Source organism: Plectropomus leopardus, chromosome 16, assembly GCF_026936395.1.
Source record: "Plectropomus leopardus strain MGB_pleo_1.0 chromosome 16, ASM2693639v1, whole genome shotgun sequence".
Taxonomy (NCBI): domain Eukaryota; kingdom Metazoa; phylum Chordata; class Actinopteri; order Perciformes; family Serranidae; genus Plectropomus; species Plectropomus leopardus.
In genome coordinates, this window is record NC_142191.1 from 10331512 (window position 1) to 10386577 (window position 55066).

Genomic DNA, 55066 nt, shown 5'->3' on the forward strand with positions numbered 1-55066 from the left:
AAATGCATAAAAATGAACATTGAAAAAAATGACCGAAGAGGCAAGGCTATAGTATGGCAAAATTGTCAAAATATGACACGTCCCAAAAACAGCTCGAACCACCTCAAATCAGTATAAAATAGCACGCTAAAACACGCCATAGCATAGAATGAGTCAAAACTGGCCAAAAACACCATTAAAATGAATGTTGAAAAATGACCGAAGAGGCAAGGCTATAGTATGGCAAAATTGTCAAAATATGACACGTCCCAAAAACAGCTCGAACCACCTCAAATCAGTATAAAATAGCACGCTAAAACACGCCATAGCATAGAATGAGGCAAAAACGGCCAAAAACACCATTAAAATGAATGTTGAAAAAATGACCGAAAAGGCAAGGCTATAGTATGGCAAAATTGTCAAAATATGACACGTCCCAAAAACAGCTCGAACCACCTCAAATCAGTATAAAATAGCACGCTAAAACACGCCATAGCATAGAATGAGGCAAAAATGACCAAAAACACCATTAAAATGAATGTTGAAAAAAATGACCGAAGAGGCAAGGCTATAGTATGGCAAAATTGTCAAAATATGACACGTCTCAAAAACAGCTGGAATCACCTCAAATCAGTATAAAATAGCACGCTAAAACACGCCATAGCATGAAATGAGGCAAAAATGGCCAAAAACACCATTAAAATGAACGTTGAAAAAAATGACCGAAGAGGCAAGGCTATAGTATGGCAAAATTGTCAAAATATGACACGTCCCAAAAACAGCTCGAACCACCTCAAATCAGTATAAAATAGCACGCTAAAACACGCCATAGCATAGAATGAGGCAAAAACGGCCAAAAACACCATTAAAATGAACGTTGAAAAAAATGACCGAAGAGGCAAGGCTATAGTATGGCAAAATTGTCAAAATATGACACGTCCCAAAAACAGCTCGAACCACCTCAAATCAGTATAAAATAGCACGCTAAAACACGCCATAGCATAGAATGAGGCAAAAACGGCCAAAAACACCATTAAAATGAATGTTGAAAAAATGACCGAAAAGGCAAGGCTATAGTATGGCAAAATTGTCAAAATATGACACGTCCCAAAAACAGCTGGAACCACCTCAAATCAGTATAAAATAGCACGCTAAAACACGCCATAGCATAAAATGAGTCAACAACGGCCAAAAACACCATTAAAATGAATGTTGAAAAATGACCAAGAGGCAAGGCTATAGTATGGCAAAATTGTCAAAATATGACACGTCCCAAAAACAGCTCGAACCACCTCAAATCAGTATAAAATAGCACGCTAAAACACGCCATAGCATAGAATGAGGCAAAAATGGCCAAAAACACCATTAAAATGAATGTTGAAAAAATGACCGAAGAGGCAAGGCTATAGTATGGCAAAATTGTCAAAATATGACATGTCCCAAAAACAGCTCGAACCACCTCAAATCAGTATAAAATAGCACGCTAAAACACGCCATAGCATAGAATGAGGCAAAAACGGCCAAAAACACCATTAAAATGAATGTTGAAAAAATGACCGAAAAGGCAAGGCTATAGTATGGCAAAAATGTCAAAATATGACACGTCCCAAAAACAGCTGGAACCACCTCAAAACAGTATAAAATAGCACGCTAAAACACGCCATAGCATAAAATGAGGCAAAAATGGCCAAAAACACCATTAAAATGAATGTTGAAAAAAATGACCGAAAAGGCAAGGCTATAGTATGGCAAAATTGTCAAAATATGACACGTCCCAAAAACAGCTCGAACCACCTCAAATCAGTATAAAATAGCACGCTAAAACACGCCATAGCATAAAATGAGTCAAAACCGGCCAAAAACACCATTAAAATGAATGTTGAAAAAATGACCGAAAAGGCAAGGCTATAGTATGGCAAAATTGTCAAAATATGACATGTCCCAAAACTAGCTCGAACCACCTCAAATCAGTATAAAATAGCACGCTAAAACACGCCATAGCATAGAATGAGGCAAAAACGGCCAAAAACACCATTAAAATGAATGTTGAAAAAATGACCGAAAAGGCAAGGCTATAGTATGGCAAAAATGTCAAAATATGACACGTCCCAAAAACAGCTCGAACCACCTCAAATCAGTATAAAATAGCACGCTAAAACACGCCATAGCATAAAATGAGTCAAAACCGGCCAAAAACACCATTAAAATGAATGTTGAAAAAATGACCGAAAAGGCAAGGCTATAGTATGGCAAAATTGTCAAAATATGACACGTCCCAAAAACAGCTCGAACCACCTCAAATCAGTATAAAATAGCACGCTAAAACACGCCATAGCATGAAATGAGGCAAAAATGGCCAAAAACACCATTAAAATGAACGTTGAAAAAAATGACCGAAGAGGCAAGGCTATACTATGGCAAAATTGTCAAAAAATGATACGTCCCAAAAACAGCTGGAACCACCTCAAAACAGCATAAAATAGCACGCCAAAACACGCCATAACATAGAATGAGGCAAAAACGGCCAAAAACACCATTAAAATGAATGTTGAAAAAATGACCGACAAGGCAAGGCTATAGTATGGCAAAATTGTCAAAATATGACACGTCCCAAAAACAGCTCGAACCACCTCAAATCAGTATAAAATAGCATGCTAAAACACGCCATAGCATAGAATGAGGCAAAACGCCAAAAACACCATAAAAATGAATGTTAAAAAAATGACCGAAAAGGCAAGGCTATAGTATGGCAAAATTGTCAAAATATGACACGTCCCAAAAACAGCTGGAACCACCTCAAAACAGCATAAAATAGCACGCCAAAACACGCCATAGCATAGAATGAGGCAAAAACGGCCAAAAACACCATTAAAATGAACGTTGAAAAAAATGACCGAAGAGGCAAGGCTATACTATGGCAAAATTGTCAAAATATGACACGTCCAAAAAACAGCTGGAACCACCTCAAAACAGTATAAAATAGCACGCTAAAACACGCCATAGCATAGAATGAGTCAAAACTGGCCAAAAACACCATTAAAATGAACGTTGAAAAAAATGACCGAAGAGGCAAGGCTATACTATGGCAAAATTGTCAAAATATGACACGTCCCAAAAATAGCTCGAACCACCTCAAATCAGTATAAAATAGCACGCTAAAACACGCCATAGCATAGAATGAGGCAAAAACGGCCAAAAACACCATTAAAATGAATGTTGAAAAAATGACCGAAAAGGCAAGGCTATAGTATGGCAAAATTGTCAAAATATGACACGTCCCAAAAACAGCTGGAACCACCTCAAATCAGTATAAAATAGCACGCTAAAACACGCCATAGCATAAAATGAGGCAAAAACGGCCAAAAACACCATTAAAATGAATGTTGAAAAAATGACCGAAAAGGCAAGGCTATAGTATGGCAAAATTGTCAAAATATGACACGTCCCAAAAATAGCTCGAACCACCTCAAATCAGTATAAAATAGCACGCTAAAACACGCCATAGCATAGAATGAGGCAAAAACGGCCAAAAACACCATTAAAATGAATGTTGAAAAAATGACCGAAAAGGCAAGGCTATAGTATGGCAAAATTGTCAAAATATGACATGTCCCAAAAACAGCTCGAACCACCTCAAATCAGTATAAAATAGCACGCTAAAACACGCCATAGCATAGAATGAGGCAAAAACGGCCAAAAACACCATAAAAATGAATGTTGAAAAAATGACCGAAAAGGCAAGGCTATAGTATGGCAAAATTGTCAAAATATGACACGTCCCAAAAACAGCTCGAACCACCTCAAATCAGTATAAAATAGCACGCTAAAACACGCCATAGCATAAAATGAGGCAAAAATGGCCAAAAACACCATAAAAATGAACGTTGAAAAAAATGACCGAAGAGGCAAGGCTATAGTATGGCAAAATTGTCAAAATATGACACGTCCCAAAAATAGCTCGAACCACCTCAAATCAGTATAAAATAGCACGCTAAAACACGCCATAGCATAGAATGAGGCAAAAACGGCCAAAAACACCATTAAAATGAATGTTGAAAAAATGACCGAAAAGGCAAGGCTATAGTATGGCAAAATTGTCAAAATATGACACGTCCCAAAAACAGCTCGAACCACCTCAAATCAGTATAAAATAGCATGCTAAAACACGCCATAGCATAGAATGAGGCAAAACGCCAAAAACACCATTAAAATTAATGTTGAAAAAAATGACCGAAAAGGCAAGGCTATAGTATGGCAAAAATGTCAAAATATGACACGTCCCAAAAACAGCTGGAATCACCTCAAATCAGTATAAAATAGCACGCTAAAACACGCCATAGCATAAAATGAGGCAAAAACGGCCAAAAACACCATAAAAATGAACATTGAAAAAAATGACCGAAGAGCCAAGGCTATACTATGGCAAAAATGTCAAAATATGACACGTCCCAAAAATAGCTCGAACCACCTCAAATCAGTATAAAATAGCACGCTAAAACACGCCATAGCATAGAATGAGGCAAAAACGGCCAAAAACACCATTAAAATGAACGTTGAAAAAAATGACCGAAGAGGCAAGGCTATAGTATGGCAAAATTGTCAAAATATGACACGTCCCAAAAATAGCTCGAACCACCTCAAATCAGTATAAAATAGCACGCTAAAACACGCCATAGCATAGAATGAGGCAAAAACGGCCAAAAACACCATTAAAATGAATGTTGAAAAAATGACCGAAGAGGCAAGGCTATACTATGGCAAAATTGTCAAAATATGACACGTCCCAAAAACAGCTCGAACCACCTCAAATCAGTATAAAATAGCACGCTAAAACACGCCATAGCATAAAATGAGGCAAAAATGGCCAAACACACCATTAAAATGAATGTTGAAAAAAATGACCGAAGAGGCAAGGCTATAGTATGGCAAAATTGTCAAAATATGACACGTCCCAAAAATAGCTCGAACCACCTCAAATCAGTATAAAATAGCACGCTAAAACACGCCATAGCATAGAATGAGGCAAAAACGGCCAAAAACACCATTAAAATGAATGTTGAAAAAATGACCGAAAAGGCAAGGCTATAGTATGGCAAAATTGTCAAAATATGACACGTCCCAAAAACAGCTGGAACCACCTCAAAACAGTATAAAATAGCACGCTAAAACACGCCATAGCATAAAATGAGGCAAAAATGGCCAAAAACACCATTAAAATGAACGTTGAAAAAAATGACCGAAGAGGCAAGGCTATAGTATGGCAAAATTGTCAAAATATGACACGTCCCAAAAATAGCTCGAACCACCTCAAATCAGTATAAAATAGCACGCTAAAACACGCCATAGCATAGAATGAGGCAAAAACGGCCAAAAACACCATTAAAATGAATGTTGAAAAAATGACCGAAAAGGCAAGGCTATAGTATGGCAAAAATGTCAAAATATGACACGTCCCAAAAACAGCTCGAACCACCTCAAATCAGTATAAAATAGCACGCTAAAACACGCCATAGCATAAAATGAGTCAAAACCGGCCAAAAACACCATTAAAATGAATGTTGAAAAAATGCCCGAAGAGGCAAGGCTATACTATGGCAAAATTGTCAAAATATGACACGTCCCAAAAATAGCTCGAACCACCTCAAATCAGTATAAAATAGCACGCTAAAACACGCCATAGCATGAAAAGAGGGAAAAACGGCCAAAAACACCATTAAAATGAACGTTGAAAAAAATGACCGAAGAGGCAAGGCTATAGTATGGCAAAATTGTCAAAATATGACACGTCCCAAAAATAGCTCGAACCACCTCAAATCAGTATAAAATAGCACGCTAAAACACGCCATAGCATAGAATGAGGCAAAAACGGCCAAAAACACCATTAAAATGAATGTTGAAAAAAATGACCGAAGAGGCAAGGCTATACTATGGCAAAATTGTCAAAATATGACACGTCCCAAAAACAGCTCGAACCACCTCAAATCAGTATAAAATAGCACGCTAAAACACGCCATAGCATAGAATGAGTCAAAACTGGCCAAAAACACCATTAAAATGAACGTTGAAAAAAATGACCGAAGAGGCAAGGCTATAGTATGGCAAAATTGTCAAAATATGACACGTCCCAAAAATAGCTCGAACCACCTCAAATCAGTATAAAATAGCACGCTAAAACACGCCATAGCATAGAATGAGGCAAAAACGGCCAAAAACACCATAAAAATGAATGTTGAAAAAATGACCGAAAAGGCAAGGCTATAGTATGGCAAAATTGTCAAAATATGACACGTCCAAAAAACAGCTGGAACCACCTCAAAACGGCATAAAATAGCACGCTAAAACACGCCATAGCAAAGAATGAGGCAAAAACGGCCAAAAACACCATAAAAACGAACATTGAAAAAAATGCCCGAAGAGGCAAGGCTATAGTATGGCAAAATTGTCAAAATATGACACGTCCCAAAAATAGCTCGAACCACCTCAAATCAGTATAAAATAGCACGCTAAAACACGCCATAGCATAGAATGAGGCAAAAACGGCCAAAAACACCATAAAAATGAATCTTGAAAAAATGACCGAAAAGGCAAGGCTATAGTATGGCAAAATTGTCAAAATATGACACGTCCCAAAAACAGCTCGAACCACCTCAAATCAGTATAAAATAGCACGCTAAAACATGCCATAGCATAGAATGAGGCAAAAACGGCCAAAAACACCATTAAAATGAATGTTGAAAAAATGACCGAAAAGGCAAGGCTATAGTATGGCAAAAATGTCAAAATATGACACGTCCCAAAAACAGCTCGAACCACCTCAAATCAGTATAAAATAGCACGCTAAAACATGCCATAGCATAGAATGAGGCAAAAACGGCCAAAAACACCATTAAAATGAATGTTGAAAAAATGACCGAAAAGGCAAGGCTATAGTATGGCAAAAATGTCAAAATATGACACGTCCCAAAAACAGCTCGAACCACCTCAAATCAGTATAAAATAGCACGCTAAAACACGCCATAGCATAAAATGAGTCAAAACCGGCCAAAAACACCATTAAAATGAATGTTGAAAAAATGCCCGAAGAGGCAAGGCTATACTATGGCAAAATTGTCAAAATATGACACGTCCCAAAAATAGCTCGAACCACCTCAAATCAGTATAAAATAGCACGCTAAAACACGCCATAGCATGAAAAGAGGGAAAAACGGCCAAAAACACCATTAAAATGAACGTTGAAAAAAATGACCGAAGAGGCAAGGCTATAGTATGGCAAAATTGTCAAAATATGACACGTCCCAAAAATAGCTCGAACCACCTCAAATCAGTATAAAATAGCACGCTAAAACACGCCATAGCATAGAATGAGGCAAAAACGGCCAAAAACACCATAAAAATGAATGTTGAAAAAATGACCGAAAAGGCAAGGCTATAGTATGGCAAAAATGTCAAAATATGACACGTCCCAAAAACAGCTCGAACCACCTCAAATCAGTATAAAATAGCACGCTAAAACACGCCATAGCAAAGAATGAGGCAAAAACGGCCAAAAACACCATAAAAACGAACATTGAAAAAAATGCCCGAAGAGGCAAGGCTATACTATGGCAAAATTGTCAAAATATGACACGTCCCAAAAATAGCTCGAACCACCTCAAATCAGTATAAAATAGCACGCTAAAACACGCCATAGCATAAAATGAGACAAAAATGGCCAAAAACACTATAAAAACGAACGTTGAAAAAAATGACCGAAGAGGCAAGGCTATAGTATGGCAAAATTGTCAAAATATGACACGTCCCAAAAACAGCTCGAACCACCTCAAATCAGTATAAAATAGCACGCTAAAACACGCCATAGCATAGAATGAGGCAAAAACGGCCAAAAACACCATAAAAATTAATGTTGAAAAAATGACCGAAAAGGCAAGGCTATAGTATGGCAAAATTGTCAAAATATGACACGTCCCAAAAACAGCTCGAACCACCTCAAATCAGTATAAAATAGCATGCTAAAACACGCCATAGCATAGAATGAGGCAAAAACGGCCAAAAACACCAAGAAAATGAATGTTGAAAAAATGACCGAAAAGGCAAGGCTATAGTATGGCAAAAATGTCAAAATATGACACGTCCCAAAAACAGCTCGAACCACCTCAAATCAGTATAAAATAGCACGCTAAAACACGCCATAGCAAAGAATGAGGCAAAAACGGCCAAAAACACCATAAAAACGAACATTGAAAAAAAATGCCCGAAGAGGCAAGGCTATACTATGGCAAAATTGTCAAAATATGACACGTCCCAAAAATAGCTCGAACCACCTCAAATCAGTATAAAATAGCACGCTAAAACACGCCATAGCATGAAAAGAGGGAAAAACGGCCAAAAACACCATTAAAATGAACGTTGAAAAAAATGACCGAAGAGGCAAGGCTATAGTATGGCAAAATTGTCAAAATATGACACGTCCCAAAAATAGCTCGAACCACCTCAAATCAGTATAAAATAGCACGCTAAAACACGCCATAGCATAGAATGAGACAAAACGCCAAAAACACCATTAAAATGAATGTTGAAAAATGACAGAAGAGGCAAGGCTATACTATGGCAAAATTGTCAAAATATGACACGTCCCAAAAACAGCTCGAACCACCTCAAATCAGTATAAAATAGCACGCTAAAACACGCCATAGCATAAAATGAGGCAAAAATGGCCAAACACACCATTAAAATGAATGTTGAAAAAAATGACCGAAGAGGCAAGGCTATAGTATGGCAAAATTGTCAAAATATGACACGTCCCAAAAATAGCTCGAACCACCTCAAATCAGTATAAAATAGCACGCTAAAACACGCCATAGCATAGAATGAGGCAAAAACGGCCAAAAACACCATAAAAATGAATGTTGAAAAAATGACCGAAAAGGCAAGGCTATAGTATGGCAAAATTGTCAAAATATGACACGTCCCAAAAACAGCTCGAACCACCTCAAATCAGTATAAAATAGCACGCTAAAACACGCCATAGCATAAAATGAGACAAAAATGGCCAAAAACACCATTAAAATGAACGTTGAAAAAAATGACCGAAGAGGCAAGGCTATAGTATGGCAAAATTGTCAAAATATGACACGTCCCAAAAATAGCTCGAACCACCTCAAATCAGTATAAAATAGCACGCTAAAACACGCCATAGCATAGAATGAGGCAAAACGGCCAAAAACACCATTAAAATGAATGTTGAAAAATGACCGAAAAGGCAAGGCTATAGTATGGCAAAATGTCAAAATATGACACGTCCCAAAAACAGCTCGAACCACCTCAAATCAGTATAAAATAGCACGCTAAAACACGCCATAGCATAAAATGAGTCAAAACGCCAAAAACACCATTAAAATGAATGTTGAAAAATGCCCGAAGAGGCAAGGCTATACTATGCCAAAATTGTCAAAATATGACACGTCCCAAAAATAGCTCGAACCACCTCAAATCAGTATAAAATAGCACGCTAAAACACGCCATAGCATGAAAATGAGGGAAAACGGCCAAAAACACCATTAAAATGAACGTTGAAAAAAATGACCGAAGAGGCAAGGCTATAGTATGGCAAAATTGTCAAAATATGACACGTCCCAAAAATAGCTCGAACCACCTCAAATCAGTATAAAATAGCACTCCAAAACACGCCATAGCATAGAATGAGGCAAAACCGGCCAAAAACACCATAAAAATGAATGTTGAAAAAAATGACCGAACAGGCAAGGCTATACTATGGCAAAATTGTCAAAATATGACACTTCCAAAAAACAGCTGGAACCACCTCAAATCAGTATAAAATAGCACGCTAAAACACGCCATAGCATAAAATGAGGCAAAAATGGCCAAACACACCATTAAAATGAATGTTGAAAAAAATGACCGAAGAGGCAAGGCTATACTATGGCAAAATTGTCAAAATATGACACGTCCCAAAAACAGCTCGAACCACCTCGAAACATTATAAAATAGCACGCTAAAACACGCCATAGCATAGAATGAGGCAAAAACGGCCAAAAACACCATAAAAATGAATGTTGAAAAAATGACCGAAAAGGCAAGGCTATAGTATGGCAAAATTGTCAAAATATGACACGTCCCAAAAACAGCTGGAACCACCTCAAAACAGCATAAAATAGCACGCTAAAACACGCCATGGCAAAGAATGAGGCAAAAACGGCCAAAAACACCATAAAAACGAACATTGAAAAAAATGACCGAAAAGGCAAGGCTATAGTATGGCAAAAATGTCAAAATATGACATGTCCCAAAAACAGCTGGAACCACCTCAAATCAGTATAAAATAGCACGCTAAAACACGCCATAGCATGAAATGAGGGAAAAACGGACAAAAATACCATAAAAATGAACATTGAAAAAAATGACCGAAGAGGCAAGGCTATAGTATGGCAAAATTGTTAAAAAATGACACGTCCCAAAAACAGCTGGAACCACCTCAAACCAGCATAAAATAGCACGCTAAAACACGCCATAGCAAAGAATGAGGCAAAAACGGCCAAAAACACCATTAAAATGAACGTTGAAAAAAATGACCGAAGAGGCAAGGCTATAGTATGGCAAAATTGTCAAAATATGACACGTCCCAAAAATAGCTCGAACCACCTCAAATCAGTATAAAATAGCACGCTAAAACACGCCATAGCATAGAATGAGGCAAAAACGGCCAAAAACACCATTAAAATGAATGTTGAAAAAATGACCGAAAAGGCAAGGCTATAGTATGGCAAAATTGTCAAAATATGACACGTCCAAAAAACAGCTGGAACCACCTCAAAACAGCATAAAATAGCACGCTAAAACACGCCATAGCAAAGTATGAGGCAAAAACGGCCAAAAACACCATAAAAACGAACATTGAAAAAAATGCCCGAAGAGGCAAGGCTATAGTATGGCAAAATTGTCAAAATATGACACATCCCAAAAATAGCTCGAACCACCTCAAATCAGTATAAAATAGCACGCTAAAACACGCCATAGCATAGAATGAGGCAAAAACGGCCAAAACACCATTAAAATGAATGTTGAAAAAATGACCGAAAAGGCAAGGCTATAGTATGGCAAAAATGTCAAAATATGACACGTCCCAAAAACAGCTCGAACCACCTCAAATCAGTATAAAATAGCACGCTAAAACACGCCATAGCATAAAATGAGGCAAAAATGGCCAAAAACACCATTAAAATGAACGTTGAAAAAAATGACCGAAGAGGCAAGGCTATAGTATGGCAAAATTGTCAAAATATGACACGTCCCAAAAATAGCTCGAACCACCTCAAATCAGTATAAAATAGCACGCTAAAACACGCCATAGCATAGAATGAGGCAAAAACGGCCAAAAACACCATTAAAATGAACGTTGAAAAAAATGACCGAAGAGGCAAGGCTATAGTATGGCAAAATTGTCAAAATATGACACGTCCCAAAAACAGCTCGAACCACCTCAAATCAGTATAAAATAGCACGCTAAAACACGCCATAGCATAAAATGAGGCAAAAATGGCCAAACACACCATTAAAATGAACGTTGAAAAAAATGACAGAAGAGGCAAGGCTATAGTATGGCAAAATTGTCAAAATATGACACGTCCCAAAAATAGCTCGAACCACCTCAAATCAGTATAAAATAGCACGCTAAAACACGCCATAGCATAGAATGAGGCAAAAACGGCCAAAAACACCATTAAAATGAATGTTGAAAAAAATGACCGAAAAGGCAAGGCTATAGTATGGCAAAATTGTCAAAATATGACACGTCCCAAAAACAGCTCGAACCACCTCAAATCAGTATAAAATAGCACGCTAAAACACGCCATAGCATAAAATGAGACAAAAATGGCCAAAAACACCATTAAAATGAACGTTGAAAAAAATGACCGAAGAGGCAAGGCTATAGTATGGCAAAATTGTCAAAATATGACACGTCCCAAAAATAGCTCGAACCACCTCAAATCAGTATAAAATAGCACGCTAAAACACGCCATAGCATAGAATGAGGCAAAAACGGCCAAAAACACCATTAAAATGAATGTTGAAAAAATGACCGAAAAGGCAAGGCTATAGTATGGCAAAATTGTCAAAATATGACACGTCCCAAAAACAGCTCGAACCACCTCAAATCAGTATAAAATAGCACGCTAAAACACGCCATAGCATAAAATGAGTCAAAACCGGCCAAAAACACCATTAAAATGAATGTTGAAAAAATGCCCGAAGAGGCAAGGCTATACTATGGCAAAATTGTCAAAATATGACACGTCCCAAAAACAGCTCGAACCACCTCGAAACATTATAAAATAGCACGCTAAAACACGCCATAGCATAGAATGAGGCAAAAACGGCCAAAAACACCATAAAAACGAACATTGAAAAAATGACCGAAAAGGCAAGGCTATAGTATGGCAAAATTGTCAAAATATGACACGTCCCAAAAACAGCTCGAACCACCTCAAATCAGTATAAAATAGCACGCTAAAACACGCCATAGCATAAAATGAGACAAAAATGGCCAAAAACACCATTAAAATGAACGTTGAAAAAAATGACCGAAGAGGCAAGGCTATAGTATGGCAAAATTGTCAAAATATGACACTTCCCAAAAATAGCTCGAACCACCTCAAATCAGTATAAAATAGCACGCTAAAACACGCCATAGCATAGAATGAGGCAAAAACGGCCAAAAACACCATAAAAATGAATGTTGAAAAAATGACTGAAAAGGCAAGGCTATAGTTTGGCAAAATTGTCAAAATATGACACGTCCCAAAAGATAAGATAAGATATTACAAGATAATGTAAGACAAGATAAAACTTTATTGATCCCACACCCAGGAAATTCACTTGTCAGAGCAGTTCAAACAGAAATTTAAAAATGTATTAATATAACAATATAGAAAATGTAAAATATACATTACAATTACAATACTCTTTACAGTATATTCACCTTCCAGTAAAGATTTCTACAGTGTGATATACAATGTGGAATAAATATTGCAAAGAGATAAAGAACAGTGTAACCGACAGTATTGCACAAGGCAGTGAAGTATGGAGTTATACAGCATACATGACAGTGCGACATTAAGTTGTGTTGTTAAAGAGTCTGACAGCTGATAGGATGAAGGACCTGCAGTAGCGTTCCCTCTTGCACTGTGGGTGCTGCAGTCTACTGCTGCACGAGCTGCTCGGTGCGCACACAGTCTCAGGAAGGGGGTGAGAGATGTTGTACATGATAGATGTCACCTTGATCAACATCCTCCTTTCAACCACCTCCTCGATGGCCTCCAGGGGAAAATCCAGGAACTCAAACACCTAAAAAACAGCAACAAATAACATGTCAAAACAGCTAAAGCATAGAATGTGGGAAAAACGTCCAAATACACCATAAAAATGCATGTTGAAGAAATGACTAAAAAGGCAATGCTATAGTATGGCAAAAAATGTCAAAATGTGACTTGTCCCAATAACAGCTGAAAACACCTCAAAACAGTATAAAATAGCGTGCAAAGATACGCCATAGCATAGTATGTTGCAAAAAAAACCCAAAAACACCATAAAAATGAATGTTGAAAAAATGAAAAAAAAGGCAAGGCTATACTATGGCAAAATTGTGAAAAAATGATATATTCCAAAAACAGCTGAAAACACCCCAAAACAGCATAAAATTGCGTGCCAAGACACGCCATAGCATAGTATGCTGCAAAAACAGCCAAAAAAAAACATTAAAATGCATGTCGAAAAAATGACCGAAAAGGCAAGGCTATACTATGGCAAAATGTCAAAATATGACACGTCCCAAAAACAGCTGGAACCACCTAAAACAGTATAAAATAGCACGCTAAAACACACCATAGCATAGAATGAGGCAAAAACAGCCAAAAACACTGTAAAAATTAATGTTGAAAAAATGACCGAAGAGGCAAGGCTATAGTATTGCAAAAATGTCAAAAAATGACATGTCCCAAAAACAGCTGGAACCACCTAAAACAGTATAAAATAGCACGCCAAAACACGCCATAGCATAGAATGAGGTAAAAACGGCCAAAAACACCATAAAAATGAATGTTGAAAAAATGACCAAAGAGGCAAGGCTATACTATGGCAAAAATGTCAAAATATGACATGTCCCAAGAACAACTGGAACCACCTAAAACAGTATAAAATAGCATGCTAAAACACGCCATAGCATAAAATGAGGCAAAAACGGCCAAAAACACCATAAAAATGAATGTTGAAAAAATGACCGAAAAGGCAAGGCTATACTATGGCAAAAATGTCAAAATATGACACGTCCCAAAAACAGCTGGAACCACCTCAAATCAGTATAAAATAGCACGCCAAAACACGCCATAGCACAGAATGAGGCAAAAACGGCCAAAAACACCATAAAAATGAATGTTGAAAAAAATGACCGAACAGGCAAGGCTATAGTATGGCAAAAATGTCAAAAAATGACACGTCCCAAAAACAACTGGAACCACCTAAAACGGTATAAAATAGCATGATAAAACACGCCATAGCATAAAATGAGGCAAAAACGGCCAAAAACACCATTAAAATGAATGTTGAAAAAATGACCGAAAAGGCAAGGCTATACTATGGCAAAAATGTCAAAATGTGACACGTCCCAAAAACAGCTGGAACCACCTCAAAACAACATAAAATAGCACGCCAAAACACGCCATAGTATAAAATGAGGCAAAAACGGCCAAAAACACCATTAAAATGAATGTTGAAAAAATGACCAAAGAGGCAAGGCTATAGTATGGCAAAAATGTAAAAATATGACACGTCCCAAAAACAACTCGAACCACCTCAAAACAACATAAAATAGCATGCTAAAACACGCCATAGCATAAAATGAGGCAAAAACGGCCAAAAACACCATAAAAATGAATGTTGAAAAAAATGACTGAAAAGGCAAGGCTATACTATGGCAAAAATGTCAAAATATGACACGTCCCAAAAACAGCTGGAACCACCTCAAATCAGTATAAAATAGCACGCTAAAACACGCCATAGCATGAAATGAGGGAAAAACGGCCAAAAACACCATTAAAATGAATGTTGAAAAAAATGACCGAAAAGGCAAGGCTATAGTATGGCAAAATTGTCAAAATATGACACGTCCCAAAAACAGCTCGAACCAACTCAAATCAGTATAAAACAGCACGCTAAAACACGCCATAGCATAAAATGAGGCAAAAACGGCCAAAAACACCATAAAAATGAACATTGAAAAAAATGACATAAGAGGCAAGGCTATACTATGGCAAAAATGTCAAAATATGACACGTCCAAAAAACAGCTGGAACCACCTCAAAACAGCATAAAATAGCACGCTAAAACACGCCATAGCATAGAATGAGGGAAAAACGGACAAAATTACCATTAAAATGAATGTTGAAAAAAATGACCGAAAAGGCAAGGCTATACTATGGCAAAAATGTCAAAATATGACACGTCCCAAAAACAGCTGGAACCACCTCGAAACAGTATAAAATAGCACGCTAAAACACGCTATAGCATAGAATGAGGCAAAAATGGCCAAAAACACCGTAAAAATTAATGTTGAAAAAATGACCGAAGAGGCAAGGCTATACTATGGCAAAAATGTCAAAATATGACACGTCCCAAAAACAACTCGAACCACCTCAAATCAGTATAAAATAGCACGCTAAAACACGCCATAGCATAAAATGAGGCAAAAACGGCCAAAAACACCATTAAAATGAACATTGAAAAAAATGACCAAAGAGGCAAGGCTATACTATGGCAAAAATGTCAAAATATGACATCCAAAAAACAGCTCGAACCACCTCAAAACAGCATAAAATAGCACGCTAAAACACGCCATAGCATAGAATGAGGCAAAAACGGCCAAAAACACCATAAAAATGAACATTGAAAAAAATGACCAAAGAGGCAAGGCTATAGTATGGCAAAAATGTCAAAAAATGACATGTCCCAAAAACAGCTGGAATCACCTAAAACAGTATAAAATAGCATGCTAAAACACACCATAGCATAAAATGAGGCAAAAACGGCCAAAAACACTATTAAAATGAATGTTGAAAAAATGACCGATAAGGCAAGGTTATACTATGGCAAAAATGTCAAAAATGACATGTCCCAAAAACAGCTGGAACCACCTCAAAACAGTATAAAATAGCACGCCAAAACACGCCATAGCATAGAATGAGGCAAAAACGGCCAAAAACACCGTAAAAATTAATGTTGAAAAAATGACCGAAGAGGCAAGGCTATAGTATGGCAAAAATGTCAAAATATGACATGTCCCAAGAACGACTGGAACCACCTAAAACAGTATAAAATAGCATGCTAAAACACGCCATAGCATAAAATGAGGCAAAAACGGCCAAAAACACCATAAAAATGAATGTTGAAAAAATGACCGAAAAGGCAAGGCTATAGTATGGCAAAAATGTCAAAATATGACACGTCCCAAAAACAGCTGGAACCACCTCAAAACAACATAAAATAGCACGCCAAAACACGCCATAGTATAGAATGAGGCAAAAACGGCCAAAAACACCATAAAAATGAATGTTGAAAAAATGACCAAAGAGGCAAGGCTATACTATGGCAAAAATGTCAAAATATGACATGTCCCAAGAACAACTGGAACCACCTAAAACAGTATAAAATAGCATGCTAAAACACGCCATAGCATAAAATGAGGCAAAAACGGCCAAAAACACCATAAAAATGAATGTTGAAAAAATGACCGAAAAGGCAAGGCTATACTATGGCAAAAATGTCAAAATATGACACGTCCCAAAAACAGCTGGAACCACCTCAAAACAACATAAAATAGCACGCCAAAACACGCCATAGTATAGAATGAGGCAAAAACGGCCAAAAACACCATAAAAATGAATGTTGAAAAAATGACCAAAGAGGCAAGGCTATATATGGCAAAAATGTCAAAATATGACATGTCCCAAAAACAACTGGAACCACCTAAAACAGTATAAAATAGCATGCTAAAACACACCATAGCATAAAATGAGGCAAAAACGGCCAAAAACACCATAAAAATGAATGTTGAAAAAATGACCGAAAAGGCAAGGCTATACTATGGCAAAAATGTCAAAATATGACATGTCCCAAAAACAGCTGGAACCACCTCAAAACAGTATAAAATAGCACGCCAAAACACGCCATAGCACAGAATGAGGCAAAAACGGCCAAAAACACCATAAAAATGAATTTTGAAAAAAATGACTGAAAAGGTAATGCTATAGTATGGCAAAAAATGTCAAAATGTGACTTGTCCCAATAACAGCTGAAAACACCTCAAAACAGCATAAAATAGCGTGCAAAGATACGCCATAGCATAAAATGAGGCAAAAACGGCCAAAAACACCATAAAAATGAATGGTGAAAAAATGACCGAAAAGGCAAGGCTATAGTATGGCAAAAATGTAAAAATATGACACGTCCCAAAAACAGCTGGAACCACCTCAAAACAACATAAAATAGCACGCCAAAACACGCCATAGCACAGAATGAGGCAAAAACGGCCAAAAACACCATAAAAATGAATTTTGAAAAAAATGACTGAAAAGGTAATGCTATAGTATGGCAAAAAATGTCAAAATGTGACTTGTCCCAATAACAGCTGAAAACACCTCAAAACAGCATAAAATAGCGTGCAAAGATACGCCATAGCATAGTATGTTGCAAAAACAGCCAAAAACACCATAAAAATGAATGTTGAAAAAATAACCAAAAAGGCAAGGCTATAGTATGGCAAAAATGTAAAAATATGACACGTCCCAAAAACAGCTGGAACCACCTCAAAACAACATAAAATAGCACGCCAAAACTCGCCATAGCATAGAATGAGGCAAAAACGGCCAAAAACACCATTAAAATGAATGTTGAAAAAATGACCGATAAGGCAAGGCTATACTATGGCAAAAATGTAAAAATATGACACGTCCCAAAAACAGCTGGAACCACCTCAAAACAACATAAAATAGCACGCCAAAACACGCCATAGCATAAAATGAGGCAACAACAGCCAAAAACACCATAAAAATGAATGTTGAAAAAATCACAGAAGAGGCAAGGCTATACTATGGCAAAAATGCCAAAATATGACACGTCCCAAAAACAGCTGGAACCACCTCAAATCAGTATATAATAGCACGCCAAAACACACCATAGCACAGAATGAGGCAAAAACGGCCAAAAACACCATAAAAATGAATGTTGAAAAAAATGACTGAAAAGGCAATGCTATAGTATGGCAAAAAATGTCAAAATGTGACTTGTCCCAATAACAGCTGAAAACACCTCAAAACAGCATAAAATAGCGTGCAAAGATACGCCATAGCATAGTATGTTGCAAAAACAGCCAAAAACACCATAAAAATGAATGTTGAAAAAATAACCAAAAAGGCAAGGCTATAGTATGGCAAAAATGTAAAAATATGACACGTCCCAAAAACAGCTGGAACCACCTCAAAACAACATAAAATAGCACGCCAAAACTCGCCATAGCATAGAATGAGGCAAAAACGGCCAAAAACACCATTAAAATGAATGTTGAAAAAATGACCGATAAGGCAAGGCTATACTATGGCAAAAATGTAAAAATATGACACGTCCCAAAAACAGCTGGAACCACCTCAAAACAACATAAAATAGCACGCCAAAACACGCCATAGCATAAAATGAGGCAACAACAGCCAAAAACACCATAAAAATGAATGTTGAAAAAATCACAGAAGAGGCAAGGCTATACTATGGCAAAAATGCCAAAATATGACATGTCCCAAAAACAGCTGGAACCACCTCAAATCAGTATATAATAGCACGCCAAAACACACCATAGCACAGAATGAGGCAAAAACGGCCAAAAACACCATAAAAATGAATGTTGAAAAAAATGACTGAAAAGGCAAGGCTATAGTATGGCAAAAAATGTCAAAATGTGACTTGTCCCAATAACAGCTGAAAACACCTCAAAACAGCATAAAATAGCGTGCAAAGATACGCCATAGCATAGTATGTTGCAAAAACAGCCAAAAACACCATAAAAATGAATGTTGAAAAATAACCAAAAAGCCAAGGCTACAGTATGGCAAAAATGTAAAAATATGACACGTCCCAAAAACAGCTGGAACCACCTCAAAACAACATAAAATAGCACGCCAAAACTCGCCATAGCATAGAATGAGGCAAAAACGGCCAAAAACACCATTAAAATGAATGTTGAAAAAATGACCGATAAGGCAAGGCTATACTATGGCAAAAATGTAAAAATATGACACGTCCCAAAAACAGCTGGAACCACCTCAAAACAACATAAAATAGCACGCCAAAACACGCCATAGCATAAAATGAGGCAACAACAGCCAAAAACACCATAAAAATGAATGTTGAAAAAATCACAGAAGAGGCAAGGCTATACTATGGCAAAAATGCCAAAATATGACATGTCCCAAAAACAGCTGGAACCACCTCAAATCAGTATATAATAGCACGCCAAAACACACCATAGCACAGAATGAGGCAAAAACGGCCAAAAACACCATAAAAATGAATGTTGAAAAAAATGACTGAAAAGGCAAGGCTATAGTATGGCAAAAAATGTCAAAATGTGACTTGTCCCAATAACAGCTGAAAACACCTCAAAACAGCATAAAATAGCGTGCAAAGATACGCCATAGCATAGTATGTTGCAAAAACAGCCAAAAACACCATAAAAATGAATGTTGAAAAAATAACCAAAAAGGCAAGGCTATAGTATGGCAAAAATGTAAAAATATGACACGTCCCAAAAACAGCTGGAACCACCTCAAAACAACATAAAATAGCACGCCAAAACACGCCATAGCATAAAATGAGGCAAAAACAGCCAAAAACACCATAAAAATGAATGTTGAAAAAATCACAGAAGAGGCAAGGCTATACTATGGCAAAAATGTCAAAATATGACATGTCCCAAAAACAGCTGGAACCACCTCAAAACAGTATATAATAGCACGCCAAAACACGCCATAGCATAGAATGAGGCAAAAACAGCCAAAAACACCATAAAAATGAATATTGAAAAAATGACCAAAAAGGTAAGGCTATACTATGGCAAAAATGTCAAAATATGACATGTCCCAAAAACAGCTGGAACCACCTCAAAACATCATGAAATAGCATGCAAAAACAAACCATAGCATAGAATGAGACAAAAACGGCCAAAAACACCATAAAAATGAATGTTGAAAAGATGACCAAAAAAAATGTTTCCAAAAATAACACATCCCAAAAACAGCTGGAACCACCTCAAAACACAATAAAAAAGCACGCCAAAACACGCCATAGCATAGATTGAGGCAAAAACGGCAAAAAAACACCTAAAAAATGAATGATGAAAAAAACAACTGAAAAGGCAAGGCTATAGTATGGCAAAAATGTCAAAATATGACACGTCCCAAAAACAGCTGGAACCACCTCAAAACAGAATAAAATAGCATGCCGAAACACGCCAGGCAAGGGAAGGATATAGTATGGCAAAAATGTCAAAATATGAAATGTCCCAAAAAGAGCTTAAAACACTTCAAAACAGCATAAAATTGCATGCCAAGACACGCCATAGCATAGAATGAGGCAAAAAAAGCCAAAAACACCATAAAAATGCATGTTGGAAAAAATGACAGAAAAGGCAAGGCTATAGTATGGCAAAAGTGTCAAAATATGACATATTCCAAAAAGAGCTGAAAACACCTCAAAACAGCATAAAATTGCATGCCAAAACACGCCATAGCATAGAATGAGGCAAAAACAGCCAAAAACACCATAAAAATGCACGTCGAAAAAATGACTGAAAAGGCAAGGCTATAGTAAGGCAAAACTGTCAAAATATGACATGTCCCAAAAACAGCTGAAACCACCTCAAAACAGCATAAAATAATGTGCCAAGGCACACCATAGCATAGAATGAGGCAAAAACAGCCAAAAACACCATAAAAATGCATTTTGAAAAATTGACCGAAAAGGCAAGGCTATATAGAATGGCAAAAGTGTCAACATATCACACGTCCCACAAAAAGATGAAACCACTTCAAAACAGCATAAAATAGCGTGCCAAGGCACAGCATAGCATAGAATGAGGCAACAATGGCCAAAAACACCATAAAATAGCATGTTGAAAAAGATGACCAAAAAGGCAAGGCTATAGTATGGCAAAAGTGTCAAAATATGACATGTCCCAAAAACATCTGAAGACACCTCAAAACATCATAAATTAGCATACTAAGACACGCCATAGCAAAAACGGCCAAAAAAAATCAAAATCATCCAAAAATCAGCTGAAAACCACTTAATATAGCATGTCAAGACATGTTGTAGTATAGAATGTCGAAAAAACAGCCAAAAACATTATAATATAGAATGTCAGACAAATGACCGAAAATTCAATATTATAGTATGATGAAAAATTTCTAAATATGACATATCCACAAAACAGCTAAAAACCACTTAGTCTCAGTATAGAATGTTGAAAAAAACGGCCAACAACGTCATAATACAGCATGCTGAAAAAAATAACTGAAAACATCATACTATAGTTTGTTGAAAAATGACAAAAATATGACAAAAAACTTTGTTGATTATTGGCCTGACATATTTATTGACTGAGTTTTTCCCAGACGTCACTACCGATAAATAAGCAGAAGTAATTATCACTTATAGTAAGGGATTTGGCTGAGTGGATTGTTTCTTTGGCTCAAGTGCAAGAGAATGCCAGTTCAATTCTCAGCAGGAGCACTTATTTTATTCATGTCTTAAAATATCATTTGGTGGTATGTTCATACAGTTTACACACTGTCTGTGACATTGCAGACAAATTAAGGCATTTACAGTTGCGTAATATGTCGTTTTTGTCCATACATGAGGTGAAGTGGTCTCAAAACAGGTAAAAGCAGTATCCGCAGATGTGTCTGTCAAAATCAAGAAATATCGGCTGGACTCATATATCTGTCGACTTTCAACAGACGTCGCTGCTGATTCTGAATTTTGCCCTGAAAAAACTTGGTTGATCATGGGCCTGACAAATATATCAACCCAGTGTTCCCGGACCTCACTGCCTCCAAACATGCTAAAGTAGAAGTCAAGTTCTGAGGAGGGCTTTGGCCTAGTGGACTGATTATTTAGCCAGTAAGCGGGGGGATGCCGGTTCGAGTCTGATTGTAAACGTTCTGTTTTATTTATGCCGTAAAATAGAATTTGGCAGTACATTCATACAGTTTACACACTGTCTGTGACATTGCAGACAAATAAAGACATTTACAGTTGCGTAATATGTCGTTTTGTCCATAAATGAGGAGAAGTGGTCCCAAAACAGGTAAAAGCAGTATCGGCAGATGCATCCGTCAAAATCAAGGAATATTGGCCGGACTCATATATCAGAAGACTTTTGACAGACATTGCTGCTGATACTGAATTTTGCCCTGAAAAAACTTGGTTGATCATCAGCCTGACAAATGTATTGACTGACTTTTCCTCAAACATCACTGCCTACAAATATGTAGAATTAAACAACAGTTGCAAGTAGGAACTTGGTCTGGTAGACTACCATTTTGGTTAGTGTGCAAGAGGACACTGGTTTAAACCCAGGCTGAAGCATTTTGTTTTATTTTTGCCGTAAAATATCATTTGGCCGAAGATTCATACAGTTTAGACACTGATTGATACTGCAGACAAATTAAAGCACTTAAAGTTGCGTAATACGTCGTTCTGGCCCATAAATGAGTTGAAGTGGCCCCAAAACAGGTAAAAAGCAGTCACTGTAGCTCTCCTACACACTTGGCACATAGGAGAAGTTTCAGTTCTGCAACATTACCTGGAAATACCACTGAATTCTACACATTTTCAACCATTCAAATCAAATTACCCATTAATCCAACACAAACAGCAACAACATTAAATTGCTTCTTGTAAAAGTATGAATCAGCAGTAATAATCCAAATAAAATAAGGTACTATTTATAATAATGTGATCCTGTCACTCTGTTAAACTGCGTTGCACAACTACTTAATAGTTTGAATACAATAAATTAATGATACTTTTCACTTTGAATATGCAACTTTAACTTGGAGTGTTTTAACACTGTGACACTGCTTCTGTTGTTAAGGGATACTTCTTCCACCACTTGCCAATTCAATTCAAAACAAACCAATTGATTAATTTGTTTTTATTTGCATGAACCAGCATTGTGCAGGTTTGACCTTCAGACTATATCAATAGGTGTGTCTGCTGATTATGTTAACAATATCTTTTTTTTTGCTGGGTCAGTAAAACTTTTTACTTAGAAATGTAGAAAATGAAGCTTTGCAAAGACAAAGTTTGTGTGACTATGTGGTGCTTGTTTGTGTTATTTGTTATTTAATATTTCAAAAATTGTGATACTAAGCCCTTTTAAACTTGCGCAAATTGGCCTTTTATTTTGAAAAACATGGGACACAGGCAACAAGAAACGAGAAATTACCAAAAAATTAGCCACAAGAAAACCCTGTAAAAACAAGGAAATTACCTGAAAAGTGCTTTAAAATAATAATAATAATAATAATAATAATAATAATGATAATAATAATAATTCTGTTTTCTTTTGTTTTGTTTTTTTCCCAAAATCTAGCCTACTAATTTCCTACAGTTTGTTGAACATTTCTTGCCAAGTCGCTCATTGCCTATTTTTCCAGTGTTATCAAAAATGAAACGAATGTGCTCAGTTCAAAGGTTTAATGTGTAATGTGTAAAAGCATCTGAACACTGCACAAGAAAAGTTGCCAGTTTCAAAGGCTTAAGGCACAGGGCTAGATAAGAAATCTCTGACTTTGCAAAGGACCATTTACCAAGGTACCTTGGCCAATTATTACATAATAATGTTATAATCAAGTAATACTTTGCTGACATGATAAAGCCAGTGTCAACAAGTAGGCCACTCATAGTTATCTTGGTGAGTCATTACACAACATGCACATACACACACATGCCTTGGGTAAACTTAACTGAGGATCAAATGACAGTGGTTAGAAACAGGTCAATCTTTGGATTCTATAGGTCATGTCTGAACATCCCATGAAAAAGTAGGGCAAACTCAAACAGAGTTGCAGGCACATTAAGCAACATTCTGTCATCTGTGAAGCAGCAGGGCAGGTGTGACAGCCCAGTCCTGCAGCATTCCTAGAAACAGGACATGGAAACCCAGCAAAACAGCAGGTGGCCATGCTTGTTTGTTTTCACATGCAGTATGGGAGAAAGCATTATTGATGCAGGTGTATTTTATTGCTTTTTACTTTATAGCAATGATCACAGCCAAAAAAAAAAAATCATAATTACTATGAATTGCAGTCGGAAGCTATACAAAACAGCAAAGATAACGAAAGCTCATTAATGACTATTTATATTGTTCCAAAATAGAGAATTATTAGCCTACAAGAACGCATTGTTTGATTATAAATACATTAGACACGTTTGGACCAATAGGATTTCATTTTTGGCGTTCTAATTCTGAAGCCGCGCTTTCTATTGGTAGTCTGGCGAGACGTAGGCGGGGCTAAACTCTGGCTTTACCAAAACAAGCTTCGCGAGTGCAGTGACACGAGCTGAGGGAGAGTTGGGAGTGAGGAAGGAGGCAGAACAGTTTGAAAGTCTGGAGAAGAAAGCGAATGGACCGATAAACACGAACAAGCAAACAACACAGACACCGCTGCGGCGTCAGGTACGGAAGTGTGTGCATACAGCTGTTAATACACTTTTATGACATGTTTACTGAAATGTTTCATGCAGCGAAACATGCTTAAATTGCACGCAAATAGCGGACAAGCCCATACTGGCAGTCAGTTTGTTGAAGAAAGTTGTTGACTTTGGTGTGTGTTATAAAAAGGGTTAGGTTTTGTTGTATTTTTCTTGGTGGTCTGTTGTTTTTGGCCTCCACATAATGACCTTGCAACATTTTAGATCAGGTTATGGACTTCTAGGGGACAGAAAAACACCCAGTTGAAGATGAGGCAATCTCATTCAGTGGTTTCAGTCATTTCATTTAAATTTTGACAAACATAAGATACTATTGCAAGTTGGGGAATGTGCAATCTATTTAACAGTTGGGGAACAACCCCCCCCAACAACAAAAAAACATTCCCATATGCCAGAGGTACTCAACTTGATTTGGCTGGGGGCCACTTTTGCAAAATGACAGCAAGGGGGACAGCTACAGCAGCCCCTTACATGTTTCTAGGATTTTAGGACATCTCCAGGACGTATTTTACAACAGTTTTAGTATTTAAAGATGTTTCTAGGATTTTAGGACATCTCTAGTAGTTTGGCACATTCCTCAAACTTTAGGACATTTCTGAGATTTTAGGACATTTGTAGTATTTAAAGATTTTTGTTGGATTTTAGGACATTCATGAGATTTTAGGACATTCGTAGTATTTAAAGATGTTTCTTGGATTAGCTAGATTTCTGTCACGGGGTGTGGAGGATCCTTCACTGGCCCTTTTTTTTGATAAACATGCTATTTTATGTACTCTGGGACCTTATGTATACTAATAGTACAAAAATAATTCTCAGTGTGAATCACTTTATTTTGAATTAGAAAATGGTTGGGGAGCCACCTGGCAACCTATCGGGGGTCAGATTTGGTCCATGGGCTGATGGTTGAGTGTCAATGTCCTTTGCCAAAGACAGGCATCAAAATAACAAACCATATATGAGAGGTTAAAGGTCCTATATTGTAAAAAGTAAGATTTTCATGTCTTAGTTATTATAAAGCAGATACAGGTGCTAAAGTAAAGTACAACACTGGGAAAGTATCAAAACACACAGAGAAATCCATACAGCCGGTATTCAGAAACTGACATCAGGATAATTGTGAATATGTCTTGTCACAACTATAGGTTACAATACAAAAAGTAGTTTCAAACTTAAAACATAAACACCCAGATGTATCAGAAATATTCAGGCAGACAGTATGAGAAAAATGTATGTTTTGAATATTAAAGCATGTAAACATACTCTAGTAGAAACTCAAAATACAAGTATGAACCTGAAATGAGCATAATATGAGGCCTTCAAAACTGACCAGAATGTGTGCCATACACTACAAAACTACAGCCATAGAAAGTTCTTCCAAATTCTCTCAACATCTCTGTATTACAGAGCCTGCTGTCTATTGTGAGCTTCGCAGGGCTGGTATTTATGACAGGGTTGTATCCGAGGTCACCAAAAGGCATTAATGGGTGCAAGTTTAACCCAGAACTAATGGAGCAAAGTTTGAGGGGAAACTGGGCTGATGAAGATTAAAATTCCCTGCACCTGGATTAGTTAATTCTGTATGTTGCTGAAAGTAAAAGACGCTTCACCTTTTGGGTATGGTAGTGTATTAAGTATATATTGCAGTTGCTAAAGCCATTATATGGTAATAATTAGGCCACATATTCTGAATCAAAGGTGAGTAGCACACTGTTCCCTTATGATTTTCCATAATTCAGAGCCAGACGACATGCATGCTGCACAAGAAATTAAGTACTGTTGTATCCTTCATACTACTGAGATACTGCTGCTTTGATACTTCATGATTTGAGTGTTGTCAAAAACACTGACTCATTTTCTTTAGTATTGATACACTGGTGCCTGCTAAACTGTCTGCTCTTTCTTATTGTCAGTTTTTACCGCAGCCATTCTGCTGTTCTCCAGAGGCTGGCACAAGTCATTGTTTTGCAAGTCCCATGTCTTTGCACTCAAGTCCTAAACCTTGAATTTACTTTCCAATACAGGTCACAGCTCATCACCAAAATAATGCCAAAACAGAAATGATATATTAAACTTACAAAAATCATGAATGTTTTGAAAACTCTGTAGCTAAAGTTAGCAAAACATGAACTTGCTAACTATGTGAATATTAGCACTAGCATTTGCCCTTATGAAGGAAAATGAATTGATTTGTGTCACTTTCAAAAATGTACTTTTAAATCTTTGGGCTTGGAAGGAAAGTATCAAGTACAAGTCAAGAGGCTGAAGGCCAAGTGAAGTCATGAGTCATTGGTGGTAAAATGAAAGATGAGTTGCAAGGTTTTTTTAATTTTAGTCTGAAGTCAGTGAATTTATGACCCAAGTCTGACTCTGTCAAGTCCAAGTCATGTGACTTAAATCCACACCTCTGCTGTTTTCTGCTTCTAACAAAGAAAAGAAACATTGTTGTTGTCCAATTATAGCCTTTTTATAATTATTTTTTATTAAAAATTTGAAATTGTATTCCCTTTGTGTCAATTTATCCCCATTGTATCAGAAATGGTATTAAATATCAATATTTTTTAACCAATTGTATCAAAGTTAGAAATTTCACAACACCACTATTTAAACAGTGTTGAAAGAGTCATTAACATTGGATAACATTGGCTCCTTTTGTTTACTAAAACAAAAGTTTTGGAGAAAAATAGCTTATTTACTGTTTCTGAAAGTAAGGTAAATTTTTCTATACCATTTTAATTTTGATATCATATTAGCACTAGTAATGAAAACTTTCAGATAACACTCAAACCATCAGATGAGAATTAGATTTCCATCTGCTTAATCCCCAAATAATTGGAAAGTATTTCTTTTAAAGGATGGTGCAATATCCACCACGAATACTCAGTTAAGGAATAATATGGTAGCATTATAAGAGGAGTTGTCCTTTGTATTCAGGACTTGGGGCATTTTTTTAATTATCTATGCAGAGTCTTTAGGTCAGGAAAGTATTTAAACATCAGGCGCGTCTTTATGCAAAATGAGCTGAGTCTGTTAAATGTTTTCGAGAGAATGTGTGAAAAATAATGAAAATGTGTTGATTTGTATCTGTTTTACATTTATAGGTCTATTGTAAGAGGTGGTTGACGATGGACCCCAACAGTGAAACCAAGAGGATGACCTCTTACCTCCCAGCCAACCCCTCCGAGACCCAGAAACTGACCCCACCCAGAGGCCTAGGTACTCACAATTTGAAAGTTTAGTGAGGGCTTAATTTCGGTATAACTGGGCTCCTCCCGCCAGCTTCCACTCCCTAGCTTCCACCACTGATCCTCCACAAACATTTGAGTCTGTTACAAAACTTAATAATACAAAAAAAAATCAATATTTCATAAATGCTAACACGAGGCCTGTTCCAAGAAGATGTAAAATTGAGTTATTAGATAACTTTTCTGAGTAACAGCAGCAGTATATTTGCTGAATGAAATCCCAGATAACTCAGTAAATCTGATTTTTGGAATAGATATTTTAATTTCCAAGTACAAGAAAACAGTGAGAATTTGGCTAAAATAAAATGCAGTGTGCTGCACAATCAGCCTCTTCACATCGACTGTTTCGTAAACACTCATTAACGAAGAAGCCCAAAGTTGTTTATGACCATTTTTATGCCTGTGTCCCAGATCACTCTAACCTTGGCAGTGCTTTACCAAAAATGTCACACATGCGCTCATCACAAATGACCTGTCCATGGATCATAAAAAAAACGTCCTGTTTGTTCAATCAGTTACCTTTATGCTCTAGTTTTGCTGCAACCTGAAGAGCTGCCTTTAATGGGCACAACTTAATGTTGAACATACCTCACAGTCAATCAAATGTTTATTTTTTACTTGCTAACAACTTGTTAACAGAATTTAACAGATTTCCTGCACTTGCATGGCATAAATAGGAAAGCAGCACCCCTCTCTCTCGATAGTTATGATGTAAAGTGTGATACTGCCATTTTTAGGTTGATTGGGTTGCATGAAAATACAAAAATGGTTTGAAACACTCTGCTTTCAGAGCACTACTATACAAACATTTCCCAAAAGTAAAATCTCCTAAGGGATGCACCGATTTATCAGGCCAAACACTGACATCGGCTGATATTTGCCTTGTTAGACTAGTATATCACCAAATAAGATGTCATTCACTTATGTCTTATAAATGTGTTTGATTGAATTTGGGCTCATTCATTGAAAGTTTAATGAAGGACTGGATCATTTCAAAACGGTTAAGCAAGGTTTTTGTGGCACAAGAGTACATAAATAACACAAACAAAAAAAGCCACAACATAAAAAAAACAGCTGTATCAGCCTTTTAGATCGGCAGAATCGGTGCATCCTTAAAATCTCTACTTATGCAAAATGTTTTTGTGCTTTTTAGGATGACACATGGACTAAAACAGTAGAGATTGGCTGTAAAATGTTAACATTAACTTACACATTAGACTAGTTATCCTGATCATTTTAATTGAGTCAAATCTGAGTATATTAGGAGTGGCAAAAAATGGGACTGGTTCAGCTAAAATGTTAAAAATGTTGCATCTATATCTTATTTTAGTATTTCAGCTACTGTGACATTGTCCATTAGTTAATTTTTTATATTAAAAACTGTTAGCCCATCATTACATAATGTCAGATTTGGAAAAAAGATTAAGAGAGAGGATGCAGTGCAACAGTCAAAGAGTATGGGACTTCACTGGACCCTGCAGTTTGCAGCTGCATCTCCTGTTTTTCTTGCATGCTGCGCTGGCATGAGAATTACATTAGAACGCAAAGAAAAAAAGTCCCGCTAGCATGATTATTTAGACAGTTGCAGTTAAATACCATAGCATTTAGGTCTATGGCCGGTTATAAAAACAGAGTTTGCAGGTTTAAGCAATTACAGTGATTCAAGTGCTGTCTCTAAAACCGTCAATGGAAAAATGCATGTCAGCAGTAATAGCGAAACACCAAAACATTACACAAATCAATAATCATGATGTTTATGATCGCGCATGAAACAGGTAATAGAGATTACTACTATTTTTAATCACATTTTGAAATATCTATGTATATATAATCTGTTGACTTGTTAAGCTGTTCAGTTATGAGTCAGTTTTGTTTACATTAGCTCACAATGATACTTTCAAGACAAAGCATGTCACCCTTACACACACACACACACACACACACACACACACACACACACACACACACACACACACACACGCGCGCGCGCACACACACACACACATACAATTACTTACAAGATTGCTTCAGCATTCCTCTTGTGAACTTCTGACCTCTAATTCCACACAGTCAGCACAGTTCATAGCTGGGGGAGACCTGCAGGGAGAAAAAGCTGTGACACTGCCAAATCTTATGGCATGCAGTTCTCTAAAATATTTTAGAATATGTTACATCTGTGGATTTATTTATTAATGCTATATGAACTCTGGGCGTGTTCCCCCCGCATCATGACATCATGCTGTACCAAACCACCTGAGTGTCCCGCACCCAAACATAGAACATGTTGGTTTTCTGTTTCATCCTGTTATTATTTTACATACAGTACCTCTTCTGATGGGTAATTTTGATTATCTCTTTACTGTAAGTCATTTTCTTGACTTGAGGTTTGTTATTTGAGTGCTATGACATGAGATGGACACAATTACATTACTTAATTTCTGTAACTGCACACATGGCACCACATGTTGTTTCTAAACTTAACCCATTGTAAACAGGAACAATATGTCTTTAGTCACCATAAGGAACAAATGGTTTTATTGTTGGTTCCATAGCTACATAAAACAGGGTCTAAAAGAAGTTAAGCGTCTTCTCTTTAATGCCTCACTGCAGCAGATGTCCTGACCCTCATGATGTCCTTATGGCCCCATTTATTTTCACATATTTTGACATGTTTTGCTAATAAGGTTAGTATAGTTCCTATATTTAGTGTTTCTAGGACATTCTTATTCCAAATGAACTCATATTATTAGCTGCTAATTTCACCCGTATGTCAATTTTTCTTAAGTATTTGGCAGTTGGACAGGAATTAACACCGACTTTAAGGCCTGGCCATGTGCACCAAATGAAATCGCTCTGATGTTCCTCAAAATTCTTGATGAACTGAAGTCAAAAAACGCAGCAGGAGCAAAACTATATAAAAACATCATGAATTTGCAAACTCACACACAACTGGTGCTTTATAATCCAAGTCTAATTTATCCAGTCATATGCTCAGTACTTCCTCTGACAGGGAACTGAACCAAAGGTAAAACTTACCAATGATTTCTCTGAAGCCAGACTCCGCTGACAAAACTTTTGTCACTTTACCTTGCTGAACACAGGAGCTGCCGGTCTCATCACCTCGATCAGTTAGTTTGTGTTGTGTGAATTTGGTGAATCTGAACTAACCCTTTAAAACACCAAAGTATAACCTATAATGGTACAATTGATGATTTGATTTTCACCTTCCAGTCAGTTCCTAGTCGGAAAAGGCTGTCTGTTTGGGAATTACTGAGCGTATGACTGGATAAATGAGACATATACTGCACCAGTTGTGTGTGAGTTTGTAAACTGATGTTTTGAAACAGTTTTGCGCTTTTTATCTCAATTCATCAAGAATGCAAGAAAAAACGTGTTTTCTTTATTTATTTCACTGGATGAGTAGTTCATACACAAATGGTCATTAAAGGGATGAAATATTCCCTTATGACAACCACATTGTCAAAGAGCAAAACAGTCACAGTTTCTTTCTTTCTTGAACTTGCCAACTTGTTTGTGTCTGCTTGTTTGGTAAAATGCAGAAAAATCTCAAAAACATGGATGGTGCACATTAAGACCAGACCTTTCTGTTGTGTGGCTATTGTCTTGTATGCTTAAACTCACTTTGTGTTTCTGTCCGTCTCTCCAGGCTGCAGCTGGCTGGTGGTGGTCGCGGCTGTGGTGGCCTCTCTGAGCGGTCTGATGCTGGGTTATGAAATGGGCCTGACCTCTGGTGTCCTGCTGCAGCTGCGGGGCCTCCTTTCCCTCTCCTGCCAGGAACAGGAACTGCTGGTCAGCTCCATCCTGCTCGGTGCCCTCCTCATGTGCCTGGCTGGAGGTCCTATTCTGGATCGCTATGGCCGTCGCTGCTCTCTGCTCCTGAGCGCCGCCATGGTGGTCGGTGGGAGCGTAGTGCTCATCGCATTCACCTCACTTATTGCATTCACACTGGGCCGGGTGATAGTCGGCATGGGGACAGCTCTGTCAGGGACAGGAGCGTGTCTGTACATTGCAGAGATTTCACCGAGGGAGCGGAGGGGTCTGCTGGTGACGCTGTACGAGCTGATGCTGGTTGTGGGTGTAATGCTGGGATTCAGCTGTAGTTACGCCTTTGCGACTCTGCCCCATGGCTGGGTGTACACTTTTGGACTAGCAATCCCCCCAGCGCTGCTGCAGATCAGTGCGCTCGTGTTCCTCCCACCCAGTCCACGCTTCCTGGTTATCCAGGGTAAAGTGGAGCAGGCCAGGAGAGTGCTGGCCACCTTGAGAGGTGGGGTTCAGGGGCACGTGGAGAAGGAGCTGAGAGACATCCAAGCAGGACTGAAAGAGGAATCAGAGCATAGTTTCTGGGAGTTGTTCAGCACCAAGGCCAACTTGCGTTCACGACTGCTGACAGGTGTGGCCTTAGTCTTCCTTCAGCAGGCTACGGGTCAACCCAACATCCTCTCCTACGCTTCACCAATTCTCCGCAGCGTAGGATTCAACAGTGACGCTGCAGCAACCTTAGCGTCCACAGGGTTCGGAGTGGTCAAAGTGGTTGGCACCATCCCAGCCGTGTTGCTGGTCGACCGAGTGGGACCCAAGAGCTTTCTGTGTGTGGGCGCTGTTGCAATGGCAGTGTCACTAGGAATACTCGGTACACTGACACTGCAAAACCACACTCACCTCACCAGCCTGTGTAAAAGTCACACAATACCAAATCACACACAGACACTGTGGGATTTAAACAGAACCTCTGCAGACTTCGACAACAGTGACATTTTTTCTACTGACCTCCCAAGCTTATGGAGCAGTGAGGAGGCACAGCGGACTAACAGAGACGATAATGGGATGGAGGAGTCAGGAGAAGAAAGGACTTTTGGAGAAGTGTCACCTGTATTGAAGTGGGCATCATTGATTAGCTTGCTGGTGTATGTGGCAGCTTTCTCCATCAGCCTTGGGCCAAGTAAGCTTAACTTATCCACTCCCATTGCACACACACACAAACACCCACATTTGACTGATATGCTTTAGCGTTCTCCCAAACTTGTATTACTAGTTTCTAACCAAGAAGGAGGTGCCACTTTATCTACAATTTCGAAACCGCAGCTATTATTGTTATGCACTGACGATAACTTAACAGGGAACTGTGCCCATTTTCAAAATTCATACGTTATTTATGTGGTCTAAGACAGTCCAAAAATATCAGTAAACACAAACAAATCTTTCCTGAACTCAATAACTTGAGTGCGTTATACCAAAGTACAAAGTACAACACAGATTATCAGACAATAACCAGGCCAAGGTGAAGTATAGATTGAAACACTCCACTTTCACAGATAAAGCTGTGTGGACCCTGACTTTAAGCTACAAACCAGGCCTACAACTGCCCACACAAAACTGTACAAAGCTATTCTGGATCCTATTACATGTATTTATTAAGCATGGTCCCTCAGGTCCTTGTTTATATGTGTCTTTGTTTTCTTTTCTTTCCAGTGGTGTATGTGGTTCTCAGTGAGATCTTTCCAATGGGAGTCAGAGGCAAGGCTGTGTCTGTGGTGTCTGCTGTAAACTGGGCCACTAACCTGCTCATCTCCATGACCTTCCTCACAATGACAGGTGTGTCTGTGTGTGTTATTGCTTATAATCAGTGTTTGGAGGGTTACTTACATATTCCAATACAGATAGATTACTAAAACTAAGTAACAGAACCTAAATACTTAAGATTATTTTCAGAATACTTTTTAAAATATCGTCTTGCTGAGCTCATTTGTCTAGGTCTTACATTTTTATGCAAAAACACCTGACAGTGTCCTGGCTGTGCATCTTCTTTGCAATTGTTGTGCAGCAGATGCACTACACACACTTTAAAAAAAATAATCTGTTTATGCAAAATGCATGCCTCATATGATTTTTACACTGCGTCCTAATAGCAAATAAGTGTTGCTTTCTGTCCAAACTGAATCAGTTACTTATGCATCTATGTTACATTTGTTAGAGCAAGTAAAACAAAGTAACCCAGCTTTACAAAGTAACCCCTCCAGGATATGCAAAGAAAGAGAACTGTATGTAATGTATGTGACAACAACCAGCAAATACTAGACTGTTTACAGTCAATTCATGCTCAACATGTTTCACTTGTTTACACCCTTTGAGGTATGACTCATTTTGTTCCTGCTACTGGTCATTCAGATTGTTTGTTGGATTAGCAAAACAGAAAACAGTCTGTCAATATGGGTTTTTAGGGTTTAACTGTGACTTAAGGGATTCTGCAGTTGTGACCTGATGTGAAACTTATTATCTTTAAAGTGCATCTAAGTTCATTGCAACAACTGTAGCTGAGCAAGTAACACACAGGTCTGCCACCTGAGGCTTTGTGCAGGCGTTTGAGGTCATGCATTTTTTTGCTTTTGTCTTTCTAGAAAGGATTGGCGTTCCCAATATGATGTTCCTCTACGCTGCCATGAGCTTTGTTCTACTGGTGTTTGTCATCCTCTGTGTCCCCGAGACAAAAGGTCGAACGCTGGAGGAGATATCAAAAGAACTGGCTAAGAAGTGAGTGGCAGTTTACACATGAGCTTAAAGTGATTGTTTAGATGATTGTTTAGAAGTGGGGTTATATGAGGTACATATCCATAGTCAGTGGATGACATATTTGTGTGTCAGGCTGGAGGCTGACACGAAAGCTAAGTAATGTGCTGCTGTTGATGGGCTAAGCAACACAAAGTATTTTAGCCACCAGAAAAAAAGTCCCACAAAAAAAATAACAGTACCAGTGCACACCACATTTAGAATATTTTCACAACTTCACCTTTCAGAAACAGCAGGTTCCTGTGGCTCCAGTTCTCCATGTGTTTTCGTCAAAGGCACCAGACTCTATTGACAAAAACAGTCATTTTAGCTCTCACACAGGAGCTGCTGATCTACTGCTGCTTTAATCAATTAGTTTGTGTTATTGTGCAACTTTGGTGAATTCCAAATTAACCCTTTTAAATGCCAAAATCACACAATGACACAAACACACTCACTGATAGAGGCAGCAGTGGATAAGCAGATCCTGTGCAGTCGGAGCACATTTCAGACATTGCAAGTATGTGAATGTTAACACATCCCCCTGATGTGTCAGTCACCGACACCCTACTTCTACGAGGCCTATTCAATTTCTATTCAATTTCAATTCAATTTTATTTTTAAAGTCCACTATCACAAAACAGTTTGCTTTAGAGGGCTTTACAGCATACTGCATTCCTATGTCCTTAGACCCTCACATCGTCTAAGGAAAAACTCCCCCAAAAAAGAGGGAGGGATGCCTCTTCCAGGCCGAAAGACAAGGCAATAGATGTTGTAAATAACAATTAACTAACAGTAATGACAAAGAGGAAAGAGAGAGGGGGGGAGAAGCACAGCAATAATGGTAACAATAGCATATCATACAACAATAGTGATAGACGTGAAATTACTAAATGCACGCTATGATAGCATGATGACATGATGGTACACAAAAACCCTGAGCGGATATTTATTTCTGACAGCGCACTGGTTGAAATCGATCCGTGTGGATGAATGACCAATGAAAACAATAAAAACTTTTTTTTGCTTAGTGGGTACATGTTACATGACATTAATGTAACAATATCACCCTAAATACTGTTCGAAACGTGTTACATTACTTGTTACTGCTAAAAAGTAAAATATAACTGTAACATGTTACTTTTGTAACGTGTTACCTTCAACACAGTGAACAGTGTTGAAGGTAAATAACTGTTTCTTAATGGAGTCTGGCTTTGAGGAAAATCATCATCAGAAATCCCTGTCTGACTGTGAAAAACTGTGAAAATCTGCTATAAATATAGCGTACACTTTAAGAGATATTGATTTTTTTAGATGGGGCTTTTTTTGGGGGGTGGCTAAAATATGTTTTGCAGCTATCTACAGCAGTGCATTACCCAGATTCCATATCAGCACTTTAGCCTGCTTCTCTGATCACTTTGTGGTACTCTGAATACTTCAAAGTGGGGTTGTATCAGGTACTTATCTATAGCCAAACTATCCCAGTAATGTTATCGCTCAAGTATCTAAGAAGCTAGTTTATAAAATGAATTATCTTATCTTTTGTCTCTTTTCTCTGCTTTACCAGGAAGCATTTTGAGGTGAGGCTCTGCAGGCAGGTTCAACCTCAGGAGAGTTTGATCAGCAGCACGTCTTCACAGATTCCTTCAAACGTCTGACCTTTTTTTTTTTTTAAACAGACCACAACTGTACACCTCACCTGAAAGAGAGTCAAGTGTAAGGATCGGCAAGCATAATGTATTAGCGATGTTAAGTATTTTGGGTGCAAAACGTACATCTCACTCACATCGGTACATCGCTGCACTTTCCGCTGATTCCCGTCATGATGTCTCTGTCACACAGTTCCTTCTCGCTGCGTTTTGAATGTAAAGGAACAAATCAACAGGACAGGGATGGTGGAAATTACATACACATGACAGAGTTAAACAATGGAGTATTTGTGAATTTGTTCAAAGGAGGATATCTCAGGGTTCACTCTTGCTTGTTAAAAGGCAGTAAAGAGAGGTAAATGGTGGGGATTGAATGTCATTATATATCACATTATTTATTTAATTCCTTCCTTTCTTTACCTCTGCCCTTTTTAAGAATACAGCTCCAATTATACAGCAAGAGAAATTTACCTTAATTCCACGATACGAATGCTGAAAATGTACTTCAATACTATTTTTTTTCCACTTTGACTTGACATTGTGAATCAAAGAAATACTAAAAACAGACACTAATCTAGCCAAATGTCTGTGTATGTAACATCCTCTGGATTACAAATGAATTCCTTTTACATAACACTGAAATGCTCCTCCCTGTCAAACGTGTGGTATTGACACTAACATGGCTCAAACCAGTCATACCAGTTGGGCTGAGTGTACATAATAGTTTCTTCTGATAGAAAAGCGCTGGCAGACTTCTGAGGACATCGATGCCTTTCTGAAAAGAGATTTTAAACTAGAAAAGATCAGAGTGGCTGCACAAAGAAAGTGGAAGTGCTCTGAAAAAGATGCTGGGTGCAGTGCTTTTTTTCCTAAGAGGCAGCATATGCTTTTTTTTCCCCATTGGCAACAATTGGAAAAAGATGCTGGCACTGAAAAAAGATAGAAATACTGCTTCAGATTTGTACTGAATGCCTCCGGCGGACAGTCAAGTTACAGTTTACATCTATGTCTGTCTAGACTCATATTTCCATGACAGTAGACAATGCAAATTCAGATCTGGATGTTTCTACAAAGAAGCTACAAATGGGAAAACGTGGATGCTTTCTACCATTGCCACATTTTCAAGGTGGACACCCAAAATTAGTGTTGACCTTGTGGATATAAAATTATCATCACTACATTATTTTATTTTATTTGCGGGGAATTTTGTCATAATTAGCGTATGAATTCTTGAGTTAGGGCCAAAACAATGTTTCGTCAGGTCACAGTGACCTTTGACCACCGAACTCTATAATCAGTTCATCATTGACTCTTAAGTGGACGTTTGTGCCAAATTTGTTACCGTATTCACAAGTTTGAGACAGTCAAACAACAACCAGAAACATGCCTCCGGTCACAGCTGTCACCAGCAGGGATGTTCCATGACTTATTTCCCTGAAATTAAATAGAAGTTAGACTGGTGGACTAGTCTAAAAGAAAGGAAGAAAACTGAGCACAATTCCAGGTAAACATTGTCCAAAACAAAAAAAAATGCATATATTAAGGGGAATTTGAAATCAATGATTACATTCATATACATCACCAAATCGTATTTTAAATGCTTGTGAAATTTGTGGCACTTTACAACCTTCATTAAAATCATTGCACAATATCCTACAAAACACAACCCACTCCGTAAAAGTTTTTAAATAACAATTTTTGATATTCTTTAGGAAAATAAATCTCTAGTAACAGCATTTCCTTGGAGGAACGCAATCGCATAGATTATTATAATTTTAATAGTAAGAAAGACTTGTATCTCTGATGGAAAGTAGCGAGGGTAATGGCACTCTGTGGTTTGAAGTTTTAAAACGGCTTTCAGAAATAATTAATAACTCTCACATGCTGTTTTGTTCAGACTGAACATTTGTACTGAACTCTTGGTTCAAAGTATTAAAATGGCAGAAATAACTTAATTTGATTAAATAATATGATTTATTTGACATTAAACTTCCTCACATGGGGCATCATTTATTGGGAACGTGTGATTTAAAATATTAAAATGGTATCTAATTATTTCTGATGATTTCTGAGCCATTTTATTAACAAGTTCCCAACAGAGCACATCCCTAGTTGCGGAGGCAAAAAAAAAATTGTGCATGGATACTGCCTTAAGCTATAGAATACACTGTAATCGACATAATGACAGGAATATGGATGTAGTGACAGTTTTCTCACATTAGGAAGAGCCCGGTTTCTCCTACGTGACATTTTATGGGAATAAGAGAAAGACAATGATGAGTCAACACGCTCAGTTTCCCTTTTCCCTGGCTGCTAAATCCTCAAAAACAACCAGTCAAGCAAAGAAATACTGAACAGAATTAAAGCAGATAATTTAACATCTGTTGTAGCATAGGAAGAATTGTGAAGTGTGTGTGAAATGTTTTTTTTTTTTACTTGTTTCTGTGATGCCAAAATTATATTAAGTTGATTAACAAGTGGGATGTTTTACTGTGAGAAAGAATGACTTCTGTGAAACTCTTCACAATTAAAAATGGCACGTTTTTAAATCTTTACTTTGATACCTCTCCTTTTATTATTTTTTTTATCTTTCAAAGTCTTTCAACCAAAATCTTGTTGAACCATTGAAAGTGCTTCACTTCATCTGTAATCGGGCGCTTGCACATTATGAAAATCAGAGTAAAACAAACTGATCAAAAGTCCTGTGGTGGCCTGTTTTACCATGAACTTTTATTTTTATACAAAATACAAAATTCTGACCAAGTGTCTCAAATTTCAGGTGACACTGGTCAAATCTGAGACATGTCAAATGAACATCTTTCCCTTCAGATGCGCTTATTATTTACATACATCTACACTGCCTGTCACTAGGTTTTCCCATTTAAAAACACTGAAGCACTGCTTTTGTTATTCATTTGAAGAATGATATATGAAGGGTTTGTTTTCAGGCACTGACTAATGCTGTGAGCATGACCTCTTTAAACACTGTGTTTGGTCTTGTGTTTTCTTAAAAACTGAAGGATATACTGCTGAACCTCTTGATATGTGACAGAGCTAAGTTAACTGTAATATAACTTTATATAATTGAAGTTAGTGTCTGCTTTTGTAATTATGAGTTCTTTGCTCACTTTGAAATTAAATTATTTTAAAAAAGGAGGAAGTAGGTAATAAGCAACAAAAGAAGAAATGACCCAAAAATTAGCAAGAAATGAGTAAAAAAAAAAAGTACATGAAAAAATTACCTGAAATGTAGTTAAATAAATCAAAACAATAAAAGAAAAACACATAGAAATAAAATTTAAAAAAAAACAGAGGCAAACAAGACTTGGAAAAAGTGCTTAAAATATTATAATAATTCTGTAACAAAATTCAAATAAGTAACTTGGAAAATTATAAGTATATTCTTGTCTAATGTAATTTTTATGTTCCTTTCTTTAAAAAAAAAATCGTAATCTACTAATTTCTTACAATTTGCGGATAATTTCTTACCATGTTGCTCATTGCTTTTTTCTCTCATGTTTTTGAAAGAAATTGCATCAATTTGCACCGGCTTCAAAGAGTTTAGTGTGTAGGATTTAGTGGCATCCACTGGTGAAAATTATATATAATGTTCACAAATATGTTTCTATTCGTGTGCCGATCACCTTAAACTAAGAATCACTGTGTTTGCCTGCTACCTGACTGCAAAACGCCACTAAATCCAACACACCGGACCTTTGAACATCCACTTTGTTTTTGAGTTTCTGTTACTTTCTCCTGTGCCTTTACTGCAATTTCCAAGACCAGTTCTGGATGAGATTTTATAATGTAGTAACTATTGTGCCAACCAAAAGGCTTACTTTAAATGCCCTGCCTTGTCTCAGCACAACCATAAATTGGGACTGACCAGTAGAGGAGACTATGGATCAGCAACACACCGCCTGAAAAATAAAACATACCCAAACCACATCCATATAAAGGTAGAGACATGACAGCCTCCCAAAAGTGAAGCCAAAACATCTCGATAGCCCCCTGATGTCTGGCTGCAGTACAGGTCATAAGCCATTTTTGGTAGTTCTTATCACGTATATGTTTGTTGTTTTCTCTGATAAGTTTGGTTATAACTTGTAATTTGATGTCTGAAAAAAGGGGGAGCTGTGTGTGCCAATCACACAATGTGTGAGTGCTCGTGATTTGTCTGACGGGTGTTTGGGCAAGAACTCAAGACCGCGGAGATCACTACTGCTCAGACCATGGCTCCACAAGCGCAAGATGGCAACAACTGTGTCAGGGATACTTTGGCTTCAGTTTTGTACAGTGGGAGGAAATGGAGACAAGTCGTCCATCTTTATATACAATCAATGACCCGAACCCTTCAAAAGTTTTCACTACATTCCAAAACATTTAGGACATCAGTCTTACTCTGTGCATTGTCCAGGCTAGAAAAAAATGTTTTATATCTGTGTTGTGTTTAAAAAATCAGATCACACATGCGTGTGCATTCTGATCCAATGTGACAGTTAAGAACAAATTCATAGTCAACTTACAACCAAACTAAGTAGGAAATGTGAGAGACAAAATATTAAAATCACAATTGAATTCATGTGGTGAGCAAATATTAGCTTAAAAACATTTTGTTACATCATTTTCCTGCTTTCAGTAAAAGTGTAGAAGTCCAGACTCTATGGTCTATGATTTCACTGCTTTTGCTGTTATGGGCAAAAATATGGGCAATACCGCGGATGCCTCGTATATGCATTAAGACATCCACAAATGAGCCATGGACGGAGATTCTGCTTCAAAAAGTGGCAAATGGGACGACTTCTTGTACACAGGGTTAAAGTTGAGGCCTTTAAGTGTTAACATACTGACTCTTTGCAGTGGTCACAAAGCATTAAAATGGTTAAATGATAAAAACTTGTCTTTCTGTGCCCATGCAACAACACCCAAATTAGTCGCGAGAGCAGGTAACTTCCACCCCCTCCAGTGTCAGTCAGGTTCGGAGGAGCAGTTTCTGCTGAAGGTTACGATGTTTGCAATTCTTGCAGTTTTTTTTATGTTGTTTAAATCACAAGAGCCACACAATCCACGACAACACTGACATTTTGTGAGAGGGAACTTTTAAAACTCCAACTGAGGACTGTTAAGGAATTTTAAAAATCCAGGTGACATCCAGTACATTGACATAGAAGTTTGCCGCTGTTGCCGCACAGTGACAAAATCAAGCAAGTAAATCCAAGGATAAGGTGCTTCCTCACTTGTAACAAATGACATGTTGCCTTCTTTCCTTCATTTGCAGAGCGGTTTCTGACACTCAAACAGTAGTGGGTAGACCTGCTCAACAGCCATGGCCACGTTCTGCACATTTGGTCCTGAACAACAGGGGGAAAAAAAACAAAAAAGGGCAATAAACCCCCGAAAACACACTAAGAGAGAATTGCAAATACCATCACGACAGTTGTTTGGTCTAGTTCAGCCTTTGGCATGACACACAAAGAGGGCATATTTCACCCCGAGTAAAATTCCTGGAGGAATTAGGTTATTTGCAAACTGCTTTTCTGGTTATAACAGACTATGAAAGTGCATTACAACAATGTGACCCCAATCCCTTAAGCTGGCATGTCCTCTAGCTGTATGTAAATGAGGGCGAGAGAGGTTAGCCTCTGTGCATATATGTGTGTTTGTGGTGTGAAGTACCTGTAACTGTGATGCTGCCAGTAGAGAACACCTGTATAGTAGCCTTGATTTGTTTGATCCTGTATGTGGCAGCAGGATGGAGCTCTGGTTCATAACTGGCAAACACAAACACATGGTTAAATACTGTATGTGTTTTAAGCACATACATTTAAAAACATACACAGATTTGACGATGACTCCTTATATTGTCTCATATTGAATCAAAGGCGGACTACAACAACATCTTTTGATTGCTTGTGTTGTTCACCGCAAACTGAAGCGCTGACCACTGCTCGTACCACTAGAGGTCATCCTGTCCTTACAAATATCTACTCACTAAAAGTTCAGACCGTTTTAACAGGGCTATTTACTTCATAATACAGGCAGTGAGGTGTCTCAGGAAAAACTGAATAAAACTAAAAGAAATTAATGATAGGTAATTATTACTGTTTTTTTCCTTATTAAATCACAATTTAAAACTATAACTAAAACTATAAACCCAAATAAGCACCATGAAACTTCAACTATTGAATGTATATTTAAAATATGTTTCAAATATTGTTATTCTTACTTATGAATATTGTGTTGTATATGGTAGCATTATACACATATTTTATGTTTCTAACTTTACGTTCTAGTTTTACGCATTGTATTGTAGCATAAGGCATGTAGATTAAAACACTAAAGCACATTAAACATTTTTATCATTTAAACATCTTTAATTATTTCTTTTAGATTTCATACTTTGACATCCTTCGTGCTTGTACTTATTTCTACTCTCTATAATTCTCTATTCTTTACATCTGAGCCACTGTAACAAACCTCAATTTCCCACTGGGGATCAATGAAGTATTTCTGATTCTGCTTTAGAGATACGAGAATGACATCCAAGGTCATCTACAGAAGGCAAAATCTGTATAATACATTATATATAAATACTGCTCAGACGGACAGTGATGATTTTTATTAGTGTGATGATGGTGGTTGAGACTAACAGATTGTATTACCTGGCAATGGGTCGGTTGTTCTTGGTGAAGTCAATAAGGTGGATTGCGAACGGCATGGAGCACACTGCAAGCACATTCACAACTCTGAAGGCTGAAAACCTCACCTGAACAACAACACAAACACATGCACAGACATACATATTAATTATACTTACATATGTCCACATTATAGGAGAGCTCTTGTCCTTCAATCTTGGTCTTATGGCAGTCTTAGTGCTGACATATATACTTAAAGATAAGCCTCATTTGTACTCCAGTTATTGCAGAAATATAAGTGAATACAAACCACAGAAAGCAGATATTTGGATACAGATCCATTGTACTTCAGGTTGAGCGTGCAGGTTGACCTGGTAGCGTGCCGCTGTTTGGTTTACAAGTTATGAAAAGTGACCTCGCTAGACCTCATGAAAAGTCAAAAGGTCATGTAGTCATTTTACGCAGTCAGTTTTCATGTTTAGGACAGAACTGCTTTGGCACACATGGGCTGTTATTATGCTAACTTTCAGGCATATTAGCCGAAACTATAACTGCAGAATCAGAATCGAAAAACATTCATCTAAAATATACTGAGACGCCGCATGCTTGCTTATAAAGCAAATACTTTACTCAGTATTTACAGATTATGAGCACAATACATACACCTGAAATTAAGTGTATGGTGATGAAAATATCTGTTGTCTCTATCAATACTAAAATTCAATTACAATTTCAGATTTTCTTCACAAAATTATTTTGGAAATCTTTGAGAATAAGAACACAAAAGGTAAAAGACAATGTATTTTCGTGCAAGTTTTGATCCTTAAACATGTTATTCAGGACTTTTCTGAAAAACAATGTATTGACTCATGTGATTCTTCTCAATGATTACTTACCACTGAAAGTATGTGGGAGTGTATTTATCTGCAAAGACTCTGCCTGTATTTTCTTATTTAGCTATGCTCAGCATGTTCCTGGGCACAGTGCAAAGGTTTGATCGGAACTTTATAAAAAAAGCAACAACCAGGTGCCAGACCAAAATATCACACACTCAAGATCGAGCTGAGGAAATTGCTGACTCAGCGCTATAACAACGCAAATATAGCAAAACAAAACTCCAAGTCGACAAAGCTCGTTCCAAAATGAGAGTCAATCTTTGGCTGACTTTTACTTTCACTAGCAATACTGCTGTGCAATACCCCCACAAGATATTATCACAAACTCCACATCTGCATTGATTTCCATGCATCTGCATCTTTTAAAAAAAAAAAAGTATGTTCCAGTTGTGTTCACCTTGAAGCCCAGTTTCTGCAGAAGGCGTGCTAACCTGCGAGCACCCAGCTTTGCGTCATCCTCACTGGACAAAAGAAAAGAGCAAAGCGTGAGTGGTTATATACTGTATATAGTTTTGCATCCAAAAGAAATGTAACACACGAGCCGTAATCGGCAACCTCAAGAGTAACTGTACGTTCAGGGCACCAAAAACCAAAGTCATTCCTGTGCTGGTTTGTGATGGCTGATTTACAAAATCATTAGCTCTGATGTCACATTTGTATCTGTGTCAGGTGAGACGGTGTTTGGGTGCAGTCTGTCTACCTTGTTGCTCCAGTGCAAATGATTTTCCCCGAAGACCAGATTGAGGCTGTTATCTTGGGCTTACGAAGCTTCATCAGGACTTTCTAAAAACAGAACAAAGTAAAACAGGCCAAAAGTGAAATGCTTTCCACATGATCCATATCATAAACCCTTGATAATGAACTTCAAACGTCCATGTTCTTAATATATGTGAGCTGCTTTTCTTTTTTTATCTCTGCATGAACATGGTGACTTTGATTTCATCCTTACCCCTACTTCTGGCTTATAGATGACATTGGATCCCTCTAAGGCTATGGTGCGCAGGTTGAGGTGGCACCTGGTCCTGAAGGTTGCCACCACATTGGTGACGATGATATCAAGTGCCTCGTCATTGTTGGAATCCATGAGGAAGTGTGCAGTGCAGAGGGAGGACCACAGGGGCTTTTCTCCTCACACATTTATCACCAATGCGACCATCACCACCATTTCATGGACGGAAAAGGAGACAAGACAAGCTGGGAGGGAAAAAAGCCCAGAATTTTGAGAGTTTGAAGGTATACATTTCAGTTTATGACATTAGAAATGGCAAACTAAATACTTTTGAAGCTGCAATACTGAAGAAGACATTGAATTAACTGTTATCCATTATAGAAGATCCTGACCACACTCCATCACTTACTGGACAGACAGCAGAGCTCTTCTTTCTAACACGCAGGTGCAGCTTCCCTGTCGCAAGGACAAATACAAGAAATCATTCCTGCCCAAAGCAATAATGCTGTACAACACCTCATCTCTAACAGAGAGCTGCCAGCTGTTTAGTTTTGTCACTACAACTAAGCAGTCCTTGCACATGGCAGATATGAACACCTAATTCTTCCACTCTACCTCACTGCATGCACACTTGTTTTATGTATATAGTATTTTATGGGTTTATTCAATTTTAGCATTTAGAATTATTAAGTGTATTATAGCGTACTATTTACATTGTATACTCTTTACTATAGATACATACAGTATCTTACTTATAAAGAATATGCTTTATTTTTTTTCTACTGAGAAAAAAGTGTGATATACATATCACTGTTTTTACTGCTTCCCAATTTCCTAACTTGGGATCAATAAAGTACATCTGTCTGTCTGTCTGTCTCTCTGTCTGTCTCTCTCTCTTTCTCTCTCTCTCTCTCTCTCTCTCTCTATATATATATATATATATATATATATATATATATATATAAAGATCAAGAACATGTACTACACATTAAAACATGCAAAAAGTCACAACAAAATGGAAAACATGGAATTGTACAACCATAACATAAGGGAATTCAAACATCCAATACTGAGCCTAAGACATGTCTTGAAGATTAGTATTGTAAAATCTCTGGTCTGTTAAGTACACACTAACTGGAAGGGCAGTTGTCACTAATCACTTCCAACTTTAGCCTGTTGAAGTTGATTTATTCTGAAATATTTGTGTTTTTAAAACTGTATACATATTTCCTGTATGTTTTGGTTGTATTTTAATAAAGAGACTATGGATAAATAAATATGTATGATCATTATAACCTTGCTAAAATAACAAAGGTAGCCAAAGACTTTTGCACAGTACTGTACCTATGATTTGACTAAACATGTTTCACCCACATGCACAGAAACACATAGTGCAGTGTCCCATGACGTTATTTTTTTGCAAAATGATTTTGTTTTTATATTTTCATAGAGTCACATTAGCTTCTACCTTGCACATACAATTCAATCAACAATAACACACGAGATTATGTATAAATGCTTTCACACCTGGATGACAACGTTAAGCACCAATTCATCTGTTTCTCCGGCTATGTGCTTCCTTCAACGTGAGGTATAGGAGGACGACTCAAAACAGGAATCACACAGGCATCTGCGAGACATTAGACCTATTCAACATCTCACAAAATTGTACTCTTACACTGTTTTGACCACGTATTGACGTTAGCTTCCCCGCTAGTGATACAGCCTGATACGTTAGCCACTCGGTGGCTACTAAATTACCAAGCATGATAAATGAAAATGATAAGCTGGATGCTAAACGCGATATATGATGCGTTATTACTAAAGTTCGTGAAAGTTTAAAAGGTAGCTCGCCATAGTTTGTCGAAAACGTAAGGTTTATTGGCGTTACAGCTGATCCATCGCTCATCCTGGTGTAGTATTGCATAGTAACGCACCTGATAGGCTTGTTTAGGGAACCGTTGCTAAGCTAGCTAATCTCGCCGGTAGCCTAAACTAGCTGCCAACTATTAATCTCAAACAGTTTCATTATGACTGAGCTAACTAACATGTTGTTGTGGCTACAATCCCAATTAAATGAACGACTTAAAACGAAAAGTAATGACATCTCACTGCTGTCCCGGCTAGTGTTGTGATTAAGGCTATCCGTTAGCTAGCAACAAAGAAAGTGCACAGGCAGTAATGAATGAAAAGTTGTTAGCTAAGCTAGCTAGCACGCTATCTGTCTAACTGAAGACGATGTTGTCTCGCTGTTTTCAGATGGTTTTGCGTGTTTATAGCAAATATGTATATCTGAAATATCTGCTTTATTCGTTAGCTACCTCTTCAGCTGGCTCACAGCCTTAGCCCGAGACACAAATAGTCCTGTCGGCGGTGTATTTTGTGGACAGACTCCTTCCTCCGCAGACTGCCGACTGACGAGCGAGACGACTTCCTATTTCAGCTTTCAAAATAAAAATAGTGAACCTCAAAATAACTTCAACTTCCGGTTAAGACTTTCAACGATAAAACTAACATTTATTGAAAATTTATAAATAATACCAAATAAAAAAATTTTGAAAAAATGTATTTCACACCACACGACGTGCACATACGGTAGATGCATGCACATTTTTTTTGAAAAAAATTAAAAACAGGAGCAAATCAACTCTGCAAGCAAAGACTGCAGATTGGCTCAGCATAAACAATAACAACAATGTACTAACCCCAAACCCTAACGATAAAGGACATGAGACGCGGACAAAGAAGATAAAGTATAGATTTACATCAGAGTGATAAAAAAAAACAAGTTAATTTAAATTAATCTTAAGTAGGGCCTATTTATTTTATTTAAAGGTCCATTGTGTAGGATTTAGCGGCATCTGCAGTGGTGAGGTTGCATAACTGAAACTGATATCAGGCTAAACTTTGACTTCACTTTTCCTAAGTAACAATAAATTGTACATATGATAAAAAAAATAGTCTAAGAGATCTATTACATGATTACTGTAATATTACTGGATGCCTACACAGATTGACTGGAGCAGCAACCAGGGAGTTAAAGTTGGTAACTTTAATGTGGACAATGACGGTTGTCTTGGTGTGAAAAAATTTTATATAATTTTTGACATCATTTGAGTTCGCTCACTTTTTCTACACCATACTCTGGATGCAGTATCTTAAAGTTATTGGCAAACTTATAAATGACATCTGAGTCATTAAAAGTTGTAAATTGCAAGTCCAAGTAAGGGTTAAAGTACTCATTAAATCTCGCCAAATGCTGTGTCCACAGATTTGCCTTTGTGATCATCGACGTCTGCCAATATTACACTTAACAGGCTTATGTTAACACCGCTCCCAGATAACAATGTGTTACTTTTTTTCAGTGTTTATGGTGTATTGACATTTATGCTCTGTGGATTAGAACATCTCTGAGGAAAATGAGCACATCTGGTCAGTAAACGCTCCTCGGGGGGAATTCTGGATGGGCTACAAAAGAGAAGAAGGAGTAAAGTTTGGAGGCGGTTGGGAATGTTTGTGTTATCAATGAGAGAGTTCACAGCCGCTCCCGTGGCTCATGAATGAATTTAGTGAATGGATGCTGTCCTGAGGGGCCTGTGCACAGTCACATCCTGCAGAGATCATGATCTTTAGGCAGGATGATTGTGACTTTTTAAGATTTAGTGTGGGCTATACTTTTCTTGAGCTCATTTTCACTACTTTTTGGAACTTTGCACATCAGCATACTACTTTAAATGAATCTCTTTTTTTTAATTTTTTACATTTTTAAAAACTTTTAAAGTTATTATTATTATTATTATTATTATCATTATTATTATTGTAAAATATATTCTGATCCATCACTTTTATTTTCTCATTTCAAATTCTGGGTGTTAACATTTGTGTTTCTTGTATCATTGTGAAATTTCAATCTTTTTTAGGGGGGTGGAGGCTTCAAAAGCCATTTCCCTGCACTGTATATTGTGTTATTATCATTATTTTTTTTTTTTGTCATTTTGTGCATTTTAAGCTGTGCAAAAAAACCAAAAACAAAAGCTAAATTAAATAAGAGTTAAAATGATACAAATGGCCATTTTTTAAAACAAAGTTGCTTAAACACAGCAGTGTGACTTGAGTGTGTGTGCGCATTCGCATGTTAATATCCATGACTTATTGCTTGCTTATTTGTGCATTGTGTCCTGTAACCCAACTCTTCTGCTTGGTCCACTGCAAACACTTCTCGCTCCTGGCCTGTGCCCAAACAAAACAGAAAAATAACTTCTTTATGATTCAGCCTTGTTGTTATTGTTCTTCCTCCCTGGTTACCAAATTGCCCCCCTCCTCTCGTTTAATCCTCTTGGGCTTCTCGCAGTGAAATATAACCTTGTAATTCACATCCATTCTGTACAAGAGCCTTGTTCAGATGTCCCGAGATGTTTACTATAAAGGTTTAGATTTAGAGCAGGTTAGGAAAAGTCAGACCACTAGCATTGATGGTGTGCGTGTGTGTTTGTGTGTGTTTCGAGGCGGCTGACGCAGGGCGCAGGAGTATGTTTACAGTTTGTTGGGCTGCACATCACTGGGGCAGTCTCTTCCCAGGGGAACAATGCTCTTATTCTCATTAGGTCATAATATGCAGCATGTAAACACACAGATGTGAGCACTTACGGTTTAATAGATGCAGATATGTCTAAGAATAAATAGACGGTCCATCACTGTAACTACTTTGTGTGTGTGTGTCAAATAGAGAGTGACTGAGGGAAAGTGAGGGATAAATCATTTTTTCATACTTCTGGGAAATATATTTTTGTTAGCCTGTATGTGTGTGCTTATGTATATGTATGTGTGTAACAAGTGGCAACCTCCGGGGCTAAAAAATAAAGTCAATGCGGAAATACCAAAAACTGCAGTTCCTCCAATGACCACTTGAGTCTGGCTCCAAAAGTGAGTTAATCTCCATAGACTCCCACGTTAAAATGCCCAACTTTAAAATTGAAATAAACATGTTTACAGCCTGTTACTAAGAACAGTTTTGGTTTCTATAGCTAATTTCAACATTCATGACAACTGTACAATTTTTTATATTATTCACCAGTTTCATATTTTAAAGGCTTAAAGTTAACCATATTGAAAATTAGGGCAGCTTGAGTGACAGGCTGTCTGTGAGGTGTTGCGACAGTCTATGCTCTATCCTCATGCTCTACCCTCTCATCAAAAAATGGTCACTTGTGGCTCCAATAATGGAAGATGGTGAAAAAACCAATTACTCCAAACAGCAGTCCACAAACCAATGGGTGATGTCACGCTGGTTACGTCTATTATCATACACGGTCCATAGTGTATAACATTAGTTTTGATCTGAATTGTGGCTGATCAGCTTTTGGCTAACTTGATTGTTTGACATTAAATTTCCTACTTATCAAACATGACAGAAAAATAATGAATGAAAGTAAAGTTTTTGCTTTTGGGTGGAACAATCTGATCAACCTAACACTGGTGAACAGAGGCCGCATATGTATACATCCCGTGGCCCTAAGAGGTGTGTTTTCTTCTTAGCGTCTGGATGATCTGGACAGTTTGGTATTCTTATGACAAAAAGCTGACAAGGTCACGCAATTTCCTCCAAACAAAGAAAGAAAGAAAGTAGAACATTAAGAAACATACCAAAACAAAGTCGTTTTGCGTCTTCAGCTTTCCAAAAACACATTAACATTACTTTAAAAAACTTGAGTTATCCATGACAGCAGATGCGTCTTTGCAGAGATGTTCTGCCGGGGTGACCTCACTGTTGCCTGTAAACTGGGCGTGTTTGTCAGGACCCCGGTGTTCTGTTTATGTTGGGCGTACATCACAGGCCCTTTTCAAAAGGACTAAGAGAGCGAAGTTTAAGCTTTTGAGAGTATTTGTGGTAGTGTTGTAAAACTGAGCTCAGTACCAGTTTGATGGCTTTGTGGGAACTCTGTGTCAGACCGCTAAAGCTTCAGTTTGAGTTTCCTCTGCGTGGGTTGAAAAGGATGGGGAAATGACAAAACGATAAAAGTAAAGGGAAGTAGTTCCGACATGGCAGTTCTTCTGCATAGATGCACATATCTGCATGCCCACATACTACATGTGTGTACCTCTGAGTGTTTCTGTATGAGACAGTGATGGATAGTGTGTGAGCTCGCCGTGCAGAGGGAATCCAGTGCTCTGGTAGTGCTGCTCTGGGGTCTTCCAGTGTAAACAGAGACGTGGGAACGACCAAGCCTGTTTATATCAGTTCCCGTTCTTACTGGGACCAGTCAGCCAGGCATCAGGGGCACAGCCAACACACCAGCTTCATGTGATGCATGCTCACCCACATGTACAGAAATGCACATAGTGGGCTTGTTGATACACGCAGCATCCTAAAATCCTTGATTTAGACACATGAAGTGTTGCTGGTTTGGACTGTGTTTAGGGAAGATGAGTAATACATCAAAACAGGGACGTAAATTAACTGAGTCACCAACAGAAAATGTTGGCATTGTATATTTCTGCAAACCACAAATGCGTTACATTTGCTCCAACGGGTGGATTACTGAATGGGCCAGAAACAGGCCCAGGGGCCCAAAGTGTCATGGGCAATGACGACAAACCCACCCACTCCCACATAAATGACAAAAAAGACATGCAAAGTAACTGCAAAGAGACATAAAATAACTACTGAAGGGGCAACACAACCATGGGCATAAAATAACCCAAAAAAAACCCACAATATTGGATGGAGATTGACACACTTACACTAAAAAAAAGGCCTAAAAACATACAAAATTACCCCAAAGAGACACAAAACAACTACAGATAACAAAAAACACCCACAAGGAGACCCAAAATGACTAAAAACTCAAAAGTCACCACAAAAAGACTCAAAATCCCTCAAAAAGACTCAAAACAACCACAGATGACCAAAAAAAGAGCTCAAACCTTACCTCAAAAGGATATAACACAAAAGACACACAAAACAAAGCTAAAAAAGATGCAAACCACCACAGAGTCAGTGTGTTGTGTAGTTGGTGTGGCCTGATGGTGTCCAAACACACATTGTTTCATAATACGGCCATGATTTGTATGTTTCATACATATTCTATCAACATTTCTAAAATGACATAGTGAATAGTCTGACTTTGTCACTGGGATGTGGAAGGGCATCCCAGTGACAAGGGTGCATGTCACTTGAGCAAGACGCCTGCCAAGCTGCGGACCACCAAATAACAAAACAAAGGTTTTTTAGCAAAGCGTGTTTCCGGTGGTTTCTTAGGTCCAAAACAGTGGGAAAAGTGGCACAAAAAGCAATGTTTTTTTTACTTCAGACATCTCTGCTTTTCCAGTGGGGATTGTGCCCTCTGAAGTGGGTGTTTTAAGCCAAAACACAAGTTTTTTTCCTAACAATAACCAAGTGGTTTTTGTGCTTAAACCACACATTAACTACAGCATTGTTGAAACGTCAAGTGTCAGCAAAATGTGCAATGTAACATATTCATAATTTGAATTTTATGGCAAATGGGATGTGTAAACCCACTCAGAGAGAATTTACCTATCTATTTAGGGTAACACACTCATGTTAATTCACAAAAAGTAACACAATAACAGGAAGCAGTCAAAGTCTCAAAACAAAAATCAGTATCATTCTCTCAGAACAATTAAAAAAATACCTTGATACATCCAGGATTTTCTTTTGCGGCTACATGATTGATCTAAACCTTTCCTCAGACTCAATATCACAGTTAATCAACATCTTTTTTTAAACTGTTGAAGTCAGATCATATAAAGGATGTCCCAGTGTGTCAGCCGACCCCATATTCTCTGTCCACTCACTCGCTTTAATGTTGAAGAGTCTAACATATACAACAGAGCAAATTGCGCCAAGAGAAACTTCAACATTCATCAAACAAAAACAGAGTTTCTACAAAGAAGTGAAATCCGCTCAGCCTCCCATCACAGCTCAAGAGGCGAGGCCCTGCTCAGACAGAGACAATCACTCCAGCGCTCATCATGCTAGATTTACTGACCTAACATTAACAGCACCTGCATAAATGTTATGTAGTTCCCTGCTAAGCCATGTTTAGACTAGTTTTGAAAATGATGATACTGCCATGAGCATTATCTGGTGCGACTCCAGTGTGCCGAGAAAGCACCTGCTCTTTTCAGAAAAAAGAAAAGAAGAATAATACCAAGAGGTTGGGTTAGGATAGTCTCTTATAAATTTATTTCTAAAAGAACAATCAGTAAGTTGAAGCAGTTTTTGAAAATAAAAGTTTAACTGCACATTTCTTTTACTATTTTAGTTGATTATGTCTGTTGTCTTTATTGCATTTCTGCCTAAATGTGTCTTCAAAGTTTGCTTCAAATTATCATTATGAAGCAAATGTTGATTGCAAAACGTATTGGCTGTAAAATAATGGCATCACTGCTGTTTTGACTGGTTTCCTAAAAGCCTCAATATGAAATTCTACTGGTACGATCTCCGGCGAAAATAAAGGCTCGATTTTCAGCACAAAGGACGTGCGTCAACTATGTGTCACCACAACCAGATGGCTGACAAGCTGCAGACCACTATACAAGACCAGCAAACAACAAAACTGGATGTTTTTACTGACTCTTCAGTGGCTTTTCCAGCCATTGTAGTGTCACCAAAAGCGTGACTTTTATATAGACTATATAAATAATGGACAAGGCTTAGCTCAAAGCTATAATCTGGTACGGTGCATCAAATAGTAACATTTATGTTTTAAACTGTACATGGTCCATTTTAAATAAAATTTATTAAATAAATAAATAAATAAATCTTTTTATTTTAAAAAATGAAGAAAAAAATATCTACAAAAACAGCATTAAACCAATGCTTTTGGGAAACCCTGATGGTAAACCCTGTTTTTGTGGCTCCTTCCTGACCAACATGAACACGGGGGCCCGCTGGCCATTTTGTCAGCACCTCAGACAGACAGACAGCGAGTGTTTGGATAGAGAAGGAGTTGCTGTAAGTCTTGTGGAGTGGACTCTTCCTCTCTCACTGAAAAACAGAGCGCTCAGAAAACAAACTGCTGTAAGAGCGTGGAGGAGTCCGTCTGAACGGCACCGAACAATTGCAGAGGAAAACCACACATGCTTTAGGTAGAGAGGGGGGGCCCTTCAGTTACACACCTGGTTGCCTTTTAAGATAAAGTATGTGTGTGTGTGTGTGTGTGTGTGTGTGTGTGTGTGTGTGTGTTTGCAATCAGGGGCGAATGCATCATTGTCACCATGAGTCTTAATGTGTGTTAATGTATGTAGGAGGAGAGGGAGGGTGCCAAAACTGTCTCTTTCCTGTATCTCCATGTGTGTAAAGAGTCTCCTAAACTTTGTGCCGGTAAAGGTCTGAATCTGGGTAGAAAGGGGGGGTTGGGAGGTGTTGACATAGAAGGATGTTTTGGGGTGGCGTTTGGGGAGCGAGTCGGGGTGAAGGTGTAGAATGATGTTAGGAAGGAGGGATATGTGATAAGGGGATGTTGTGTTTTAGCGGCTAAGAGTTTGGTAGTATTGCGTAGTGTCCGAATGTGTTGCATGTTTGCAGACGTGCGTGCACTTTCTAATTGATCTGCTTTTGCTCACTTGTGCGATAAAAACAAAGCAACCAAAATCTCCCACTCAAATGCAAGTAACACACACACACACAAGCATGCATACACACACACAGAGACACACACACACACTGATATCTAAATTAATGGTCTCCTTGGGGAGTCATCCAAAGGCCACGGGCGTTTGGGAGAAAAGATTCTTGGAAAAAGGCTTCATCATCAGAACATGTGCTCATTAGTAACCCCATCTTAGCCATCCAGAGAGAGAGAGGTACACTGAGGAATATACAGACAAGGTCATATACTTATCATGTTCAAGAGGCTTTTACTTTACAGTCGCTGCAAATGGCGATGACACTGGTAAACAGAAAGAGGCAAATTGGGAATCAGCCATTGGTGTGAGGAGCAGAGACACAGGTAATGAGGTAAATAGTTCAAAGAAAGTCCAAAAAACAGAACAAAAAAGAAAGATTCTCAGCGAGTTCGACTCCCTCTGTCTCCTTCGGCCTCACTCGGCGCAGGAAGTCATTAAAGAGTAAGCCAATAAAGCTGTGTCAGATATATTGTATCCCCGTCCTCCGCAGGGATATAAAATATTGGCCTCCCATTCTCATCAGACATGGGGATCAGCATTTTACAGGCTCACCATGTCCTCCTTTGGAGTTCAGAGAGTTTACTGAAGTTATCAACTGTCTTGTTGTTGTTTTTCAACATAATTGTTTCCGGTTTTATTGAACATGACTTATAAAAAAAAG

General features: G+C 37.9%; 2 protein-coding genes and 1 long non-coding RNA gene across 4 annotated transcripts; 1 reads left to right on the forward strand and 2 right to left on the reverse strand.

Annotated features, from left to right (window-relative positions):
* Positions 1 to 12858: 12858 nt before the first annotated feature.
* On the reverse strand, positions 12859 to 31837 carry LOC148186830 (uncharacterized). Its single transcript, XR_015779137.1, has 3 exons — positions 31698 to 31837; positions 30074 to 30152; positions 12859 to 13341 (listed from the first exon to the last, which is right to left on the reverse strand). It is a non-coding gene; the product is annotated as an uncharacterized LOC148186830 (long non-coding RNA).
* On the forward strand, positions 24651 to 38826 carry slc2a12 (solute carrier family 2 member 12). Its single transcript, XM_042504121.2, has 6 exons — positions 24651 to 24778; positions 27912 to 28026; positions 31723 to 33018; positions 33549 to 33671; positions 34475 to 34607; positions 36190 to 38826. Exons 2-6 carry the CDS (start codon positions 27936 to 27938, stop codon positions 36278 to 36280), a joined length of 1734 nt encoding a protein of 577 aa, XP_042360055.2. The 5' UTR covers positions 24651 to 24778; positions 27912 to 27935; the 3' UTR covers positions 36281 to 38826.
* Positions 38827 to 38971: 145 nt separating this feature from the next.
* Positions 38972 to 47210, reverse strand: tbpl1 (TBP-like 1). 2 transcript variants are annotated; one of them, XM_042503461.2, is made up of 9 exons: positions 47076 to 47210; positions 46282 to 46384; positions 45164 to 45210; positions 44755 to 44999; positions 44506 to 44588; positions 44203 to 44266; positions 42934 to 43037; positions 41948 to 42042; positions 38972 to 41622 (listed from the first exon to the last, which is right to left on the reverse strand). In XM_042503461.2, exons 4-9 carry the CDS (start codon positions 44887 to 44889, stop codon positions 41540 to 41542), a joined length of 564 nt encoding a protein of 187 aa, XP_042359395.1. In that variant the 5' UTR covers positions 44890 to 44999; positions 45164 to 45210; positions 46282 to 46384; positions 47076 to 47210; the 3' UTR covers positions 38972 to 41539. The 2 variants fall into 2 exon arrangements, with proteins under 2 accessions (XP_042359395.1, XP_087945559.1); XM_088089433.1 differs by lacking the exon at positions 46282 to 46384 and having other exon boundaries at positions 47076 to 47182.
* Positions 47211 to 55066: the final 7856 nt, after the last annotated feature.

Excerpts from the sequence above, each read along its gene's own strand:
- slc2a12 (XM_042504121.2), top strand. The coding sequence starts at position 27,936 with ATGGACCCCAACAGTGAAACCAAGAGGATGACCTCTTACCTCCCAGCC. Across the intron at positions 33,672-34,474 it reads GACCTTCCTCACAATGACAG|AAAGGATTGGCGTTCCCAAT; the intron begins GTGTGTCTGTGT and ends TTGTCTTTCTAG. Across the intron at positions 34,608-36,189 it reads TCAAAAGAACTGGCTAAGAA|GAAGCATTTTGAGGTGAGGC; the intron begins GTGAGTGGCAGT and ends CTGCTTTACCAG.
- tbpl1 (XM_042503461.2), bottom strand. The coding sequence starts at position 44,889 with ATGGATTCCAACAATGACGAGGCACTTGATATCATCGTCACCAATGTG. Across the intron at positions 44,589-44,754 it reads TCTATAAGCCAGAAGTAGGG|AAAGTCCTGATGAAGCTTCG; the intron begins GTAAGGATGAAA and ends TTCTGTTTTTAG. Across the intron at positions 41,623-41,947 it reads TGGCAGCATCACAGTTACAG|GACCAAATGTGCAGAACGTG; the intron begins GTACTTCACACC and ends CCTGTTGTTCAG.